Source organism: Pinus tabuliformis, chromosome J, assembly GCF_031772625.1.
Source record: "Pinus tabuliformis cultivar Carrire ecotype Pingquan chromosome J, CPIR1, whole genome shotgun sequence".
In the NCBI taxonomy this organism is placed as follows: Eukaryota; Viridiplantae; Streptophyta; class Pinopsida; order Pinales; family Pinaceae; genus Pinus; species Pinus tabuliformis.
This window is the reverse complement of record NC_142295.1, coordinates 1,239,669,760-1,239,741,848: the sequence shown is the minus strand read 5'-3', so window position 1 is coordinate 1,239,741,848 and position 72,089 is coordinate 1,239,669,760. Positions and strand designations below refer to the sequence as shown.

General features: G+C 37.6%; 1 non-coding gene and 1 pseudogene across 1 annotated transcript; one reads left to right on the top strand and one right to left on the bottom strand.

The window, feature by feature from the left end:
• The first annotated feature begins 20,969 nt into the window (after nt 1–20,969).
• Nucleotides 20,970–43,686, top strand: LOC149231667 (vacuolar-processing enzyme-like; annotated as a pseudogene).
• Nucleotides 21,539–21,610, bottom strand: TRNAI-UAU (transfer RNA isoleucine (anticodon UAU)). The gene has a single exon. It is a non-coding gene; the product is annotated as a tRNA-Ile (tRNA).
• Nucleotides 43,687–72,089: the final 28,403 nt, after the last annotated feature.

Here is a 72,089-nt window from a genome sequence, read left to right as displayed (position 1 = left end):
ATTCTGCTGTAAGCAACTCTTTCATGTTTGAAGGAGTTGTGAGTGAAGGAGGGCCCCCTTCACTCATAGCTCCAGTGTATATTAAATGTATGTATAATTTTTGTCCTGTTTATTAATGTGTTTACTTTTCTTTGTAATAACAGTGTGTGAATGATACGATTTCCTTTTCGTTTATGTAACAAACCATTTCCTGTAATATAGTTATAATGACTTTTGATCTCAATGCGCAGTAGATTTCTTACAACAGCTAATGTAACCTTTCTGTATTCCTCGCAGCCATTACTCTATGTTGGATTGTGATAGTGCAGATTGATGATTTCATTTGTTGGCCAACACTCTTCTGATTTCACGATTATTGTATGATTGTTTTTATTTATCTCTTTCTTGCATGATTGTCAGCAAAATAAGTTGTCAAGGGCTATTATATACCCTTCATGACTATAGCTGTAACAACACTTTTGCAAGAAGAGAAGTGTGCATGATTAGTTGTTGAGTGATCCTTCACCTTCTTTTTGATTAATAATCAGCGAGTCAACAGTGCTATAAAGAGGAGTGTTACATACTTCTCACTGGCTTTGTTGCAAAATTGTTGATTCAGAAAGGGGCATTAGTTGTTGTCTTGTAACGATATCGCACTCAAGGCAGTCATCCTGCATATATTTTGCATGGCACCTCACCAGTTTACCTCCCTGGGTTGACAATTCATATTGACAAATTATACAAGTATAATTTAACTCAACATTTTGGTGCCATTTATGGGGAGGTGCTAAGGGATGACACTGAAAGTGCTTTAAGTCAATTTTTTTTTTTACAGTTTGGTTTTTCAGGATTGGGGGAGTCGAAGTGCAAAGACGCAAGGCAAAGCCTACACACCCAAGAGGTCAACCACTCGCCAAAGTCATGTCCTGATTGTTGGTAAGCTTTTTTTTTAGTTTTGTTTTGTTTGAATAATAGATGAATAGGGCCCAACATCTTTCATATTTTTTCGTGGTGGTGTGAGCACCACTCCACTTACTAATACACTGGCAAGGAAAAAGAAGTCTGCAAGAAACAAGGTAGTAAAGGAGGAAGAATCTGAACTAGAGGTCTACAGTCCTGAGCAAGCTGATACATCTACAGCAGAACCTTCGGTTGGAGAATCTTCTGTTGTTGCCCATCTAGACTTCCCCCTTTCAAGGAAAACCACATCTTTACTCAATGGTCAGCTAGAAGAGGAATTCCTTAAGAACCCTGTCAAAGAACCAGAACTTTGTAACCTTGAATCTGCAAGATTTATAGTCTTCAACGGTCCAACCTTTTCTTGGACTAAGATGGCTCATGAAGAAGGAACCGGTAATACCAATGGAGGCTTTGATGAGAAGGAGGAGAAGATGGTCACATTTGAGTTCCCCATCATAGAGACAGGTGGAGTAACCTAGATGAAAAACATCCCTCCTTCAGCCTTGCCTAATTTTTGAGGTGCTTCAAGTGAATATCTAGACACCTTTTTATTTGAGCTCGATGTGTTGTGTGTAAACTATGACTACTCCTCAAATGTTCAGAAACTGAAGTTGTTCCCTGCTATGTTGAAGGATGCAGCTCTTAGATGGTTCATGGGACTATGATCAAATTCTATCATGACCTGGGATGAAATGAAGAAAGTGTTCTTGAGAAAATATCAAGACTACTACAAGACTAAAGATATTAGGGAAGAAATCCTTGGAATGACTCAGAAGGAAGGGGAGAGTCTTGAGGACTTGGTGGAAAGGTTTCAATATAATCTGCAAAGAACTAATATGAATCAGCTGGATAAAGAAACCAAGAGGACCATCTTGCTTAGGGTGATTAGAACTGAATATCTTGAGGTTTTAAACTGGATGGGTGTAGGAGACATATCAAAGTTGAGTTACGATGATGTGTGTGAACTTTGCAAAAGATATTTGAGAGGAAATTCCAAGGTGGGAGGAGGACCAAGAGACATTCCTTCTAAACTTGTTAAATTGGTTGCAGGAACTGGATTGACCAGGTCTGAAATGAGTAACTTATTTGAAAATCTTAAAACTAATATTCTTAGTACTTTGTCTTCACGTTTATATGTTTTGGAAACTAAGAGTAAATAGGAAAAGCATGAGGCATTGGAGAAAGCCATGGCAGTATTCTGCCCCAAATGCAGGAAGAAACATGTGTTGCAAGAATGCCCTGCTGATAGCATTGAAATCTGTCAACTTTGTGAAGCTGAGCATTCCACTGATCAATGTCCATCCTTACCTCAACTCAAAGCAGCATACATGGCAGATCAAGGAGTTGTCAATGCACTTTACGCGATGAACCCTCAAAGACCTTGGCAACCACGTTCTCCAGGTATGTATCAATCCAATTCTCAATTTCCTTATGCTCAAAATCAGATGTGGAATATTCCAATGCCTTGGCAGACTTGCCCCCCTCAACAACCGCCTCAATAGCCTTGGAAAGGAAAATTTTCTTATCCTGTAACACAAAATTTCCCAAACCAAAACTTTTATCCATAGCCCACACATTAGCAAGTTGTACAACCACACAACTGCTCCAATTACCTACCCCACCAAACCAACCTCACCCTACACAAATTCTTTCCTAGCCATTGTCTAACCCCAATAATAAAACCGTCTGATCCACTCACAACATCGGACTGGTCAATTATCCCATCTTCCCTATCTATTGTATTACACCCCAGCTGCTGCAGGAAGCTTATGTTCCTGTTCTACAGGGATTTCCTATGTCTCTGTAGGAAATGTTTGTTCCTGTGTTACAGGAGAAACCTGTACAGTTACAGGAACTACCTGTGCAGCTGCAGGAAATTAATCTCAGGTCAGGAAGAATGGTGAATCAACCTAACAAAATTGAGGAAATTGTAGGGGAAGATACCCTCGATACATTAGAAGAGGAAACTACATATGAACCAATCCAACTAAAAGAACCCTCCTCATCTCATATAGTCCAGCCCCCTTTTCCAGAAAAGCTGGAAACAGAAATTAAAATAAAACAACTAGAATTTGATCTGGCAGCTGAATTAAGAAATGTATCCATTAAAATTCCACTTCTTCAGGCAATCAAAGACATCCCATTTTATGCCGAAACAGTAAGGGAGTTATGCACCAAGAAACCAAGAAGACCCAAAAAAGGACCTTCAACTATTCAAGTGGGAGGAAAATTGTCAAGCTTAATGTCTGCTGAATTTGCTACAGAAAAGAATGCAGATCTAGGAATCCCTGTAGTGACCACCTTTATTAACGACTATCCTATCAAAAACACATTAATTGATTTAGGTGTAGCCATCAACGTTATAACCATGGAAACCTTGTCCCATATAGGATCCTCTGATTTACTACCTACCCCTACCATGTTAGAATTAGCAGATAGGTCTAAGGTAAAACCAGAGGGTGTCTTAGAAGACATTGTCATTTCCTTGGATTCCTGGGAATATCCCACAGACTTTTATGTTCTTCAACTAAAAACCAGCTTGGGAGGGCGTCCATTGATTTTGGGGAGGCCTTGGTTAGCCATGGCCAATGCCTACATAGGGTGTAGGTCTGGAAAGATGACTATCACCCATGGGGCTGAGACAAAACATATTAACTTATATCCCCCTGCTAAACCTCTCTCAAAAATAGAAAAGTTGAAGAGGAAGGACATGATTCAGAAGGCTCTTTACCAGTTTTAACAATAGCCCAAGCTATGAGCCTTAAAGAAAATTCAAAACAAAATTTGATAAATTGTTGTATCTCTAATCTTGATTTCCTGCAGCAGTTAGACAGTTAGCCTAATCATAGTTTAGATGTCATTAATGATTTGCAAAATTGTTATGAACATAGTTTAGCTTCAGAATTACATTCAACCCTCTTTTCTGCCTTTCCTCCATATTTAATGACTGAATGGGGGAGTAAGGTGGTAGAATTTTTTTTTGCAAAATCCCTGAACATCAATTCTACCTTAACTCCTGAATAGGAAAAACAACTAATTTAGACATTAAGAAATTTTGCAGACACATTTGCATGGGAATACACTGATATGAGAGGCCTTCACCCTAACACATGCATTCATCACATTTATATAGAAGAAAATGTTAGGCCAGTAAGACAACCACAAAGAAGAATGAACCCCGCATTAAGAGAAATTGTAAAAGAAGAATTGAAGAAATTGTTGAATGTAGGGTTTATCTATCCTATTTCTGATAGCTAGTGGGTGTCCCCACTAGTTATCGCCCCTAAGAAGAATGGAAAATGGCAAGTGTGCACATATTATAAGGAAATAGACAAAGCTACATTAAAATACCATTTCCCTTTACCTTTTACAGACCAAGTACTGGACACTTTAGTAGGGAAAAAATAATTTTCCTTCCTGGATGGGTTCAGCGGGTATAATCAGATTAGGATAACTCTAGAAGACCAAGAGAAGACTACATTCATATGTCCCTGGGGTACCTATGCATATAAAGTTTTACCATTTGGTGTATGTAATGCACCAGCCACATTTCAGAGGGTTGTCCTAGGTATTTTTCCGATCTTTTGCATGATTGTGTAGAAGTGTATATGGATAATTTTAAAGTTATGGGTGATACATTTGAAGAATATTTACAAAATCTTGAGAAATTTTTGCAGATATGTAGAGAGACTAACCTCTCATTGAGAAATGAGAAATGCTTTATGATTATGACTAAAGGTATTATTTTAGGCCATCATGTTTCTGCTGCAGGAATCAAGGTTGATCCAACAAAAATAGAGGTTATTGTGAAACTACCCCCACCAACCAATCAAAAAGGAGTCCGCAGTTTTCTTGGGCATGCAGGCTACTACAGAAGATTTGTTGAAAATTTTACAAAAGTAGCCTCTCCATTATTTAAATTGCTAACAAAATAATCTGAATTTCAGTGGAACGATGAATGTCAAGTCACAATCAATAAGCTCAAAGAAAATCTTTCTTTAGCATCTATCTTGAGAGGCCCAGATTGGAAGTTTCCTTTCCACATTTCCACTGACGCCTCTGATTCAGCCATAGGAGCAATTTTGGGTCAAAAGGAGGATCCTGTAACCCATGCTATTTATTTTATCAGTAAAAACTTAACTCCTACAAAACGGAATTACACGGTAACTGAGAAAGAATTTCTTGTTGTAGTTTACGCTATTAATAAATTTAGACACTACATCACCGGTTATAAAGTATTTGTGCATACATACCATTCTGCCATTCATTATCTTATGAACAAACCTGTTACTAATGGCAGGATTACTAGGTGGTTGTTGTTGCTGCAGGAATTTGACATCACGGTCGTGGACAGGCCAGGAAAGGAAAATCAGGTAGATGATTTCTTGTCTAGGCTCAACCATATAGGTGAGGATGTTCCTGTTGATGATGACTTTCCAGACGAAAATTTGTTTGCCATATCTATTAAAACGCCTTGGTTTGCATACATGGCTAATTATCTTGCTACAGGAAAGTTACCTCCCCACATTTCACCCAATCATAAGAAAAGGATTATTAGGAAAAGTGTTGATTATTATTGGATTAAGGGAGATATTTTTGTCACCAGAGCTAATTTGATTATTCGCAAGTGCATAAGAGAAGGTGAGATCCACGACATCTTAAGAGATTGTGATGACAAACCATGCGGGGGACATTTTGTAGACAAGCGAACAACTTATAAGATCCGTCGCTCAGGTTACTATTGGTCGAACCTCTTCAAAGATGCAAAGGAGTATGTTCAGAAGTGTGATAGCTACCAATGGATAGGGTGGTCCGTGCAATAAAATGAAATGCCTTTGCAGCCACAAGTCCTTATAGAACCATTTGAGATGTGGGCTCTTGATTTTATAGGCCCCATAAATCCCCCATCCAAAGGTAAGAAGTACATTTTGGTTTGCACTAATTATGTGACAAAGTGGGTGGAGGCAAAAGCACTACCTAGAGCAATGGAGAAATCAGTAACATAATTCCTTTTTTCTGATATTTTTTGTTAGATTTGGGGTATCACAAGAAATAGTTACTGATCAAGGTGCCCAATTTGTGTCCAAACTGATGTAGGAAATTATACAAAAGTATCGGATTATTCACCAGAAGTCCACTCCTTACCATCCAGAGGCCAATGGGCAGGTGGAATCAACCAACAAGGTGTTGGAGACAATCCCTACTAAAATAGTTCAGCTACACAAGAAGGATTGGTTTGATAGACTTCTTGAAGCCTTGTGGGCTTACCAGCTTACATGGAAAGGAACTACTGGTTTTTCTCCATATGAACTGGCGTACAGGGAAAAAATTTTGCTGCCCATCAAATTTCAGATTAAAACTTTCAGAATTGCATCAGAATTGGGGATGAATCTTGACGAAGCACAACAACAGAGAATCTTGCATCTCAATGAACTAGATGAAATCAGGCAGGATGCTTTCCAGCAAATAGACCTGACCCAGTAGCAAAGAGCTAAATGGCATGACAGGTACATCAAAAAGTAGTTCAAAGAAGGTTACTGGGCATTGTTGTATGATTCTAAATTTAAGAATTTTAAAGGAAAATTTAATACACATTGGCTGGGTCCCTATGAAGTTGAGAAGGCTTTTGACAATGGATCTGCTAGAATTAAGACTATTGATGATGAGAATGTTACTTTCTTCGTGAATGGACATAGACTCAAGTTATATGAGAAAACCCAATCCAAGGAGGAATTTGTGAAGGAAATTACAAGGAAGAAAGAGTTACAAATGGTTAAGGAAGGTATTCTTCCTATCGCTACCTCTTCCTAATTTTTCGTTGAGGCAATGAGCTTACTCTATTCTTTCTCATGCTCACTAAACCATGAGAGGAATATCTATTAGGTATAGGTTTATTCATTTTTCTGGCCCCAATGGACTACTTATGAAAAAGGATCCCCCTTGGAGTTTTCTTTTTCAGTATTTAGGACTCTCTAAAATTGAAATCTAGCGAGCATGGATTGTCTTGGGCTTGTTAAAACCACTGGACAGTAGATGCCTTGGGATCATTGTAATAAATCTATTTTTTTTTTTAAATTAATCTATGATTTTCTCGTGTTGGAATGATGTGGGATTTCTTAAGGCCTTCCTTCCAACAATTCTGGCATATCGACATCAACAAATTATCTGGGTTCAGGATCAGAGCTTGTGATGCCTTGAAACTTGTATGCCTCAATGACAGGTTATCTCGCTGGTGGTAATGGGGAATCATCATTGCTTCTTTAGCACTAGATCCTACAGGGGTTTCAACATCAACTCATAAATTCACACCTGATAGGATGCATCAGAGTACCTTGGCCCCCACTCTCATCAACGGTGACGGGCCTCGCATTGGTTAACAGTTTACCTTAACAACTGGTAATCCAATGAGCCCTTTACACATTCGACATCAACATCTTTATTCATGTGCAGAGGATTGTACATAATGGACGGGAAAGAAAAGGGCTCCTACAAGATTCAATTTCAGAACTCCTGCAAAATTTCAAAAAATGATCATAATCACAGTTTCTACAGATTCAGTATTCCTACAGAACTCAACGGTGATAGCAGATCTTAACAACTACAGTGCATGTTACAACCATTATGAATTCCTATAGGACCCGTCTCAGTTCCTACAGGATCTCCAATGTCACAGTTCCTGAAGAATATTTATTTTTGCAGAAGTGTCTCAAGATTGCAATTCAAAGCTTTTTTTGGTCACGGTTGTTCCAAATTCCTACAGGACCAATATCAATACTTGTAGCACCTAGCAGTTGTAGCCTGTGGCTATAGTCATTTTAAATTCCTGTAGCATAGTCATTAGTCGAGTTATTTTCATGGAATAATAAAACAGTTAAAACCTTTAATTAATGGCCGAATTTCATCATTTCAGAGTATGTCAACCAGCACACTACTGGGAAATCATCTCAGGATAGGAGCATCACGAAGTAATCATTAGCAATGTTCATGAGATAAATTTGATAACATCAAAGGGACAAGCAACGTCAGCGCAGTTCGTATCATTAAAACAGAGAAAGGGTAAAGTACAATGGTAAAGGAGGCCTCGAGGTAAGGTATGATGGTATTTTAAATTTTTTCGTATAATGATTAAAATTTCAATATTTCATGTAGCCAGATGTCACCACCTCCTTAGAACTTGCCTACCAGCTCACTCGGCCATCAATTCCTAAACTTTCTAAACTCGCTTTACAAGGTCAATTCATGGTTTCTATCATGATCACAACTTGTTCCAAAAAATCCTCTCCTCACCACCAAATCCTTACATAAGACTCCGAGTATCCCTACAATCAACGTCCCTATTAAAAAAAATAAAAAAATTACCCTAATTTATTTTCAACTATGCTATGGCAAAGAAGAAAGCTTCCAAAAAGAAAATGTCCAAGTTGCGAGCTCCCGTCAGATACGAACCACAGGGTTCTGAACTATTGGATTCTTGGCCAAAGAGCAAAAAGAAGTTCGAGAAGGTAGGATGGCTACCATTTTTTCAGAAATTTTGTGGCCATAATGTCGGGGTAACGAAGTCCTTTGCCTTGAATCTTAAAAGAGATCAAGTGTAGGTTGGGGACCTGCATTTCTGATTAACAAAAGAATTGGTATCGAAGGCTTGTGGGCTTCCGCGGGACGGTGAGAGATGGTTCAAGAATCATCGATTTGGCAAAGAAAGATGCGTGCCATTCTTGAAGGAAGACCCATTAAACTTGAGTTAGGGCAAAGGAATCTCATCGGATTTACTAAAGTGTAAGTATCGACGACTCATTTTCTTCCTAAAAAAATATGTTACATGTGAAGGCCGCTTCAGCTTGGTATTTTTGTTCCACATGTAGCTCCTCGGACAGTTCTGAGATGACCCCATTAACCTACCTCATTTTCTAAAAACGTCTCTAATTAAGATGTCTATGGCTACACAAGATAGGGCTTCTAATATTTAAGAGAACCTTTAAAACCATGGTTTGGTGAAAATCATTGTGTTGGAAGTCCTATGGAAGCATTCCAAAACCTGGGAGGTATTTCTCCAGGAAAATGGATTTACAAACCCCGATTTGTTGGAAGCTAACAAAGATTTTTTTTTAGGAAAAGTGAAGAATGGGTCACAGTCACGGGAACCTGAAGAAGTTCAGAAGGAGAAATCCTCAGGGAGAAAACGGTGGGTTCAGGACCTAGAGAAGGAAATTGATGAAAAACCCTTGAAAAGGTCAGCCAGGAAAACCAATGTGTCTCTATTTATCAAAGGAAAGGATCGCAAAAAGAGATTGGAAAAGAAGGAAACTGTGCCCAAGCCGACAGAATGTATTGAAAAAGCTAAGGATAAGGCGACAAAGAAAACATCTACCTTTGAGTTGGCTGAAAAAGAGCATGACCAGAAGAGGTCTGGGAAAAAGGCTTCTATGTCTAAGTCAACAGAGGAAGAAATTGAACCCATAGAGGAGGAAACCCAGGATCATGAATCTGGGAATGAAGCTCAAGATGATGAGGATATAGCCTAGGATGATGAAGCAGAATTCTAGGAAGATGAGGAAGGCTAGGATGAGGAGATAGAAGAAGATGATGATGATGAGGTCGCTGTGACTAGGGAGACTTCCAGTTTTAGCTCCCAGCAAAAAGGACCTATAACCCCTTCAAGCCAAGCCACTCAGTCTGCTGTCAAAAATTCCGAGAAAGCCAAGAGCGAGAAGCTTGAAAAATCTTGCAGCAAGGAGAGAAAGGAAGAATTGGTAAAACTTGCTACCAGTGATAAGAAGGAAGTTGTATCTTTTCCTGCCCCTTCTCTGCTAAAAAGCCAGAATTTGGCTGCTCTGCCACAAGAAGCAGAAAATTCGCCCTGATCATCATAGGGGCATACCCATGGGGAGAGAATTTCACCAAAGAATCCATCGCAAACAATGTTGGAAGAGACTATCTTTGAACTGACTATGTCAGAAAGGGTTTTGAGGGAAGAAAATGCAACCCTTAGGGAAGGTAGCCTGAGAATTCAAAAGGAAATCGAATAGCTGTGACATGAAATTAATGAATATAAGAAGCAGGTTCCAACTACCCACTTAATCAATTGGCTATAGCAGCTGCAGAATAAGACAAAATTTGATTTCTTAGAAGTACTATTTTTTCTTGCATAAGGGACATGCAAGAATCTTGGCCTGGGGGAGATGTTGAGTTCAGAGATTACCATCTTTTTGTTGATAATATCCTACCCTATTTCCCCATTTTAACACCTTTTTTCCATCCTATTATACCTAGCCCTCCATATTTTCCATTTTTTTGGCTAATCAGGGTATCGAGGCTTAAAGGTATGAAGAAACATCTTTAAATGTCATTTTTACCTCCATTTAATTCTCCTCCTAATTGTTTGTACTTTTGTCTTTTTTCTTTTTTTTCTAACATGACTAGGAATTTCTTGCATATTTCAATAGGCATAAATCCTACAGACAATGTCCGCAAATTCTACAGACGGTGTCTACCTTCGAGAATCCTGTACGAATTCCGGGATCCAGCAGATACTCTAATTCCCGTAGAGCCTCCGCTAATTTCGGACTACCGCTATAGCCATCTAACCAAATAGTCTGAATTCATGCTTGCAATCATGAATTAGACTAAACAAACATTCTGTTATGATGATGGTTGTATGCCTAAAAATTACTATTTTGTTTTGTTGTAGATTCGATCTTAGGGATTAATCAGTAAGAGGCCGAGATTACATTTGTTATTTCTAGCCTAATATGGCTGTGGGAAATCGTATAAACATAGTCTCGTTTTCTTTTGAAAAGTTAGACAATATCAGACGCTATCAGGAGACGAAGTATGACTTTCCCAGCACTCAGTCTCTTTATGTATTAACTTTTATTTTATAAGAAAGTATATCGTTGATGTTCATCATTCTGTTGTAAGTAACTCTTTCGTGTTTGAAGGAGTTGTGAGTGAAGGACGGCCCCCTTCACTCACAGCTCCGGTGTATATTAAATGTATGTATAATTTCTATCATGTTTATTAATTTGTTTACTTTTCTTTGTAATAATAGTGTGTGAATGATATGATTTCCTTTTCGTTTATGTTACAAACCATTTCCTGTAATATAGTTATAATGATTTTCAATTTCAATGCACAATATATTTCCTGCAACAGCTAATGTAACATTTCTGTATTCCCTACAGCCATTACTCTGTGTTGGATTGTGATAGTGAAGATTGATGATTTCATTTGTTGGCCAACACTGTTCTGATTTCATGATTACTGTATGATTTTTTTTATTTATATCCTTCTTGCATGATTGTCAGCAAAATAAGTTGTCAAGCGTTGTTATATACCCTTCATGACTATTGTTGTAACAACACTTTTGCAAGAACAGAAGCATGCATGATTAGTTGTTGAGTGATCCTTCACCTTCTTTCTGATCAATAATCACCAAGTCAACACTGCTATAAAGAGGAGTGTTATATATTGCTCAATGGCTTTGTTGCAACATTGTTGATTCATAAAGGGACATTAGCTGTTTTCCTGTAATGATGCCACACTCAAGGTAGTCAGCCTGCATATACTTTGCATGGCACCTCACCAGTTTACCTCCCTGGGTATTGACAAATTATACAAGTATAATTTGACTCAACAAGCTCCTGGCTATGCCACATAAGGTATGGACATTTGAATATGAAAGGCTTGAAATTGTTATATAACAGGCAAATGTTCAAAGGGTTATCACATATTGGTTCTATTGATAAAGTTTGTGAAGAATGTTTTCTTGGTAAGAAACATAGAGATTCATTTCTAGTAGGAAAATCATGGAGAGCAAGTAAACCATTGGAACTAGTGCATGCAGATATATGGGGTCCTATGCAAACCTCGTCTCTCAACAGAAATAAGTATTTCATTATTTTTGTGGATAATTTTAGTAGAAGAAAATGGGTATATTTCATTAAAGAAAAATCTGATGCATTTGTCATATTTCAACAATTTAAAGCTCTTGTTGAAAAGCAAAGTGGTTATTGTATAAAAACATTACGCACAGATAGAGGGGGAGAATTCACTTCTAATAAGCTTGATTCTTATTGTAAAATGAATGGCATTCAAAGGCAATTGATAGCTAGTTATATTCCCCAATAGAATGGCATTGTTGAATGTAAGAATAGAACAATTTTTGAGATGGATAGGAGCATGATGAAAGGTAAAAACCTTCCAAACATTTTTTGGGCTGAAGTTGTAGCTACATCTATTTATTTTCTTAATAGATGTCCAACAAGAAGTGTGCAAAATATTACCCCTTATGAAGCATGGTGTGGAAGAAAACCCAATATTTATCATTTAAGAGTCTTTAGTTGCAATGCCTATGCTCATGTTCCTACTGAAAAGAGAAGAAAGCTTGATGATAAAAGTGTGAAATGCATTTTTATTGGATATTGTGAGGAAACCAAAGGTTATAGATTGTACAATCTAGAAACTGAAAAATTAATGATTAGTCGTGATGTGTTATTTGATGAGAAAGAAGAATGGCAGTGGAATCATGATGTGCAAGAACAAACTCCAAGTATTGTTGTACAAGAAGATGAATATTTTGTTTTTTCAAATCCATCCAGTAATCAAAATACTTCATAGACCACATCCACTCCATCATCTTTTGCTACTTCAAGTCCTGTTTCAAGTGCAAGACCTCCTCCGAAAAAGACAAAATCTTTAAATGAAATTTATGGTTATACTAATTTTGCTTTGATGTCTCAGATTGAAGCAGAGCCAATATTTTTTGAAGATGTAGTAAAAGAGTTAGTTTGATGCAAAGCAATGAATGAAGAGATGGAAGCGATTAAAAAGAATGAAACATGGGAGCTTGTGGATCCTCCTACTGAAAAAGAAGTCATTGGGGTGAAATGGTTGTATAAAACCAAGTATGCAACTGATGGATCAATACAAAGGCACAAAGCAAGGTTAGTAGCAAAGGGATATGCTCAACAACCAGGTATTGACTACAATCAAGCATATGCTCCTGTTGTAAGATTTGCTACAATCAAAACTGTTTTGGCATTGGTAGCACAATATAAATGGTTAGTTTATCAATTTGATGTTAAATCAACCTTTCTAAATGGTGATTTGAAAAAAGATGTATATGTTCACCAACCCCAAGGATATGAAGAAGAAGGAAATGAACACAAAGTCTACAAACTGAAAAAGGCTCTTTATGGGCTTAAACAAGCTCCAAGAGCATGGTACAGTAGAATTGACACTTATTTTTTAAAAAATGGGTTTAATAGAAGTGAAAATGAACACACATTATATATCAAGTAAAATGGTAATGATATAATAATTGTGTGCTTATATGTAGATGACTTGATATACACATCTTCAAGTGATTTGTTAGTGGAAGAGTTTAGGAAGGCTATGATGATTGAATCTGAAATGACTGATTTGGGTTTGCTCCATTATTTTCTTGGCACAAAAGTGACACAAATGAATGATGGAATTTTTATTTCACAAGAGAAATATGTTTCAAATCTTCTAAAAAAATGGAAAATGGGAAATTGTAAACCCATGAGCACACCCATGGATACAAATGAAACATTTTCTGTAGAAGATGGAGCTGAAAAGGTAGATGCTCAATTCTATAGGAGTCTGGTAGGAAGTCTTTTGTATCTTACTACCACTAGGCTTGATATGATGAATGTAGTAAGCTTGATTTCCATATTCATGCAAAGTCGAAGATTCATTTTGGAGCAGCAAAAAGAATTTTGAAATATGTCTGCGGAACAAGAAATTATGGAATTTGGTATACTTCATCAAATAATTTTGGGTTGGCTCATTATACAGATAGTGTCTGGGCTGGATCTTTTGATGATAGAAAAAGCACTTCAGGTTATGTATTCAGCCTTGGATCAGGTGCAGTATTATGGTGTTCAAAGAAGCAACCAACTATTTCATTGTCTTCTATAGAGGCAGAGTATATTGTAGCAACAACAGCGACATGTGAATCAATTTGGTTGAAGAAAGTGTTGTTAGATATAAAACAAGAACCAGCATATGCCACAATTATTTACTATGATAACCTGTCTACCATTGCCGTAACTGAAAATCTAGTGTTTCATAATCACACCAAACACATTGATATCAAATATCATTTCATAAGAGACTATGTGGAAAAAGGAGAAATTGAAATAAAGTTTTTTTACAACAAATGAACAGCTTGCAGATATATTTACCAAAGCACTACCTAAAGGGAAGTTCAAATACATGAGGGATATGCTTGGAATTACCTCATTAAGCATTAAGGGGGAGTGTTGAGGATAATTCTTAAACTGAGTTATGTAATTGTTGACAAATTAGCCAACAAATTTTGTGTATAGAGTTATTAGAATTAAGGCAACAAATTAATAGATGTAGTCAATTATCATTCAACAAATTATTAGGGACAATATATTAGTGAGATAATGGATAATCAAATTAGAAATATTTCAGCTATATAATAATGTATTCATTGCTCCTATGAAGATATGAGATTCCAAGGAGATTTTAGCTCATGGATTGAGAATCTGACTTCTCTTATTTTTGTTCATTAGTTTTGTTTATGTTTTCATGTGTATGCTATTGATAGATTTAACAGATATCATATGTAGATATTTTTCTTTCTTTTTGGGTCTTCTCGGTAGAAACGAAATGAAATAACTTTTTTGTTATTCAGCAAAGAGGAGTACCCCTTGCTATTCGATATTCGAATTATTTCTCGGTATGTATAACTACTCGACAAAATGGTGTAAGATGCTATCAATAGTTTATTTCCTTAATGGTATATTCTGGCTCCATGCTTTGTAAGAACATAAAGTGGTCTTTTGCTTGTTACGGTTGCTGACATAGTTCTCAGGATTACTCACCCTATATTATTTTAATAAGAAGTTTTATCTTTTGTTATGGAAGTTTGAATCTGATGTGGTTATCTTCATAAGTTTGTTCTTCTGTATAGTTTTTAGCGTTTTTTTAATAATTAATAGGGAAAATTGGAAATAAATGCATAACATGTTTACTCATGGGTTCGGTTGGTCGCATGAGACTTTTTGAATTGAGTATGTTTCCTCTTAGATTTCATGTTAATGAGATAGGGATTTCTCTTGAGTTGTCAACTTTGTTGACTCGACTTGGGAACTACTCTATTCTCTTACATGGTTATATTAAGATTTTCACAGTTATAAAATTTCCTCAATTTCTTTGATGGTAGGTGTTATCACTTAGAACTAAAATTGATATATGTAACTTTTCATCCTAGTCCGATGACAAAGGTCAGTGCTAGTTTATTTTTGTTTTAATTTTCTTCCCTTAGAATCTGAAGTTTTGAAGAGTTTTTGAGTCAAGTTGTTCTCAGCTCCCATTGGTTCCCCTCCATCTACCATTGTTTTATAGCCACCTGTTATCTTATGTCAGCCACTGTGTCTTTTTGTAATTTCGCAGTGCAATCATGATTAGGCAGTTTCACAGCGCAATCCTGATTAGGCAGTTTCGCAGCGCATCATTCAAATTTAAAACTGACAGCGCTGCGAAATCATGGATTCGTACATTTCGCAGCGAATCTTTCCCGAAATGTCAAATCTGTTAGATGAGTCATAGGCCGTGTCTTCTCATGTCAGCTCATGTACCCCTCTTATCACATTTAACCACTCATTGCCACTATCACCACCACTAGATCTGTTGATACGCATGAATCATCATTTCCAAGAAAGACCACCGTGCATAAAACTTAATGATGGTCGTAAGTCTTGCATGAAATGACAAATCTGCAAGATTACAACTTGAAAGATTTTAAACAGCAAAATTTAAAATTCAACTGCAAAGATAATCAAGCGAGGCTGATAATCAAGCGAGGTTGAATTCAAATAGAAGTTGAATCACAATTCCAACCGGAGCTGGTAGTTATTGTTTGCGAAGATTTGGAAGAATCAATGTAGAAAAAGGAGCACAGATCCGACAAATGTCTAAGGAATGAGCCTGAAGGCTTAGATATAACGCTGAGAAATAAAGAGGTGGAGAAAGCATTTAAAAAGGCCGGGTGCTGGAATTTTTGCAAAAAGTTACAAGGAGGGCACGCACAGGTAACTAAAGAATTTGCACTTAACTTCATAGGCTTGAATTCAAAAGTAGCCATGATAGAATTGCAGGTTTCGCCAGAAGTGATATCTACTGTGACAGAGATACCACGAGGACAAGAGCAATGGTTTAAAAATTTCAAGTTTGACATGAATCCTTGCAAGGAGTTTTTGAAGGATGAATTTGTAAATGAAGATTTAAGTAAGGCAGTGCCCAGGAGTTATGTCAAAGAATATTATGCTCATTTACTCACCTGCATACAGAAATATCAGACTTGTGAAGGAAGGTATAACAAGGTTTACTCTTACCATTTTAAACTCCTTTTGCATTTCACCGGGAAGGTCTCCATAGACTTACCTTTTTATCTTTTCCGTAGCTTGAGTAAGATGTGTGATAAGGTACAGCTGAGGAAAGAGGATTGTGAAACCTCTTTGTTTCATCATGGTTTGATCACACTACTGGTTTTAGATGGACTCCAAAAGGTAGACAGAGATTGGAATTCATTCATTTTTATGGCTGGCTTCAAAAGCCAGACTGGCCTCACTCCTCTACCTGCTAGAGATTCTACAATAGCTGAGCTCCAAACAGAAGCAAGAGCTAAAAGGGTTCCAAATTCACAAGTAAGAAAACAAGTGAAGCCACTCATCATCCAAGATCAACCTCAGCAATCAACTAAGGAAAAAGCTCATGGTAAAAAGACTGTACCTGAAACAAGCACATCTGAAGTAGCCTCAAGGATAAGAACAAGAAGCCAGATGAATAAGGAAAAAAGTAAAGCTGTAGCAGTCGAAGAAAGTCCAGCGTCCAAGGGAAAGCAGTCGAAGAAAGTCCAGCGTCCAAGGGAAGTTTAAATACCCTATTACAGGCTATTGACTTTGAGCAGTCTCTACCAGTTCAAATTGAGTTGATACAGTCAGAACAAGAAAGCACCAAGAAAGCCAAGGCCTCAAAAAGGCTTAAATTTGATGAGCCAGCTGAAGAGTTTGTTTTTAAACCTAGAAGACCTATGACAAGGAGATTCCAGAAAGTACAGGAAGCACTGTCAAGAATAGAGGAAATAGGGGAAGGGACACAATGTTGGCAAAAGAAAAACACAGGCAAAACAGTCATCACATCTAAAGAAGATAATATAGCAGCCATGAAGAGCCAATTAGAATCAGCTAAGCATGAGATCGCCAAATTGAAGAAAGCTATTAGAAGACATGCAGTCATACACACAAACTATTATAAAACTCTATGGAAAGGGAATGAAACTGTAGAAGCCCAGTTGAATTCAGTGGTTGATGGCCATTCACAATTTCACACTTGGACAGTACCAGCAATCAAAGAAGCCAAGTACATCAGAAGGATCAATATGCAACTGAGAGCTGGGAATAAGGTTATGAAGAAACAAATTGAAGATCTGAAGGCACAGCTAAGCCAGCTTAAAGGACCTGCTAAATGAGTTTTCATTTCAAGTAAGATTCTGTTTCAAGAATTTTGATAAGTTTGCTTGATCTTATCTTTCTGAAGAAATCTAAATCCCTATTCAGCCTTTGGAAAGTCTAAAGAAGTTTTTGCAATCAAGCACTCGGTTAATAAAGGTCTCAGGTTAAAAACAAGCTGTTTTAAATAACTCAGCAGTTTCGTAGCGCGCTACGAAACTGCTGAAAGTGATGATTTCAACATAAATCAAGCAGTTTTGAAGTTGAAGCGGGAATTTTGAAAATGAAATATATATAAGGCATATAAGGCATCATTTGAAACTATTAACATTAAACCAGGACAAGGTAGGTGGAGAAGATATGTATTCGAATCCAATTTTAAATTTTTTGTCATAAAGTGAACATATTTACCACAGTTCAAGATATTTCATAAAAACTTAGTGCCTTCACACATGAAAAGGGTGGCCAACACATCATGGACGTGGCAATATGTTCTATTTGGGTAATCAAAGATAAAAGGCATGCTTCTTTGGATTCGAACATTTTGAGGCAAACCAAGGACCGACAAACAGTGGTAGTTTCCTATGTTTCAGGGCAATGGAAAAGATGTGTCATCGAAGATCAAACATGGAGCCTTGAACGTCCATTACAGCCAAACTAAAGGGGAGTAGATGTCAAAGAACGAGAACCATTGTAATCAAGGCTATTATTAGCATAACACGGTGTTAGAATCCTACTTGATTTAGATCTCTAAAAACTCTAGTCAACACTTTGTTGCATTTATTAAGTAGTTAGAGTTTAAGAGTTGTCAGTAATAGAAGTAGTTTTCGAATTCCCCTCATGCTGGAGGAGGAATCTCGATCAGTTAGAATAAGAGCTCTATATATAGCTGAAACAACAATGTAATCAGGGTTGGAAATTTTATGAAAAGCTTGTATTTGGCCTATGTAAAGACTCATTTTCAGTAATACATGCTTGACTTTACTTCTCAGGATTCATGAAGGATTTGTTATGTTCAGAATATGTGATGTTGTCCTTTTCTTAATTCTTACAGTGGTATGGATGTATAATCACTCAGAATTCACTGAATGTGCTCTGACTTCCTGTATACATTTATAAACTGTGTGGTCCCATATGAGTTTATGTTCTGAATGTTTAAATGCTGAATGCCCTGACTTCCATGTAAGGTTGAGTTCGTTGTTATTTTGAGGTGTTGTTTATTCCATAAGCCCAATGGATAGTTTTGTTTAATGTGTTTCCACCATTCATATTTTTCATAGTTGTTCTATAAGGGTTAGCCATCTTATCATTAATCAAAATCATTAATCCATCAAGAGAGAGCCCTCTCAGGTTGAGGAGGCTAAGCCTCAGCCTAAAGTAGGTTGAAATAGTTACTTAGAGTCAACCTGACCAGCAGCCTATCAGGATCTGATTTTGAGATAACAGTAGGTTCTCAATGAAATACTTTTAGAAAACTATAAGGGTTTCACTTGTCCATATATTCTTCCCTAACCTATATAACAAGTTTTTTTTTTGAAACATTAACTCAACTTCTCACAAACTTGCACAAGTTTTGGGAACAATTCACAGTTCAATATAATTGATTACAATTCCTATATTATTAAGAAAAATAAGGTTAACTTTTCTCGTATTTATCTGTTCTCTTTTCCCTTCCATGCTTACTAAAACCAATCATCTAGCTTTCCATAGAAACAATTATCTATATAGCCAAGTTACATAAATCATTTACAAGAGTCAGTTATAAAAAACAATTGACAATTATATTTCTAGAAACTAGCCATAGAAATAATTCACAAAAAACATATCTTGTAACAAATTTCCACCATAATATATAGAAATACCTATCTATTCAAGATTATTTAAGCTACCACAAGGAGTCAACAAGGAAGGGAGAATGCTCCTCCCAACAAATGAGCATGGCCACACCACCATAGCTCCCCTTGAGCTGATTTCCCCTCCATGACAGTCTTCTTGGATAGTGACCTCTCAAGTCTATTAGGGCTTACCTGACCTTGCCAGGTCCTGCCCAAAATTATTGTTTACACAAACTCACAAGTCTAAACGAAAATTCCAATGACCACATCCAACTCAAGAATTTCTCTAAGTCTTGCCCAAAATTATTGTTTACATAGACTCACAGGTCTAAACAAAAATTCCAATGACCACATCCAACTCAAGAATTTCTCTAAGCCTTCCCTCAACAGAATCCTGTATGAGGTATATAATTCTCCTCTCTTCTTTCCTGTTTAGCTCCCGCTTTCCTCTGTCTCCACTCTCCCCTCTCTTCTCTAACTGAGACATTTATCTCTAGGGGAGAGGAGTAATTGTCCATTAACTACCTGATAGGGGAAATCCTCACTTAACGTTTTCTACCTTCCCGTAATTTCTTCAGTTGATCATAAATAATCTTGTTAATTTAATTAAAATAAAATAAACATTTATTTCTAACATAAATATTTACTTTTCAGTGAGGGGTTTTACATATCATTTCACTAAAACCCAACAATTCATATATCCAAGTATCTAGTGAGTGGATAAGTATCGAAATATAAATATTATATATTTATATTTATATTTTTATATTTTAATTTGATTTTTATATTTTTTGGACATTACTATGAAGTTACCATTAAAAACTCACCTCTCAATCATCACTGCCCAGATATAATAGTTTACCAACCTAACATCAATGACCAGATATAACAGTTTGCCAACTAATCATGAATGAATAGGCGTGATAGTTTACACTTATGTTTTATCATTCATTATATCATGTGGCTATCGGTTATTGGGTGAATGGTTATATTCATTTCTTTATGAGAATTTATTGTTTTTGCACGTGTAGTGTTGTGTTCGTTAGATAAAATGATAGTTTATTTATTTAATTTTTCTATTAAAAAATATTTTATTTCTTATATATAATTTAAACACTTGTTGAGATTAGAGAAGAGGTTTCGGTGAAAAATATATTGTAATTTATTTATCAACGTGAATCAACAAGTGTGGTTCATTGTCAACCAAAAATTATTTATCTAACCCAAAAACTACTTCTATCCTTAATCCCTGGAAAGTGTGACTTGATGAAACTTACTTACCTTTTTACTAAAATTTAACTGGAAAATAAAGTTTAAACTTGTGAGTTGATGGAAACCAATAAAATTTACCATGAACGGGATGAAAATGAAATGGAAATTGTGACTTAATGAAAATTGATGGGAACTAATGAACTAAATGTGATACCACGAGACTTGCATATCCCCGAGGTGACTTCAAAAGAGGCTTAATTTCACCACATATATTATTGTATAAAAATATTTGAATTTTACCGTTTATGTAATCGCGAGAATGTTGATTAAGATATCACATAAAATTCTCGTGAAAGAGTTTCTTCCGATAGCTCAATAGTTCACACTTTTCAAGGCATATAGAGATGTAGGGTATTGATATCTATTATAGAGCTCTAGTGTTTCACCTAGAATGCTATGTTCTGGTAAAGCAATAAGCATGGTTGGTGATGAAAATTACTGCGAAGTAGCCCCCGACCTTCTGGGATTAGGGTTGACTATAGGCATGGCATGGTCATGGTAATTTCAGCCTCATTCGACTTTTTTCTTTGCTAAAGTATGTGATATCTTTAACACTACAACATAAAAGGGGGTTTTAAGACAATATTTAAGATAAATTTTGGGTAAATTTTCTTAACTTGAGACAAAAAAAACTTGTGTATTGTCTTAAATATTGTCTTTAAGCAAGCGTCTCAAATTAAATTGCCTTAAAACATTGTCTCTATAAAGACAATATATAACACAAGCATTTTTGTCTCTCGAGAGGCAATTTCATTTTTGTCTCTCTAGAGACAATAGTTGTGATTAAAGACATAGACAATGTCTTTGATCCTAACTATTGTCTCTCGAGAGACAAAAAAAAATTACATTCAAAGATAATACATCATCACTTTTGTCTAAAAGAGACAATATAAAATAATGAATCTAGAAAAATATCCCACCATTGAAATAAACCAATATTAAAAGTATTTAATTAAAAATAAACTACAATCATTGATAAATTCATATTAGGACACAGTGGAATCGAACCACCAACCTCATGCTTATAAAGCAGGTGCTCTACCATTGAGCTACCACCCTTTAAAGAATTATGTGAGAGTTATGATATTCCTTGAAATTTCATATATAAGCATTGATTTTAAAGCTAGCAATTGCATCGAGAGGTGCAAAGGAACACTGATAGAAGTGGGAATGTGGAAGCCAATAAGCAAGTGAAATATATGGAAAGTGAAATTACAAAAAACTCAAAGAAACCATATCAATCCTTTTTACCCCACCTTGCTTGCCCAATAAATGTTTTGGAGTACTGTTGAGGGCCCCGAGGTCGGGTCAACAACACGGGGGATACCCACCCGGTCCGGAACCTGGTTGGCAGCTCCTTGCCCGTTTGGAGTAGCGGGTCCGACTGGGGGTAATGGGACCAGTTTCCCAATGTGATGGGTGTGTGTGTGTGTGTGCGTAGAGTCTGATGGTATTAATCTAAGGAAGGGAGGAAGGATTATTCTAATCTAGTCTTAATTCTAACTGCTAAATTAACTCTATGCTAATGTAATCTAATGAAGAAAAATACATCTAATCTACGCTAACCCGGGATGTTTTTCTTTTGTTATGCAATCTAGAAAGATTTCTAACAGCAGCCGGTAATAAAGATCATTCAACTGATATCAGAATATAAATCAATAAAGATGAACCATTCTGCATAAGAAGTTAGGCAGAGTAGTTGTGAACAGCATATCGCATAATCAGTTTTCTATATGTTAAACATAAATAAATGACCCCACCGTACAGAAGTGCCAAATGGTAATACAGACATTCATGCAATAACATACAAAGAACTCAGCCACATATCACTTTAGGAATACTAGCAGAATCTAGCCAAGAGATAAAAGTACCATTTATGACTAAGTTCACTAATAAACTTCAAGTGACAATGATTTATTTCTACTTGTTCTAACATCTGCTAAGAGTACAGAAGTGCAACATCAGTAACATATATTAAAATGCAAACATAAATAAATCTCGATCCATCCATTCATCAAAAACCTCCTCTGAGGGTGCAGAAGTGCATGTTCTGAGGATAAGTTTTTTGACAGATTTCCGGACCCTTCTCCAAAAACCATGAGAAGGGTTAAATACTACTAACTAATCAATATTAATTACATGAAATTAGGGAATCGGCCTCAAATGACCGCCCTTTTACTAAAAGCAACTTTATTTCTAAAACTCAAAATCTAATTTCTGACCGTTTCTGTATATTCTCTTTAGTGTTGTCAACAGTGTAATGCTTTCCTGGGAAGAGTCGGCTAGCCCCCTTCTTGTTTCGCTCGGGAGATAAAAGTGGAAATAGCAGGAGCTGGCACTTCCTTCCGGCAGACCAGAAGATATTTTTGAAAACCTTTCTCTAGCTGGGTGTATTCGCCGCGTGTATACTTAGCGTGTCCCAGTTTCTTCTCGAACTGATTTTGCTGTTGCCGTCTTCGGTTTTCGGTCGTGCAGTGGATTGAGTGGGTTAAGAGTCGTGCTGTATGGGCAACTCCCTGTTTCGAGAATTTCTTCCGTTCTTTGTCCCAGGTTTCCCTGAAGCGTTCTCCTTCTCATGCGCTTCTTTCTCTGCTTCACTAAGTCTTAGCTTCAGGATCTTTTCTGAATATGCTGCTTTTGTGCGCCTTTGACTCTGAGTCTCGGATAGTCTAATTTCATCAGTGCCGGTTGGCTGATAGCCTGGAATCCGCAGTTCTGCTGCATGCGGCATCCATTTTGCGAAAGCATTCTCTCTTTGCTGATTGGCGCTTTCCTCTTTCCTTCAGATGTTTCCTGCATATAAACTTATATCAGTTGCGTGTCTTGCAGCCTACGCAAAGGAGAAGTGAAATGAAAAGACTTGACGTGAAAGCATTAATCTCTAATGAATGCATAATTCTGACATCCATCATCACTTGGCTCTTCGATAAATGTAATGCAATCATTCCTAGATACTTAAGCATGCGGTCATTAAATTCTTTCAAGGCGCTTGCTTAATGCATGGGTCTATCGTGTGGTAAGTCTTTTCAGATCGCAGGTCGCAGATCGCAGATCGCTGCCATCGCAGATTGCTGCCATCGCAGATCGCTGCCATCGCAGATCGCAAATCGCAAATATCGCAAGTTATCGTTTAATGGTTACGTCGTATAGCGTAATGCTTGCGATTTGCGATATCGCATATCGGCGATCGCATTGCTCGAAGGTTTTTCTTATAAGGGGCGCGTGTGAAGTATGCGATGCGATGAACTTCGCATCGCAATTTCGCAGCATTTGTTTTTCGCGCTCGAGTTATGCTTTGGCTTTTCCTTGCGATGCGATTTGAGCCTTAGGGAGAGAAATAAAAAAACTTTAGAAAAACTATATTTTTTGGATTTTCGTTCAGGGTCCCCTCTTCACTTGACGTTATTGCTAATGTTAAGTGAGAAAAGGGGGGGGTTGTTGGTGACCACAACAATGGCGATTCACTGTGAAGAACCAGTTATCTCTGCTTGTTCTATTGCATTTTCACTTCCAAAACAGAAAAGTTTTCTTATGCCTAAATTTTGTTATGGATAGATAGAGTATTACCTTTTATCCTGTCAATAATGCTTCTTCACAACTTCTTATTTGATTCTGATTGTTTTCTTCCCCTGGGTTATTTTTTTGTATTCGTACCTAGTCATTACTCAGTCTCCTCAAAGACAAAATAAGGTCTTCTCTGCGTACTAGCTTTGTAAAGTATGCTCATTTGTCGCAGGTAGAGCCTCTGCTGCCCGCAGGTGTCCATAGCCTCGACAGGGTTACCATGTTATCCAACAATGATCCTTTTTCCTGCTTGAGGTCATTTACAACATTCCAGAAAATCCTTTTGACACTTTTTCTTTCTTTTTTGATTTTTTATTCTCTAAAGAACAATGTCTTGGTTTGGTGGCCAAATTATGACACAGTCATTCACTTGATTTACACTTTTTGCTGAACAAGCTGGCTCGTGATGAGACCCCTTGTCTTTCGATTGCACAATCTTGAGTCGTTGCCCTGTTTTGGTAGACAGTAGTGGCAAAGTCAGCAAGTTATAATATCTGTGATCATGATAAGCCGGCTCGTGATGAGACCTCTTATTCTTTGAGATATAGTGTTTCTTTGGATTGTCTCTCTGGATGCTGCGATTTTCCTTAGTAGGGAGGAAGTCATTGTTTTTCCTTAAGAAAGCTCTGGACGACAATAATAGAGTTTTTTAAAAACAGCAGTTTTGCAGAGAATACCTATTTTGCTATAGATGATACCTTTCATAGCATTGGCATAAAACAATTTTTTCCAAAAGTTACTCTCATCCCAGGTTTCTTGGTGAAGTTTGAAACTAACATCATATTCAGGTTAAAGCTGACTCTATTTGTCAATAATAAAAGTCAGATTTTCGAAAAGTTTTTCTATTTATACAAGTGAAATCAAAATCTGATACAGAAATGGTATGTTTCTTCATGAATACTATTTATGATCATTTACAACCAGCCCTATCTATGAAAAATGAAAACTAACATGAAAATTTAAAACTATCCTACAAAAACAGAAGGATGACCTTCTATGGGAAATATATTTTGAGGATTTGTCCGTTTACAGGCAGAGAATCTCTTCTGCCTGTCAAGTCCTGCAACACAAAAGTCGACGGGCCTATGACTTCTACGATTTTAAAAGGAACAAGCCAAAGCTTCTGGAATTTCGTGTGTTTGCCCTTTTCTTCGTGAGCCTTATCCCACTTCAAAACTAGATCACCCATCTGGAAGTTTTTTCTGGTCTTTATGTTTGAGTCAAAAGAGGATTTTATCAACGCTTGGTGGTGAGTATGGGTTTGCTTGGCCTGTTCTCGTCGTTCTTCTAACTTGATTATCTCCATTTGCCTTAGTTGTAAGGGAGAAGTAGATACTTCATCAATGTGTTGTACTAAGGACAAAGAGGGAATGAGTAAGTGGGTAGGAAGAACTGCTTCTCTCCCGTAAACCAAATTAAAGGGAGAAGTCCCGATAGAGGCTTTCTTGGTAATTCTGTCTACCCATAAGGCGTTTACCAGCGATTTGTGCCAATTCTTTTGGTTTTGGTCAACTGTCTTTTTGATAATCCTGATTAGGTTCTTGTTTGTTGATTCAGCCAACCCATTGCCTTGCGGATAGTAGTTGGCAGAATACTTCAGTTTGAACCCTCTTTTGAGCGCGAACTCAGTCATGGTATTTCCAGAAAAATATGAAGCATTATCAAATATTAAGGCCGTCGACAATCCAAACCTAGTAATGATAAACTGATCTATGAATTCAACAATGTTTTCAGAATTAGCTGTCTTGAGCGGAACTGCCTCTACCCATTTAGTAAAATAGTCGGTTGTGGTGAGGATATCCCTATGCTGTTTAGAGGAGTGAGGAACGATCTCACCTATTATGTCCAGGCCCCATTGGCTGAATGGCTGTTCGATGTTAACCGGCTGCAGTGGCATGGATGACTTCTTTTGTTTTCCTGCAACAGTTTGGCAGACTTGGCATTTTCTCACGTGGTTGTACGAGTCTTTGAACAGCGTGGGCCGGTAGTATCCCGCACGTAAGATCTTGTGTGCGGTGGCTTCTCCAACATAGTGTCCACCTGCTGGTCCATCGTGGAGTTCCTGCAAAACCTTTTCGGCTTCAGTTTTCTCAAGACATCTAAGAAGCACAGAATCATAGTTTCTTTTAAATAAGACATCATCTACGAGTTGGTATTGTTTAGCTTTTAACCTCAGGGCTCTCTTTTTTATGTGACCCAGGTGAAATGGGGCATATCCGTTCTTTAGGAAATAAATGATGTCGGCATAAAATGATTCTGCGTCGTTTACGCTTACCTCATACGCATGTACCTCTTCAGGTGACTCTTCGGGGATTTGCGATGCTCCAGCTAACATCTTGCAAAAGCCTTGGCCTCTTACGATGTGTGCTGGCTTGATTTCCAGGTCGTATTCTTGCAAGGCGGTGATCCAATTCGCTCTCTTTTCACCCACGTCTTTCTGAATCAGGAGGTTTCTTACCGCCGGGAATGGTACTATGATCTTGGTATGGGCCTTTAGCAAGAAGGGTCTGAAATATTTCACTGCTTTAAAGACGACATATGCTTGTTTTTCTGCGTCCGAATATTTCAGCTCAGCACCTTGTAAGTTTGAGCTAAAGAATGCGATTGGGGCTTCTGCCTTTTCTTTGTTTGCCTGGGTCAAGATCGCAGCATAAGAATGCTCTGAGGCAAACGTGTATAAGACAAATGGTTCTGAAAAATTTGGGGTTGCTAGGGATGGAGCGTCAATGATGGCTTGTTTGATTAAGTTAAACGCTTCGTGCTCGTCTAGACCCCATTTAAAGTTTGAATTCTTTTTTATCATTTTTTGTAAAGGAGAAATAATACGTGAAAAATCTGGGACAAATCTTTTCACAAAATTGATCTGTCCTAGAAAAGATTGCATGGTATTTTTGTTATGGGGTATGGATATCTCGGAAATTTCTTTGATTCTGGCAGATTCGATGTGAATGCCCGATTTGGACACTATGAATCCTAGCAATTTTCCTTCACTCAACGCGAAGAAAGATTTCTTCGGGTTAAGCGAGATTCCGTACCTTAAACATCTTTGAAAGATTTGCTTCAAATCTCTGAGATGGTCGCTTCGTTTTTTGGAGTACACAGTTATATCATCCAGGTAAATCACTACTGATCTATTGATTAACCCTTTGAACGCAATATCCATAGCTCTCTGAAAAGTAGCGCCGACGTTGATCAGACCGAACGTCATCTTTCGATACGCGTAGGTACCCCATTTAGTTCGGAAGGTGGTTTTTAGCTGATCGTCTGGGTGTACCAGCACTTGATTATATCCTGAAAATCCATCCAGGAAAGACATCAATTCTGAGCCTGCTGCAGCCTGTAATATTTGCTCCATAGGTGGGAGGGGAAAATTGTCCTTCTGACAGGCTTTGTTGAGATTCCGGAAGTCAATGCATATTCTAATATCTCCGTTTTTCTTCCTAACATGTACCATATTGGATACCCATTTGGAATTTCTAACCGGGAAAATTATTTTGGCTCTCAACAACTTATTCAGCTCAGTTTTTATCTGATTTTCCAGGTTGGGGTGGATTTTTCTGAGCTTTTGTTGGACGGGTTTCTCGTTATCGATCATAGGGATAGTGTGCTGAATGATAGAAGTGTTATAAGTTTTCAGCTCATCGTAGTTCCAGGCAAAGACATTCTTGTACTGTCGTAGAAGACGGATGTATGCTGATTTTTCTTCAGGAGATAGGTCTTGGCCTAGATTGACGTTTTGGGGTCTCTCGTTGGTTCCTAAGTTCACTGATTCGTAGTTCAGAGTCGAACTGTAAAGTTTAGCATTAGCTGACCTTTTGAACCGACTTTTTAAGTCATACAAATCTTCTCATTTGACCACTGATTTGGGTATAGCGTTATCAGTGCTACTTTGTTGTATTTGGTGGTCATGACAGTCCTCGTCGATTATCTGGTTTGAGTAGGATCCTTCGGAGGTAAGGAAACTTACGATGTCTGGGTCGTCGTTGAATACTCTCCAGTTGGTGATGTTGTCAGGAAAAGACGATTTAAAAATTAATTCTATCGAAAACCTATCTAGACTAAAGTCTTCGGAGGGAATGAGTCTGGAGGCTACGTTTGCTAGCAGGTCTGCGCTTGCATTGTGAAGCCTTGGGATTGATGAAATATTAATTGCTGTAAAATGCGCAGTGAGATATTGCACTAAAGATTGGTAGTGCTTTAAATGACTAGACAGGCAATGTATGGTGTTACGTACCTGTTTGACGACGATCTCGGAATCTCCAAAGACTTGAAGATATTTGATGTTGGAGCCGATTGCTTTGTATAGGCCTTGCACCAAGGCTTCGTATTCCGTTGTGTTGTTCGTGCAATCGAACTCCAGTCTGCATGTGAGCATGGTCTTATTTCTGTCTGGGCTAATCAAGACGCATCCTGCTCCCGCTCCCTCGTTGGACTTAGAGCCATCAAAATATAATTTCCAAAATAAATAAGTATTTACATGGTTATCTAAGAAACTAACACATTTTGAATCATCAGTCTGGGAAAAGTTTTCTACTTGGGACACGACTGAATTTTCTAAATATGGTGATATGTGAGCATTGAAATTTCCAAGGAAAGAGTCTACCGAATAGTTGCCTATGATGCTGTTGTTGTATGCTATGGCTTTGTTCTCTCCCTCCAGGTCCGTCACTATGTACTTTTGGTGCAGTTCTCGTTCAACCTTTATTTGATTTGGCTTCCCGTTGAAGGGTAACCACATGTGAGACCAGTCAGTCGAAAAATATCCGTGGAGCTTCTCGGACCAATCCCTGCTAAGAATTAGACCATAAAATTCAGGGATGTCAGCAATTAGAATATCGATGACCTGGCACACCTTGGGGTTGGACGATAGTCTTATATTCACTTGATTTAGTTCGCCTATCACTTCGACTTGTGATCGATCAAGTTGAACTATGCGTACTGCGGATTTTTGCGGTTGAACATTAAGTTTGGCACATATTGACTTGGGTAGAATATTGGTTGAAGCACCAGAATCAACCAAGCAGTTATGCACGTTTCTGTTAATGATCTTGTAAGTGAGCAGGAAAGGGGGAGTGTGAGATCTAGACCTCCCTCCAATCAAGGCGATGTCATTTGGATCGATTTTATTGATCGCGTTGATTGGGGGTCTTCCTACATTATGAGAAGCTATAGCTGTAGGTAGAGGCGCAGTAGGTATGGCGTGTAACTCTTTCATCATGATCTTCTGTTGGTGTTTCAATTTGCTCAGCTCGTACAGGGTGATATTAGCCCTAGTCTTCTTCATGTCGTCAAAGATGTTATACTCCATTTCATCCGACACTATTAGTGTCTTTGATGGAGGCGATTGCTCTGATTGGACTGGGCTAAATGAGGTCGCTTTAGGGGTTGTCTTCTTTGTTGCGACCTTTTCTCTTGCTGGAGGGCTTGCGCCCTTTTGTTTTGGGGTAGTCTGGGGAGGATCAAGTTCATTTCTGCTTCTTGTACTAACGGGAAGTGCTTCTTGATCTTCCTCTTGTGGGAGGATGAAATCCCACATTCCTTGCAGTTCCACCACTTCTTCATCGTCGGTATGCGTTTCAGCGGTGTTCTCTTCTTCTTCTTCTTCAGATTCCATGTTAGAGACCACGCTAGGTGGCTTCGTCTCCATGGGAGGATTTCTCTTAAAACTCCTAAAAGGCTTTCTTGGGGACGATTCTGCTACTTGTTTCCTGATATCGATCATCTCATTTGACATGGCCTTTAATACCTTTTGTAATCCTTCCATGTCGAAAGGATCTTTCGTTTGCTTCTTCTTGGTTTCTTCTTTGAAAGAGATTTTCTTAGATTTACGCTCTTCGATTGTAGATCTCTTTTCTAGGGCTACTACGCGTCTTTCGACTGCTAATGCCTCAGCCAAATTTTCGACTAAGGTTGTCTTTCTTGCCCTATCTACGAAGATGGCCAAGTTTGAAGGTAAGGCGGTGATGTACCATTCGCATCTTACTTCCTCGCTGGGTTGGGAAGCAGCGGGGATTTTATTGAGGATCTTGTTGAACCGTAAGTTAAAATATTTAATGGGTTCCCGAGCCTCAGCTTTAAGATTGGACAGATCATTGATCAGTGTCGTTGTTGATTTATCATCGCCAAATTTAGTGAGAAATTGATTTTGAAAAATATCCCAGCTGGTGATAGATCCGGAGGGTAACGAGAAGTACCATGACCCGGCCATCCCTTGCATCGTATAGGGGAAGAGTCGGACCATGGCGTCTTCGTTGGTAACTCCGTTGAGATTAACAGAAAGCATGAAATTATTGATATGTTCTTCAGCTAGCATTCCAGTTTCTGGATTGAACTTTGGTAACCACTTCTCGGGATGGGCAGGTATTGGACTCAGGGGTGGAGGCATTAGAACCACCCCAGGGTTGTTCCATGGAGATTGTGCCATCGCTGAGTTGCTGGTTAGTAAAAGTGTAGAAGATGATCTTTGAGGTTGAGAAGATAGAGATGTTATGACCTTTGACGATTGTGGAGGAAGAGTTGCGGAAGATGGATGAGTGATTTGAGGTGGAGATGTGGGTGGTCAACTTCGCGGAGAGGGAGTTGAAATGGATGAGGTGGATGAAAGAGTCTCTTTGTCAGACTCTTGAAATGCTTTCCTTGCTCTTTTCCTAGTGGGGAGAGGGATTTCAGTTGGCTGAATGCCAAATTTTTCACTCTTCAATCGGGTCAGGGGATGAGCAGGGTTGTATTGAGAAGTCAAGCTGCTTTTAGATTTATCAGATTCCTGATTAAAAATAGAGAATCCCTGGAGTTTACGGATCAAGGTTTGAACTTCAGGGGGATCGACGATAAGTTGTTCTGATGTATCGGGATGTATAGCAGCAGTGGATGTCCGAGCGACTTCCAGTTCCGAGTTTAGTCGTACTGGGGAAGTCAGGGAAGTTGGTGAGGGTGATTTGCTCTTAGAATGGTATTTGGGTTTTGAATTATGTGCCATTCATAGTTGTGGCCCTCCTTCTAGCGCCAGAAATGTTGAGGGCCCTGAGGTCGGGTCAACAACAAGGGGGATACCCACCCGGTCCAGAACCTGGTTGGCGGCTCCTTGCCCGTTTGGAGTAGCGGGTCCGACTGGGGGTAATGGGACCAGTTTCCCAATGTGATGGGTGTGTGTGTGTGTGCGTAGAGTCTGATGGTATTAATCTAAGGAAGGGAGGAAGGATTCTTCTAATCTAGTCTTAATTCTAACTGCTAAATTAACTCTATGCTAATGTAATCTAATGAAGAAAAATACATCTAATCTACGCTAACCCGGGATGTTTTTCTTTTGTTATGCGATCTAGAAAGATTTCTAACAGCAGTCGGTAATAAAGATCATTCAACTGATATCAGAATATAAATCAATAAAGATGAACCATTCTGCATAAGAAGTTAGGCAGAGTAGTTGTGAACAGCATATCGCATAATCAGTTTTCTATATGCTAAACATAAATAAATGACCCCACCGTACAGAAGTGCCAAATGGTAATACAGACATTCATGCAATAACATACAAAGAACTCAGCCACATATCACTTTAGGAATACTAGCAGAATCTAGCCAAGAGATAAAAGTACCATTTATGACTAAGTTCACTAATAAACTTCAAGTAACAATGATTTATTTCTACTTGTTCTAACATCTGCTAAGAGTACAGAAGTGCAACATCAGTAACAGATATTAAAATGCAAACATAAATAAATCTCGATCCATCCATTCATCAAAAACCTCCTCTGAGGGTGCAGAAGTGCATGTTCTGAGGATAAGTTTTTTGACAGATTTCTGGACCCTTCTCCAAAAACCATGAGAAGGGTTAAATACTACTAACTAATCAATATTAATTACATGAAATTAGGGAATCGGCCTCAAATGACCGCCCTTTTACTAAAAGCAACTTTATTTCTAAAACTTAAAATCTAATTTCTGACCATTTCTGTATATTCTCTTTAGTGCTGTCAACAGTGTAATGCTTTCCTGGGAAGAGTCGGCTAGCCGCCTTCTTGTTTCGCTCGGGAGATAAAAGTAGAAATAGCAGGAGCTGGCACTTCCTTCCGGCAGACCAGAAGATATTTTTGAAAACCTTTCTCTAGCTGGGTGTATTCGCCGCGTGTATACTTAGCGTGTCCCAGTTTCTTCTCGAACTGATTTTGTTGTTGCCGTCTTCAGTTTTCTGTCGTGCGGTGGATTGAGTGGGTTAAGAGTCGTGCTGTATGGGCAACTCCCTGTTTCGAGAATTTCTTCCGTTCTTTGTCCCAGGTTTCCCTGAAGCGTTCTCCTTCTCATGCGCTTCTTTCTCTGCTTCACTAAGTCTTAGCTTCAGGATCTTTTCTGAATATGCTGCTTTTGTGCGCCTTTGAATCTGAGTCCCGGATAGTCTAATTTCATCAGTGCCGGTTGGTTGATAGCCTGGAATCCGCGGTTCTGCTGCATGCCGCATCCATTTTGCGAAAGCATTCTCTCTTTGCTGATTGGCGCTTTCCTCTTTCCTTCAGATGTTTCCTGCATATAAACTTATATCAGTTGCGTGTCTTGCAGCCTACGCAAAGGAGAAGTGAAATGAAAAGACTTGACGTGAAAGCATTAATCTCTAATGAATGCATAATTCTGACATCCATCATCACTTGGCTCTTCGATAAATGTAATGCAATCATTCCTAGATACTTAAGCATGCGGTCATTAAATTCTTTCAAGGCGCTTGCTTAATGCATGGGTTTATCGTGTGGTAAGTCTTTTCAGATCGCAGGTCGCAGATCGCAGATCGCTGCCATCGCAGATTGCTGCCATCGCAGATCGCTGCCATCGCAGATCGCAGATCGCAAATATCGCAAGTTCTCGTTTAATGGTTACGTCATATAGCGTAATGCTTGCGATTTGCGATATCGCATATCGGCGATCGCATTGCTTGAAGGTTTTTTTTATAAGGGGCGTGTGTGAAGTATGCGATGCGATGAACTTCGCATCGCAATTTTGCAGCATTTGTTTTTCTCGCTCGAGTTATGCTTTGGCTTTTCCTTGCGATGCGATTTGAGCCTTAGGGAGAGAAATACAAAAACTTTAGAAAAACTATATTTTTGGGATTTTCGTTCAGGGTCCCCTCTTCACTTGACGTTATTGTTAATGTTAAGTGAGAAAAGGGGGGGGTTGTTGGTGACCACAACAAGTACCTATTCCAACATTTTATTGGCTACTTGAGAAGAAAAAAAAGACACAAAAACCAATGTGACCTGCTGCTAGAAATTTATCAGGATTTTGAATCTTCTTGGAAGACAGTAGGTCAATATTACTCCAAGCTTGAACTTTTCTTTTTTAAAACTTGGATATTATCCATCTCCAACAATCAACAACTGAAAAACTATTTACCAAAGGACCTACCCAAATAAGAAATAGTCTCCCCAAGATTCATAATCCTTCATTTATGATTCAACCATGTAGGGGATTCATTTTGGCCAAAATGAAATCCTGTTTTTCCTTTCTAACAACTACTCTTGCTCCTTTTGCAAAAATGTTCGAGCAAAAATTAATACCCTCCATAAACTGTTGAATCAATGAATGTGTTAAATTTGAGCCATCTGCAAAGCAGGAATTTGGGTATATTACAATATATATCCTGAAATTTGATATCATATGGATAACTTACATAAGAGAATTAATGAAAATCTTTTACAAGTAACGTTTCCGTTGTTGAATGCCAATTCTCCAACACCTTTATTAGATGTAATAATACTTTGAATTTTTTTCCAAAGAATATCTAATATCCAAATAATGAGGTGGAGATTGCAAGTTACCGTTAAACTGGCATTCATCACTAATTTCAACCACTGAAATGGTTTATATATCAACGCATGTTTTGTACATAGTAAAAGTGGCCAACTTTTAGGATCTCTTTGTCGTCTATAAATTCTTGGACTAGCTCGGAGATCTTACAAGGGTGTGAAAGGCTTCACCTAACACTCAATCCATTCCTTGTATCTCATCAACATCTAGCACCATTTTGTGATCTCTCTTCAAACAAGTATCCAATCTTACAAAAGCTAAATAGCTTACCTAATATTGTATCTAGATACAACAAATCTTGTTGCTATTTGCTTTTGTGTTCGACAAACAGAAGCAAAGAAACAAAATTTGGGAAAAGCTATCCTTTGTAATGGCAATTGTGTCCTCTAGATCCACGTAAGAAGATACTAGAAACAAAAGAGAAAAGTGGAGCATGAAACTAGATCACAATAGTGCTTACCAACAACAAGGTTGGAACTACCAATAAAATACAATTTTACATTACCCGTGTCTTCTCAGAAGGACTGGTTGGGCTTTAATCCTAAATATAGCAAGGTCATGGATTAACTTTTGTTAATTTAGAGTTGATCTTCTTCCAATGCTTAAAGTATACATTGTCGATGCAAGAGGCTATAGATTACAAATAAATTCGTTTTCCTTGTAAGAGGGAATCACATACATATAATTGTATCTTATTTTAGTATTGCCAAAAATCCCCACAATAACACATTCCATCCTTGAAATGATGATACCAACTGGCATCCCTCACAATAAGGTCTCACCCTGCAATTTTATAAATGAGTTTGGAAGCAGTATGAGAATTACCACAAATGAAAATTCTCGATGATTCAAATAGGCATTCTCCTAGAAATACTAATAGGCCCAAACGTAATCGTCAGTTTCTCACTCTGATAGGATACTAACTATTCTTTCTTCTCATCCTCTACATCATGCAAAACAAAGTTTGTATTGGGCACATACCTTGCCTCCTTCTTCAACTTGGTTAATTCCTCTAGATTCTCATAGATCACTTTTATTTGTGGATGCCTTCTATCTTTGATAGTGAAACTATGCACCCTACCTTTGACCTCAATCTAGCTGACTCTTGGTTACCTTTTTCAATCCTTTGTCTTTCATAATTTTCGTCACATTTGGGAGACAATCCCACCTGCTAGCTGCAACATATATATTGGACAAAAACACATATGTTGGAGCATCTTGTGGTTCCAACTTGAGAATAACTTTTGTTGCTTGTTTCCATAAATCCACATTTCAATGGATTCTGCGGGAAGACAACAAGGTCTTCCATACCAAAGAATTTGGTTCAAACAACATTTTATTTATTAAATATTCAGCCTCATTCAATTTCATTGTTTTTCTAATGTCACATGTTCTCTGCTACATGGCTATAAGGTATGGTCACAATGACCTCATATTGTGCGTTGAATAATCTGACTGAAGCAAACTTTAGTTGTGTGTGTTGTGATGTTGAGACTCGAGCACAATAGATGGAACAATATAAAATGTTTGATGATGTGATGGAGTAATGAATTAACACTAGTAACAGACATCACCCTATAATGTTCAAAATCATCAAAAGATTGACAAAATAGAACCTGCACACAACAAGTCAACCTAGAGGGGGGCCTAGAATGCAAGTCATTTGTACTGATGGCATGGAATGAGGGAACCATGAGAGTGGGTCTAGGCATAAGCACAGTGTAAGAAATAACAAGGATAACTAAGAAGCTCATGAATGAATCCATCTGAAAATGAATGATGACGAGGATAGGCAAGAAGGTCATAAATGAATCCATGTGAAAACCAGAATTCTGGATTGCATTCTTTAAATGCAGGAGCTAACATGTGACTACATAAAGCCTACGGGATTGTATGAAAGAAAATGCCCTGGGATTTCTATGAACCATTTTAGAATGCAAAAAAACTTGCAGAAGATTGCTATATATGCTCACCCGCATTTGTTTTATTTTCTTCAACTCCTTAGTTCCTTCGCATCATCGTGCTTTAACCTGCATCTTTCATTCAATAGAGACAGGTTAAGCAAGAAAATTATTACAATGAATTAACACTATGGAGATTCAGTCGAATATATATGATGTTACATGTACCTTTAGCTTTTTCTCTGCATTGTGTTTTTCACAATATGATTTATGTTGAACCCTTCCACCATGGGTACTCACAGTCAAGTAAAACCCAGAGTCTCTTGCACATAAGGGATGAAGATTACTCTGGCAGTGGCCAAAATTGCATTATGAAACCATAAAATATTTCTGTCAGTTAGTGCAGAAGAAAATATAGATTCTGTGAGAATTGCCAAGGATAGAACAATTTACTAACCCACCAAGTGTTAGTATAAGTTTCAAACTTTCATATACACTGAATCCTAACCTTCAAACAGGCACCTTTTCAATGACAAATACTGCATGGAAACATATATCGTTCTCTAAAAATTATTTCTTGAATTTCATAACTTACTAATCATAAATTTTAACATGACACAGATCCACCTTCATCAATATGTTAATGACCAAACCAGTCAGTGAGATGCTAATAGAAGTCTCTAACAACATCCCACTAGACAGCATCCAGATGCAACAATCGTGCACATAACAAGTAAAACAAACAGTTCAGCATGCTCAAACTTATATGCATTACTCGTAGTGAAGAAACATATCAATTTAAAAATACTAGCCCTTCAACAAGCTCCATTTGACCCCTCCTGAATGTATTCTCCAACTGCCACTGCAGGTTTACAAAGGAAATGAAGATACCGTAAGGGAGAAAATATATTGCTCCTCACCAAATTATTAACACACAATATAAAATCAACAATAAGATTTTGAATAATTAACTTATTTCATTCTTCTGAAGCGAACATCATTCAATCAAATATTTTTACCTCAATGTAAAATACATGAACCAACTAGCCATTAGTAGTCCTCTTAAAAGCACCACTCAAACCACCACATAGAGCACAGTTCATACCACAACCAAGCATACCATGGCTAGCTACAGTTGGATGCCTCATGCCTTGGAGTTAGTATTGCCAGTTTAAAGCTTCACATGGCTAATAATACCATCCTCCAAAATAATTCCTTAAAATACCATAGCAATCTTGGTGAATTGCTACCCGCAATATAATGTTGACATGAACATTTTAAGATACCTAGTATAATCCACTGTAACAATACTGTAGTAAATAGAGAAAGGAATAGCTAGATTACCCTGAAGTAATTGCAAACACAAATCTTGTTTGATCGAGTAGATTCTGGAAATGTACGAATATCACACAAAGGAGATTCTTCTCTTGGTGAGCTAGATGACACCTGGTAACAATCAAAATGCATTTTCGATGGAACTTTTGCAACAACGGGTGTGGACATTGTCTCTTCAGCCCACAACATAGTTTGAGAAGAAGAGCTTGAGCATCCAGCAGTAATGTCCCCTTTTAGATGTTTCTGTAGTGATACTTTCATTGGATGTGATATAGAAAATATGCCAGAGAAAACAAGTTTCACACTATTCCATTCATGCAAGTGTGAATGATTGCTAGGAAATATAACTTGATGCAAACTATGCTCTTCAATTGCATCTCCAATTCCATTCTTCCTGGATGAACTAATCCTAGGAGAAGCTGCAGCAACTGTCGTGACTGTAACCAAGATAGCCTATGCCTCCTTATTGTTGCTCTCTTTCCTACCCTACTTCTTAGCTTCTCTTTCCTGATTGAGGTAATCATTCACCAACAATGCATCACATCTTTTCTTCCACAATTCCTGATGCTCTTTATAAAAATTCATTATCACCTTGAGAATTAAATTCTCTACAAAGGTATTCATGGCAATATCATTATCAAAAAAGATAGGAAAGAGATATTAAATCAAGATATTCACTAATATATAAATGAATTGATGTGAAGGGTCCAACCAGAAAGAGAGTGATTTTCCCTTGCATTTTCAAGCAAGTTGTTTTGAAAGAATAGAATTTCTCCTTCTATTTCATATTATGGTGCCATATCGAAATTTTTTGTATTCTCCGCCTCATAAAGCTGCCTCCATTGAGAATATTTTTAGGTCATTTCAGTATTGGACAAGATAGAAGTAGCAGTGTCTTGCTTGGCATTTGGTATTCCACAAATGCAATTTTCTTTCGTTACTGCATCTCATGGTTGTTTTGGTCCAAAAAATATGAGATAACAAAATTTAGTAGGAAAACATGTAAAACATGATATTGTTAAAAAAAAGAAATAACAGAAGAAAGAAATGCAGACTCTACCAGTGTAGTACATTCTTTGGTATCCTTTTGAAAGGACCAAACCCTTTTTAAGTTTCTATATCTCCTCTGTATGTAGGGATGCATAAGGCGCTCGGGTGCCTCCTTGCCACATTTACATTTTGGTGATAGAAATTTCAGTGTCTCTGAAGCAGTCTCTTGTTCTCCACTAATCAGTGGGAAAAAATAGAAAAGACTTACATTTACATTAAAATATAGAACAATAATAATTGATGACGATGTAACAAGAAGCTACATAATCTCCAACAAACTCAATTTTAATTTAAGCATGAGTGCTTTCTTACTTCATACTAGTCTCTATTGGTACCCCATCCATGTTACAGTGTTATGATTGATCTCCTACTAAATCTGAACAAGGAATATATCTTTCCATTAATTCATCCATTTCTTCCCTAGTTAAGCATCCCTTTAAAGAAATGTGAGTACAATCTGTTTCAGTATTCCACGATTTTTCAAGCTCCATATGGTCAGGCACCTTCACAGCATGTACTTTGAAGGAATCATGCTTTCAATTACTATGCTTTTCAACAATAGAATTTCCAATTTGAGCTGGAACATCTAACACACAACAAAAGATTCACTAAACATACCTATATTCCATATGATCACCCAATGGCTATGGTGCCTTTGACACTTTGATCAAAATCCTGAATAACTTGTTATCTATCATAGATCAGAAGCAATTTAGTAATTTTACCATTACCAAGATTGATGTTATTTTTTCCCAGTAAACCATACCTTCAACTTTAGTAGGATACCCTTTTAAATTGTGCTTTGGTTTTGTTGTCACAGGCCTGACTAGTCTATTGTTGCATTTCCTGATTATCATCCAAATACATGTTATGTGTCAAAAATATATTATTGCATGAAAGATGCAGACAAAATTGTTGGGGTTGAAATATACAGAACCCCAAGTAAATACCTAAGGAAGTTTGTAATTTATCGGTTTAACAATGATATATAAATGCTATAAACAAGAACAATAAAACAAAGATGATGGAAAGTAAATAAAATGTAAAACAAAATATATCCTCTTTGATGTATATGAAAACAATATATTGAAGACAAGTTTCAGCAAGATATAAGCAACAAAATAATTTGGTCCCAACAATCAGCATAACCCACCGCGCCCCCCGCCCCCCTCCCCCCCCCACACAAAGAGCCAAAGAGTTAAATTCTATTATTTTTCCATTTCTTCGTATCTTAGTATTTAATTTAAAAAACTCAAAGTAGTGTCAACAATGATTCAATACTAATAACTTGAAGCAATATCTTCAATAATTCAAATACTGATAGTATTAACCATGAAATTAAGTGTGGCAAGTCCTACTTAAAAAAAACATTGTATGCATGCATCACAATGCACATCCCAGCATAACAATATGCAACTAATAATCAATCAATAGTAGCAAGAGACTCAAAAATAACCACCTACTTCAAGTTTGGGAACATTTCTAGAACCCAACTTCAGAATTATCTCAAACCCAAAACCTAGAAGGAAACATGCCACAATATACTTCAATAATAAATCCTAAATATTCCCAAAAGCCTTAACATGAACTTGTTTCAAGGAAAAGATGACAAACATCTTCTAGGAGTCCAGAGATTGATTAAAAAGAAGTGTAAAGAAGGTAGAGAATGAAGAAACTGCATACTACAAAATTCCCTAAATGAAGCACCTATTCACACTCTGTAATGTCTAAACTTTATACTGACAAGTTGCATCTGACCAAATAGTTGTAGGTCCTCCTTTACATGACCATTCAATGTGCACCCCACTCTTATTTCATTCCAAGAAACAACATCTCAAGAAAACATTCTGTATAAATAGAAGCACTTTCTCTGTTTCCCCTAGGATTCAAAATGTTGTAATTATCGAAATGGTGCATCCATTTCAAGCAAAAAGGTAATGCAAATGGGGCATCCCTTCAAAGAAAAAAGGAATCAACACTAAAAAAATTCACTTTATAGCCACTCCATGATGATATACAACACTAACTGACAACCTGCCCACACACTTCTTTGTCTCACATATACAGTGATAGGAACAAGGTAGTTGATGGCCTTTCAAAAGGGCATTGGGGTTGGAGCAAGGTGTTTGAACCATTTCAGTTTCACAACATGGGCATAGAAATGATTTCATTCATGAAAATTAGCTATAAAATTCTCTACAAACTGATACTCTGACTCCTACAATGATTTATTTTTGTTTTTTAAAGCCATGAAATGTTTGCTTTCTATTGTTGATATAGCTCACAGGTTCTGTGATAGTTGACAGCTTTTAGAGCTTGCTTTTAAAAGGTCTAATATATGGATTTTTAATTCAAGAAACAACTTTTTATCTTTTTAATTAGCTCACTGATATGTAAGCCATGTATGCAAATCTGTCATGAGCCAAATGTGAGACCTCTCACCCAAAGTTAGGGAGGTTACAGATTCAACTCTCTTGATCCCCTAGCAGTTAAGTACCCTAATTAGGGCCACTGCTTTATCGAATTTACCATCCATGGATCATGGAAAAGTACTTGAAGGGTTTTCCACAAGGTGTTCTCCTAAGAAAAAAAATACTCATGAGGTTTAAAGAAAACAAATATGTGTATATATATCTAGATAGGTAGATAGGTAGGTAGGTAGATAAATAACATTGCTTTCTAGCCCCATTGGTTAGTTCAAGTGATTTGTAATTCCACGCTAAAGTCATAATGACCAAAAATATCACAATATATAATCCACTTGGGTCCCTTGAGGGTTGGCACATGTCTACCAACAACAGAGCACCATTCACAAAATGTGAAGAAATTGTTGGAGGGTTTCCCCAAGGATGTTGTATATGGAAAAAATGATATTATCATCATTTATATCAATACTTAAAGAAGGGTTTTATCAACAAAAAAAAGGGGTTAATAACACTCTAATGTTCTCTTAATCAGGCCTATATTAGAGAACCTATAGGGAATGTTTCACATGCTTGGAACCTGTTACTACATTTGGGTGTCAAAGCTTTATGTTTAGTGTTGCTTGACCCATCTTTTGATAATACAACTAGTACAAATCCAATGCTCCCATGAGTTATCACTAGCATAATCTGAAGTGGATCTTTATGGGGAGAGGATGAAATGTACAATGCCCTCCATCTATGCCTTAATGTCACAATATGCAGTATTTTTCAGCTTGTATTCATCTGTAGTAAAACTACAATCTATCTAAGAGTTCTCACATATTTTGAAGGCATTCCAGATTTTGGTTCTCATCATTAGGATCCCAAATTGAAACTAATAGAATTCAATGTTACAACTTGTTTGCATTATGCATTTAGAAAACATGGCCGCAAACAGTATAATAATGGAACCTTTTTTTTTCTCTTCTGCAACCCTCTCTATTGTAATATGAATATTAAGTGTTTGACTCCTAACAAAAATACAATATATGACTTTCGATCATATCAAGCAATCAATTGCAAGTCCAAACTACTGAAATATCTCTTTCCATTAGTTATTTTGCATTAGATGTTTCTTATTGACTAAAATTGTGTACTGATTTTACTTTTATTTTGCAGTGAAAAACACAACTTGAAGACTGAAACTATAAAGCAACAATATCAATTGGTAAGTGGGTTTGAATTTTGAAACATATTGGTTTCGGGATCTCTGAGCTTGATCCTCATATCTTCATTCAATCCAAAATGAAGAGCATAGCATGGGAAAGAAGTAAAATGACATATCATCTCTTTGTTCAATCCAAAATGAAGAGCATAGCATGGGACATAAGTAAAATGGAATTTAGAAAGATTATTATTTCTCCTTTACTAGAAGCATGGGTCAGGGTTAAAATCTTTCTCATGTATGATACTCTTACATGTTGTGGTAGGTAAGTATTTAGACAATATTTTCCCTAGGGCCATACCATCCATACTTGGGAGTGCTTGCCACTCATAGTCTCACAACTATGATCTCCTGTCCGTAAATAATTAGCCCGAGTACTTGCGAGTCATATTTTGGCAATTATTATCTCGATTGTCCATAAATATTTAGCCTTCACTTCTAATAGTAAAGGATTTGTTTTTTCACATTCATCACATTGTAATGTGGAAGTTCCTCTGTTTTATTCCAGATTTCATTGTCTACTTGGAACTTATTTGTGTTTTACACCATTTTACACCAGTATATTGATGAGATGGCTTTTTGTAGGTGAAATTTAGGACATCAGACCATAATACATACCGGGTTGGATCCCATGTGATGTAGTAAGGTGACATCCCTATTAGAAAAAAGCATTTATTTTTGTACATTGAATTTGACCCAACAAATGCCAATGCTACTTTCACCTATGACAATGGTTTTCCAGAATTCCCTGATGAGAAGGACGTGAGAGCTGTAAATCAATGAGATGTAGATCTTCTCTATCTATGGAAAAAGGTAGTATATTGATGATAATTACCCCCCATAAAAGTGGGATTGATCCACCTAACTACATTGTTTATTCACTTATTTATCAAATTGATCAAGTTTGGAACTAGACAATCTTTCAATTCAAAACTACTTATTTTGTTAAGCTTCAATCTCTTAATATAAGTTTTGTTATAACTTTTCCCGTTGAATATTAGGAAAGGAAAGGGATTACATGAAATATCTTGCGGTATTAGTATATGATTACATGAACTATCTTCTGGTGTTAATATATGTTTTTCTTTTCAGTCTGGTGTATTTTTGGACTTTGAGGCAAAAGCCAATATCTAGTGACTCTTATGCTTTATTTTGTAGTATAGAAGATCTAAGGAGGGCTCCATTGAAAAGTTGGAATCACACAAACAGATGGTGGACATGATGACACATCGTATTTATGTTGACAAAAGCATGAATCTCATTGGCAAGCTTTTGTTTGGATCTGCAAGGGGCACTAATATGCTGATCACTGTACGACCACTAGGTCAACCTTTAGTTGATGATTGGGACTGTCTCAAAACAATGGTGATTTTCTAATCCTCTGATCCTACTTTACCTTTTTTTGGTGATGTGTGTAAACGCTATTGTTTCATAGTTGGGGAGCTATGAACCCAACTCTGTAGCTATGAAACCTAAGTGCGCATCTGCATTAACTTCATACAAATTCCCATTTTGTTAACCTTGCATTTCTCCGATTATGATCATGTTGTAATCCTCTTATTCTACTATCGTTGTCTCTCAATGGTTAGCCATCTTGAAAAATTACACTAATTAAAGCATGTCATTCTCCTTGTAAGATCTGACTCTCAAATTTCTAAACATAAGCATACATGCATTGTTGCAGGTGCACACATTTGAAAAACATTGTGGATCTCTATCGTAGTATGGCATGAAACACATGCATTCTCTTACAAATATGTGCAATGAAGGAGTCAACAAGAATAACATGACTGTGGTATCTGTAGAGGCATCTAATCAAATGCATCCATGTTTAGGGATTCATTTCATAGAGGTTTTAGTGCTTGATGATTTAATTTCTTCATAGTCACAAAGAAATGGGTGACTACCATGGCCTCTTTCAATTTCAAGAACAAAGCAAGTTTTTCAACAATCTATATAAGCATAAACACTTATTTGTTATTAATGTTCTTTCCAGCATTCACCCTATTATGTTAGTCAACAATGTCAAAATATACAATAATCCTTATATAAAAACAAAGGATCGAAATATTGGATAATAGCGTTTGTGGCTTGCAAAATTCCAATCATAATTCTGTTAATATATTTAGATTAGAGTAATAAGGCTTTAACAAAGTCTTTCTGCAAAAATCCAGAGGGAGATTTTTCAAAATGTATAGTGGGAGAGTTTTCATTATACTTATGTAACTCAATCTACTTAGATTAAAATATCAACACTGAAAAGTTAAACAAGAATGTACATATGGGAGAGTTTTCATTATACTTACGTGAGTCAATATACTTAGATTAAAATATCAACACTAAAAAGTTCAACAACAATATACATAGGCTATTAACAAAGTATGCATAATGCATTTAGATTAGAGTAATAAGCTTTAACAAAGTCTCTTTGCAAAACTCCATAACAATGTATAGCATTATACTTATGTAACTCAATCTACTTAAATTGAAGTATCAAGGAAATAGTTGCAGACTCAACAATCAAAACTCAATAAGGTGTGGAAATATGCATGTAACCAATAGCTAAAATTGCCCAAAATTTCAAATTTTTGGTTTCCTGCAGTGATTTAAATTCTTGTCAATCCCAAGTTGATGGCAAGCAAAAACTAGGCCAGTTACTGTTAGAATATCAAATCCTAAGTGTTATATTTTTACCTTGTTTTCTCAGTAGTTGATTCTCCTTCCTCATAGCACAACTATAACATCAGATCCATGCCTTGATATATGTTTGCAACATTGATAACAAATGAATCTAGGCATATAAATAGTTTTCTTTGGGAGGAGTGTTGTTGTTATGTAGATAAGTTTGTAGGGGGCAGAAGGAAGCATGCATGCATGCACCATCATTAGTTAATTTCATGTTTTAGATTTAGAGAAGGCCCAATTATCTATGAGAAAAGTTCATGTTGCAGGGCATAGATCCCAAGAAGGTAATGCATTATTTTTGTCTTTAGTTCAGAGGCTCAGTGCATGCATGCAATACCTAGTCTTCTCGAGTTGCGCACACTATTTATGGAATCATTATCCATGCATGAGGATTCACTCAACACCATCGCCTAGGGCTAGGGTTAGGTTTTAACACCATTACCTAAGGTGCATCATTGGATGTCTGCAACAGCCCCCATCGACCCAACTAAGGGACATTACCCCCGAACTATGCCTCCAATGCCATAAATTTAACATTTCTTTAGCCTCTATGGGAAGGTAGTTCAATGTCTTCTCTAAAGCTATTTTCAACAAAAATTTCCTACTACCAGGTTCTATAGAATAAATTTGGATGTTAGGCATTTTAATTATGGATTCATTTATAATTTTGTGGTTTTCCAAGATTTTTATTTTTATTGTATCTACTATGTAGGTTGTGATTATTAGGAGATAGGAGATGCTTTGTCTTTCTCAAGTTAATACTAGATTGGACATTTGTCCTATCGATTAATCTTTTGGTCATTCGTGGATAGTAGGGAAATGTTACATTGATTTTGAAAATTTGATGATTTGGAATTTTAACATAAAATGTGCACAAGTTGAAAATGACAAGATTAATAATAAAAGAAGTACCTCAAACTAGCTCTAGAACACCTTGAGCATTTTTCACTGAAAAACCCTAATATGTATCAAAATTAGTTATGCACTACACACTTCTCTTGTATAAACCCATTGTCCTTCAAGTTCACATCTTAATAGGAAATTGGGGCCTGGGGCTATACTCATCTCCAAATTTTTAAATATGAATAAGGACAATCAAATACCTTAGGCCACATGTGTATGTAGAGCCTTGGAGGCTTTTTTCATCATTATCAATCACCAAGAATGACAGAAAACAACTAGAGTCTTATGTTACCACATATTACCATTCAAAATTTCAAGGTATTTATTTCTAATTGATTGAAAAGTACATTTAACAAGCCTTGTACGTGATGCATCTCTAGGGTTAAGATTTTGTTATATAGGGAATCATGAAGAAATATTTGTGTTTTTAAATGACTTGTTAGATTCCAAACTTTCTGCCACTCTCCCCAACTATTATCTACTGCATAACATTCTAGAACAACCTTGATAAAAACTAACATATCTCTTGACAACCAAACTATTAAATGAAATATAACATGACTAGACAATGGGAAAGAAAAATGATGTGGATAGAGAGGAGTAGCTAACAAATAAAGAGAAATGATGATTTCCCCAAGGTGAATTAAGAAGTGAAGAAAATTTGAATTCTAAAGTAATTGATTTTGATCCTTATTATGATTTGGAGGATGAAAGTCATGGTAAAAATATTAATACGAGGGCTGATGATGACTATGGAAAACATGTCCTGAGTGGGATCCAAGCTAGTTTTGACTCTTCAAGAGCACAGTATGGACTGCCCTTTTGATCTCATAACTTGGTTTTCACATGTGCCAAAGGGTTTGTAAACATTTATGTCAGGAGTGGATGAATTATAAAGTTGAAATTCCGATAACTACTTCAAGAGATTGAGTTTATTTCAAATTGGTCAATAACCATCAAATATTCCAAATATAGAAATTTGATAAGAGAACTCGAGTCAGATAGAGACTTACTGCTATGAGAAATGGTTGGAGTCGAAAGTTCTTTTCCATGGCTTGGCGAATCAGCGAGCTTCAGGAATGGTTTCCTTCTTCCATAGATTTATCAACGACCTTTGTTGCAGTAGCCTCAGAGGGGTTTTTGTTGCCTATGCTCAGGAAAATGTTCGATTCCTAAGGGGATGTCTAGAAACCAAAGCTTTCTCATCAACTACTCGAGTCCAGAATTTTTGGAACACCTCTTTCACACCTTGGATGAGAATGTGACTGGATGCCAAGCTGCAGAGACAACCTGGAGAGAGAGAGCGGCGCGTTTTGGGTGACGGTGGAAGGAAAATCCATACTTGAACTTTATATGGATCTAGGGCTCCATAGCAAAATGAAGGAGCCACACAAGATCTAGTTAGGTGTCCCATTCCCCTGCACAAAACACCAACAACCCCCCTGTCTTTGTCAAACTAGAAGGGAAAAACAAGATTTGTGGAAAATCCATTCGGAACCTGAAATGCATTGGAAATCCCCTTTGGGCTTCATTGAGATTCTTAGCCACGTTGACAAAATGTTGAACGCGGTCATTTGCTTAAAGCAGGAGATTTGATACCCATAAAAACTTAAACATAAAACTAATGACTTACAAGGACTAGCTATTACAGGAACATCAAACATAGAAGAAATGTCCATGTGTTTTTAACACGCTACCAAAGGAAATAATCATCAAGAGATAGTTTCAGTGGAAGGATAAAAGAGTTGCATGAACTCGTGGCAAAACCCTAATGTCCATTACGAACACCTCAATATTTCAAAAATCCCTTTTTTGAATTAACCATAACTTGTTCTTCTATTCTTGGAGGTTCCTTAAGGTTATTTTCTCCCATTCTTGAAAGCTCCTAAAGGTTTTGAAAAAAATTTCACCACCCATTATTCTTCCATTCTTGAAATCTCCTTGAGGGTTTGAAAAAAAATGACACGACCCACCTTGAAATTTTATCTCGTGACATGGTACGTGGGATTTTGAGTTAAAAAACAAACATCTTAAATTGCCACTGTATATATTAAAAACGGTTGAAACGAAATGAAATTTTAAAATTAATTAAATAAATGTCATAGAAACTCATTTGTGTAGTAGCGATTTAATGGAATGGAATCATATTTAAATGGCTTGGAATTCTTTTCAAGTATGCTTTTAGACATTTCTCTTCTTTCTAGATAGTTTCAACCTTTTTAAAGGGGAAGAGCTGACAGTCTCTTGTAGTAGTGATTCAATATAATGGAATCATCTTTATATTCTTTAGAAACCTTTTTCTAGGATGTTTTCAAACATTTCCCCTCTTTATAGACAGTTTCACCCCTTTCAAAGGGGGAAGAGGTGACAATATCTTGTTTCTCTTTTACAAAAGTTGTTATGTCAATCCTTGTGAAAGGGACCAGAGTGACACACCTCAAAATGTCACACTCTTCCATGGTTGACAAAGCTTGTTTAAGTGTAAAATTAAAAATGAACATTTCATTGTCATTCTTGTCTTCAAATAAAATCTTATGGGAGAGCCTAGTCTTCTCTTTTTATCAATATAATAAATATTTTACATATGGAAGAGGGTATATATTGGCTACAAACAGGGGCTATAAAGGTTGGGGTGGCATGGGACAAAAATAAAAATGTCCCTTGACAAATATAGATCCTCTCAATCTTCCCCCGAGATAAGGCCTCGGTGCGAAATGGCTACATGACTCTTCAAAGGCCATTTAGGATGAATATTGTATTCACAAGATGAAGTTCATGAAGAAGAGATGGGAAAGGATATTGTTGAGACTTTTAAGCAAAATTTAAAGCAAGATACATGAGCTCAAAATCCCCAAGGAGAAGCTCAAGATAAATATATGAGCTCTAGCCCTAGTCTTGAATCATCAAATGCTACTTCTTAACAATAAGTATATTATTGGTGTTGGTGGATAAAGAAAAAAAGGAGAAGGATGCTAATGATAGGGAAGGGAGAGTGACGATGAGATAGAGGAGATAGACTTGAAAAATACTAAAAAAGAGGAGGAATCACAAGTGGAACCCAAAGATAATTTTAACCAATATCTTTCCTATACCTAGAGTACCTCTGTCATATCTCCTTCTTCATCCCGTGCAATTGTTCTCAATACTTCTTAAAATGAAGCTTCCTCAATTCTTGTGATATCCCGATTAACATAAATGTACATGCCTAGTGTTGACCCTTCCAGGACTGATCTTTACCTGCTCCACCAACCCTGTTCTCTTTACCAACCTCTATTCCTTACCTCACTTATCCAACCAACTTATTGATGGATTCCCCAACCTCTTATTTCTTCAGCTAGGTATCAGGGTACAACACTTAGAACCTTGACTATGACCCTTGACATTAATAAAATGGCCTATGTATCAGAATTTCTCATGCACAAACCTTTCTCCTTTCATATTTCTCTTATGAAACTAGCCTTTGACTAGTCAATCTAAATGTCTGAACCTGTCCTATGGTCTAGAAAAATATACATAATGAATCTGGCCTATGTCTGGAATATTGAACTAAGAAAACTTGCCTTATACCGGTTAATTATACATATATAACTTGTCATTGTACTTTGGGATTTCTATTGCATTCACATTCTTATTGGTATTTTATCCATAATGAACACGACTTTATTCGGTAATTGATCTTGAATTCATGTGACCTTATATTAGTAGCTGGTAATTGAGACTTAACGAGCATGGTATTTAGTGGGTAATTTCGACTTTGTCAACACGGGGTTTAGGGATATTAGGTACCAGAATAAATGCTCCGTTGTCCAAGGAGCCTATGGTTCCATCTTTGTTGTTGGAGGTACACATCCCTCTATTCGATGTGGGTGCAGGTACACATCCCTCTATTCGGTGTGGGTGGGTAGTTATATAAAATATCCCAAACTATATTTAGAGTGAGTGAAAATTGACCTCAAATCCATCTTGAGAAATAGATGATCGATGGAATCACCAATAGAAGTGACAATTATTGGTTTCAATAGAAGAAAATACAACCAGGAAAAAGAATTGATGGGGATTTGAGAAATAGATGATTGATGGAATCACCAATAGAAGTGACAATTATTGGTTTCAATAGAAGAAAATACAACCAGGAACAAGAATTGATGGGGCATTATTTTACAGTGTCTTTTTGAGACAGTCCATTGACAAGATAACAAGATTTGTTCAAGCTTTGTAAGATCTCTATATTAGTGTAAACATTACAGAGATATGTCACTCATTCCCTTGTATTAAAGCTATAGGAATCAAGCACAGTAAATATTCTCAAAACATGGGTTGTAATAATTTGTATTTTTCTCCTATATTCTCATATTAGAGATATGTAAGTCTCCCTAATTATGGGTACACTATGACTAGTAAAGCATAACAGGTAAGTCTAAGAATATTGAATACATGATACATTTACTATATTGTATCGTGATTGTATGAGAATACTCCAAACTAGAATCTTCAGTAGTATTCGGGTTAATCCCGGGACAACTACACAATATCAGCCATACCTGGGCATAGTCCCAAAAATAGGCTAGTAAATAACAACAACTAAATTTATTATCATGAGGAAAATATTTCAGTTAAGCATGAACAACAAAAATACTATACATTACTATACATTCTTGAGAAAATGAATTCACAATGTACAACTCATATAGAAATCAGGCAAATCAGAGATTTCTTATGTATAACATTAGAAAGGAGTTTAAAACCCTGATTCGGGCGAGCTAGAAACTCCAGAAATACCAAGGTAAATTATAGAACTGTGTACAATAAAGAAATGAAGAAATTTCTATTCTGACCAACCGCAACTCAGAAATATAGGGTAAGAACAATCAAAAGGTTAATTCAAGAAAAATTCCGAGCATGGCCGGAAGAATTCCACAATAATAATTAACAACAAAATCCCATAGAAATAAACCCTCTTGATATAGTACAAAACCCCAAAGTGGGTTGGAAACTTCACAAAGTATGGGCACTAAGCTCAATAGTTAGCCAACTTGATAAGCCATCAAATATAACTTAACAAATGATCCAAAGATAGTATAATATATAACACCCGTAAAAGAAATAAATCCTTGGTTAAAGGGTTGATCCAAACACACCTCACCACTAGAGAAAAGAGGAAAGAAAACCAGTAGCGGAAAATTTCGACACCTGAGAGTTTACCTAGGAAAAATATACAAACCTGCAACCCAAGCAAGGAGTAAGGAACGGTAATCTGGAGAGCTTACTGGTAAAAATATATATAATAAGCAAGTGGATATTCAACAGTTAATTACCTAAGGTCAATGGAGGATACAACCCTTGTTGATGCCTGACATCTTTTACAGTAAAAATTAGATAAGAAAGATGGGTTCTTGTTAAAATCAACTTAAAACAAGAATTTAACCCCAACATTATGAGTAATATAATACCTGAAAATCTTGGGGAATCTAGTTGAATGCTGAAGGACCATAGGTTCGGTTAGTATAGCACATGGGTAGTTGGAAAAGTAATAACAGTCGACCCATAAGAAGATATTTCTTTTCGAGATATTGAGTATGGAAGCTTACACTAATAAAGACATAGAATTGAACCTAGGAGCAGTGACAAAGCTCTTGACCTACTTATCATGTAGATGGTCAACGGATCCAGAGGGAAAACTCGGTAGTTTTTGTTATCGCACCTTGACATAGCATGTTCATTGATTGAAACTCTTCCCGGATCAATGAAGGAGTTTTTCCCAAGTGTACTCAACGGATCCCTCAAGATAAATGTTTTGGGGTATGTGCACCTAGCCAGTTGGTGCCACTCCATACCCAACAATAAAGGATTATGTACTCGACTTATTAAATTAACCATAACATCTAATGCTAAAAGATTTATCAGTGCACAACTTAGGTTTATGAATGAGTGAATCAATAAATCCAAACAGGAGTATACACCGAGACAATATTCCTAGGTCCCCTAAGTTAAAAATCCCTTTTTATGTTTGCACTATGGCTTAGGCATAATTTATATAATAATATATCGTATGTATGGTATTATTTATAACTATAAATATTAATAATGTAGTAGTGAATATTTATTATAATACTTATTAGTTATTAATAGTATTTTTTATTATTTTTATAAACTATCATAAATTATTATTATTATAAATTATTTTATAAATTATTAAAAATTATTAATTGTTTTGATTATAAATTATTTTAAATTATTATATAAAAATTACTTCTTATTATAAAAATTATTAATTATTATGAAATATTATTAATTACTATAAAGAAATTTCACCTTTACTATTTATTATTAATATTAACCAAAAAACCTAAATATTTGGATAAAATTAATTATTAAGCAGCCGACCTTCATTCTTACTTAAAACAAAACAGCTCACCTCATAACTATTTAAATCTCGCAATTGAGCTCTTCTTCTATCAACATTCAAAATAGTCCTGATGATGGATCCTTGTTGGGATTTCAAACGTTGACGAAAAATGGTTTTTACTGTGGGTTCTCCGGTTACTAAGTTACAAGGATAAGATTTTGGAATTAATAGGTAAAAGAATTTTGGAATTAATAGGTAAGAGCCTCCTCCTTTTCCTACTGCTCTAGTTGTTTCGCATTCAGAGGAAACCCTGGTATACTCCTTGAAAAGATTGGCACCATGAAGATTTTCATTAATGGATTCTATTATGTTGTTTGATGTTGTCATTGCTATCAATGTTTCCCTTTCCACCTTTTCAACCGCAAATCCCAATCTGTGAGCATAATATCTTTATGAGACTCTTCTAGCTTTGGTAGGTTAGCTTTTCTCCCATCCTCTGATTCTTTCCAGGTGATAAAATAAGAAACCCTTTTGTGGATTTTGTCATACTCAAACCTCATATCAATGACTTGGTTTGTTAATTTATCATTGGTCTCGCAATAAGGATTTATCTGCGAGATTTTCTGGCAAAATAATTCCTTTTTTTTCATTAGTAAGGAATTGAGATAGAGTGCTTCTTTGATGAGTTCATCAATTTGTGGATTGTCTTTAAGTTTATCTATCATGGCCTGCATCTGCAAATCATTTTCTGCGAAGCTGGCTTGATGTTGTATTCTCATCTGTTTTAATTCCTTTTGGAGCTAGGCTACTTATAATTCTGCTTGCTGATTAAATTCTTTTTGGGCTAATTGTTGATCTAGGAGCATAATTCTCTATTCCTTGAGCAACATTTGGACCTCTATCGCCTTGTCAATAGTTGTTGTGGCATAGGCGCCTGCAAATTGCAACAAATTTGTGAGATTCACAGATGGGTTGATAGGCGAGTCCTTCCATACGATGTCCATTGGTTCATTTTTCGGAGTCACAATAGCTACAACGTCTCGTTTTATTTTCTTCCTTTGTCTCTTGACTATAACTTTGTGGGTAGGACTATAGAATACAACTAGCATAGGTATTTCCTCCATTCTTAAAACAATTTTGGAAGTGGGAGTAGCAGGAATGATCTCATCATCCTGAGTGCCTATAGCTCCTTCCCCTATTGTTCCTAGATTCAACTATTCTGGGTTTTCTTGGGAGTCTGTATTTCAGATGTTTTCTGAGGGTTTTTATATGTGTGGAGATTTTTATTGAACTGTTCTCATTCTTGTTCAAGGTCAATGATTGGAGCTTTACCTGACTGAGTTGAAGTAGAAGCAACCTCTGCTTGTTTCCTTTCTTTGGCTTGCTTGACCGTCTCCTCTGTACTTTGAGATGTGTCTTTTTGAGACTCTTTATTCATGTTTCCTCCCCCATTTTGAGACTTCCTCTATGAGTGCTCTGACTCATGCATAGATCTCTCTTGGGTTTATTATTTATAGTTTTCTTTGGAACTTCCCTCTAACCTTACACTAGGATTTGGCTCCCTTATAGGTCCAATAGGACCTTTAATAATCTCTTTTTACTGTACACATGAAATCCTTTGCATCTTCTGGGGTCAAAAGTAGTGATGCGATATGCAAAACTTGTGAAAATGTTTCTTCCTATAGGAACAGATCATGAAAGGCGTCCTCTTTGTGGGTGAACTATTTTACTTTTACCATAGTAGTAAATTCCTTAACAATGCCATTTGGGTCATACTTCTTTCCTAGAACTGTAGCTAATTTCAAATACTCAATTATCTTTACATCTTTTAATGCATGTCCATAGTCATGTAGTGAAAAAGCACCACATTATAATGGGAATGTATGCCAAATGACCTTCTTCTGCTCTTTCAGTCCTCTGCATAATCTGCCTTCCCTTATTTTTTGGTAGGCTATTTCTCTGGCCATTAGTTTGTCAGGGACATAATATTGGAGAACATGCGGTGAAGCAATGCTCCCAAAAACTCTGATGTAGGTGAATTTTTCTTCCCCAAACCATTTGGCTACTGACAAGATATCTACTTCGGCCTCTTTAGAAAACCTAGGGGTAGTCCTATCATACACTTCTCTATAAATGGGTAGCATAACCCCTTCACTTATTCTATAAAAATGGGGGTGGAATTGAGATTCCCACAAAATTTTATGGTATATATGGATAGGAAGCGGGTTCTATACAATCCACTCCCATCCCATTTTGGGAAATTGAGAAAAAAAACATATTGCATCCATAACAAAAGCACTCATGAAGAAAGGGGGAAAAATCCTTAAAGAAGGACATCTTTTCCTTCTATATTCTATAATAACCTTTGCCAAATTGTTTGATAAAATTTGAGCCTAGTTCATTATTGTTGCATTCACTGTTGCATCTATTAACGAGAGCCATTCCATGGAAAACTTGGTGCTATCGGGTCTACCGAATAACCTACATATCATTGTTGTTGCGAAACTATGAGGGGGAGAAATGGATGTCATTGAGTACATACCAATTTTATCCCGTTTGAGCTTGCCTTCGCTTGATTTCTAGGTTTGTGTGATGTCTAATGGGTCCTCATTTTCTTTAGCGAATTGCTCAAGGAACTGTTTGTTGTAGAGCTTTTGCAGCTTAGGTAACTGGTACATTAGTTGTAGGCTGTTTGCTAAGAAGGAACCCATGACCTCTTTCCGATGATTCTTGAAGGTTCTGTTTGTGATGTCTACCTCGTCAATTACCCATTTGACCATATTTGTGTATGGTATTATTTTTGGTCTCGCAGCTATTCGTTGCAGGAATGTACATGCTATTTCGAAATAGGAGGCGTGAAATGATTCGTGAGCATTTTTCATGGCCTTTATTACGAGTGGCCTGGGTTGATATTTTTCTAAAAAGTTGTAAATTACCTCCCATGTCGAAGTTCCTCTGTCCTTGCTGCATGTGGTATTAAAGAAAAGCAATACCATTTTTTATTTCTCAAATGCAGTTCCCTTCCCCTTCTTCACCAATGTTTCCAACAATATTCTCTGTAGAGTTTTCTTGAAATGGATAAAAATGGAAGTTATCGGAGAAACATGAGCAAGAATGATAGTGAGAATAAATGATACAGTTAACATCAAAAAGGTGACAAGATAGGAGCTATTATTAAAAACACAGATTAAAAGATATTGTATCACGTCGAGCCGCTCTTTAACATAAATGCCATTAAACTCATTAAATAACCATTAAGGCTTCTTATCAATTCCTTTATTACTCATTAAATTACCGCATCACAAATGGAAAGGAAAAACTTTAAGGTGGTGAGTTCGAACTACGAGAATTCCAATTTTGTGATTGTGATAAGGTTATTGCAATATCAATAATCTCACTATCACAATTTTGGTTATGCGCTTTCCTAGAGTTTTTAATATTCTACAAGATGCAAGATGCTAGATAAGCAGCATATTTTTTTATCATTTAGAGCGTAGATTTCCCAAATGAGTAATTATTTCATAAAGTTATTTTCACTACAATTTATAACATTTTCTTTTATCGGGTCCGGGTTTTATCACACGTTGCAAGCTCTTACAGTTCATAAGATTGGACCTTTAGGTAAATTGACGCAATGCAATAAAGTTGACTCATTCTATCGCAATATCGCATCTCACATGTTACGACATGTTTTGCAAGTTGTGCCCCTTGTGAACGCTGATATGCGATTGCGATAAGCACTTTATTTATAGGAAATGCCTTAATTCTTAGTTTTTGAATGAAAAGTCTAATGAAGTCTAAGTTAAATGTAGTGATTCATTCTATCGCAATTCACGGATTTTGTTTAGTAATTAGCCCTTTCAACACACTTGGTCCAGTGGTATGCGAAAAGGCAAGAATTGCTAGTTTTAGAGGGTTTTGACTCGATATCTTGATTTATTTCTAAAAGTTCAAAAGAAAGTGCCTAAGTGCTAAACTTTTCTTGGAGGATTTTTATAAAGGGTCCCCATTTATTAATATAATATTAACCATTAAACTAATAAATGGGGGGGTTGTTGAGGAGCACATCACTACTGAAGGTCTAAAGACACCAAAGACGAAATTTTTAGAATGACCTTGGGGCATGATGAGTCCTTAGAGGATTATGAGGAAATATTCCATCTCAGCTATCAAAGGGCCAGGTGCATTCTTGATCCCGAGTCACTTAAGCTAGTCCTACTAAGGGGGGATCGAGGAAGATCTCCTAGATACCCTAAACCTTCTATTAGGAGGGGACATCTACAACCTACCCTATGACGATATCAAGATCATTTTTAAGAACCATTCTATGGAAGCTAGAGAAAAGGGTAGGGTCAGTCAAATAGTGGCCAACTCATCCTCTTCCAACACATCTATAAAAAGTGAAATTGGAAACATTTTGGAAGATTTTAAGAGTGAAATGCTGCAAACCCTTGCCCTATAGATGGACACTAATCAAATCAATAGGAAGCATGAGGAAGTAGAGAGAGAATTAGCCACCTTTCACCCTAGATGCACAAGGAGGCACCCCAGGAATGAATGCCCATTAAACTTTATAGAAATATGATCGGTCTGTGGAGAAAGCCACTTTGTAGACAAGTGACCTTCTCTACTTGGACTAAACGCTATGTATCAAGGAACTGAAGGGGTAACTGAACAACTCTGCTACATAAATCGAAGGAGGCCTCATGGGCCTCGACCATACTAGAAGGGCATGCAAGGGTCATCCTATGCACATTACAACCCTAACCAAAACACATCCATTCCCTCTTGGGGACCCCCTACTCATCCCTCTTTCTCTACACGTTCTCCCTAGTACTTTGCACCTCAATACCATTCCCAGCTGACCAACCAGCCATTTCAGCCATATACTCCTCCACAACCTCAGTGGAATGCACCACCCTAGGGGTGTAGGCCCCCATACAACAATGCTCCAGATTTATTTCCTTCACCTCCATCTCAACCATAGCTTTTATAACTTGCTCCACCTAAACAACCTTATATGCCTACCCAACTAAACCTCAACGCGAACAATAGATAGGCAAAACAAGTATACAATGGAGAAACATCCTACCCTTCTTATGCTATGGAAATTCAAGAAATCAATCTTAGGTATGGGAGAGTGCTCCTGGATAACCAACCTCCATCTCCACCTAGGGAGAGTGAGGAGGAAAGAGAGGAAAGCATTCCTAGAGTGAATCCACTACCCTTTCTAGAAATATTAACTCATCCAGTCCAGCATACCTTAGAAAAGAATTCGCTTCTGGGTGAATTAGGAAATCTATGTGTCAAAATCCCACTTCTCCAAGCTATTAAAGATGAATCTATTTACAAAAATATGATTAAAGAGAAGTGTTTCAAACATTCAAGGAGGCAAAAAAGAGACACCCATCCGACTTAATGCTAGGGCAGGTAATTTGTCCAAAGTATTTAGACTCTCGGAGCCCTATAGTAGATGTACATATCAATGGCACCATTGTTCCTCATACCTTGATTGATCTTGGGGTTGCTATTAATGTAATGACTAAGGATACCATGCTCAAGCTGAATCTCCAGGGTTCATTAAGAAAGACCACAACAGTCTTGCAGCTTGCAGACCAATCCAAAGTGGCCCCTGAGGGGATTGTGAGGATGCGATGGTTTCCATTGATTCTTGGGAGTACCCTGTAGACTTCTTAGTTATCCAACCCAATACCAAATTTAATGGTTATCTTCTCATACTTGGGAGGCCTTGGTTAGCCATTGTCGATGCCTACATAAGCTACAAGGATGGAAACATGACTATCAAAAAATGGGCATCTATCCAACAAGTTCGTCATGTACCCTCCTGCTCAGCGATATTTAGAACATTACTTACCTTTATGGCTAGAAGAGGAGGAAGAAGATGAAGTCTACTCCTCCCAACTCTATACCCTAGAAATTACCATAGGAGGAGGAAAACCTAATGAAGATGATTTGATTGAACACATCCTCCAAAATCCAACTCCCAACACCATGTCTTTGAAGGAAGTAGTGAAAGAAACTAAGAACAACCATTAGATTGATCTATGATTAGCTGACTCAAACACTACTCATGTCAAGACAATAGAATTTGGTTGTGGAAAAACACTGAAAATCAACCCCTATCTCTCTGTACACCAAGAAGAAGAGTTATGCAATATTCTAAGAGAGAATTTGGATGCCCTTGATTGGAATTAAAAGAAATGAAGGGAGTGCACCCTTGGTGTGTAATCACCACATTTACATCAAAGAAGGTCTCAAACTAGTCCGGCAACCCTAAATGAGAATGAATCCCGCTCTCAAGGATACAGTCAAATAAGAGTTGCAAAAGTTTTTAGATGCAAGATTCATTTACCCTATCTCGGACAGTGAGTGGGTGTCTCCTTTGGTGCTGGTTCCAAAGAAAAATGGAAAGTGGAGAATTTGTGATGATTACAGAGAGTTAAACAAAGCAACAAAGAAGGAGAATTTTCCTCTACCTTTCATTGACCACGTGTTAGATGGCCTGGCAGGGAAATTTTTTTCTCTTTCTTAGATGGGTTCAGCAGGTACAATCAAATCTAGGTTAACCTAGAGGACCAGGATAAAACCTGTCCTTGGGGTAATTTCGCTTTTAGGGTCCTTCCTTTTGGTTTATGCAATGCCCCTGCACTTTCCAGAGGGTAGTCCTGAGTTTCTTTGCAGAGCTAGTCCATGATGCAATATAAATTTATATGGATGACTTTACACCCTATGGGTATGATTTCCAGGAGGCTCTCTCTAACCTAGGTAAGGTGTTGAATAAATGCATTGAGATAAACTTATCCCTTAGTCCCGAAAAATGTGAGTTCTTGATGACTACAGGGAGAGTCCCAGGTCACTTAATATCTGAGGAAGGACTGCAGGTAGACCCAAATAAGATAGATATTATCAAAAGGATCCCAACTCCACAAAGACAGAGGGATGTCAGAAGATTTTTAGGTTTAGTTGGATACTAAAGGATATTTATAAAAGATTTCAACAAGTTAACTTCTCCTTTATTTGGGTTATTGGCAAAAGACTCCAAATTTTTATGGTCAAAAAGCTGTTAAGAAGCCTTGGTTGTTAGAAAATTATATATTATAGAGCAATGGAACACATAAAATATATTTTAGAAATATAAACATAGAAAACACATAAAACAAGAGAGACACAGATATATATGGTTCATCCAATTTGGGATACGTCCACGGAGAAACAACCAGTCCTTCCTTTTATATTATCCAGCAAACTAGAGAGATATAACCTACAACAGATCCTCTATAATTCCCTCTTCTCTCTCACACAATCGCCTCTCTCTTTCTCACTCAAAATATAGATTTACATAGACGCAATACAATTTCCTCATATATAGCGAGGGGTTACCTTCTAGGGAAAAAAAACCTAAATTAAACATAAATTCTACTGTCGAATCTTCACCTAATGAACAGACTAGATTGACTACAAAATTACAACATTTTACAATGTAATTTTATATCTATTTTTAGCTTCGGGGGCACCCCCCCTCCCCCCCATCCCTCGCTGGGGTGGGGGGCTCCTAAAGATTGCTGCCACCCCCCTAGACCCCCCTGGACGCCCCTTGCAGCTCAAATATTACGGGAGGCGTTGCCGCCACATTACAAACTAGGGTCCAATGGAGTGATACCTTTGAATATAGAAGATAATCAGGCTCCACACACAACAATCTCCCACTTGGACACTAATTATAGCAACTCCATCGCTGCTTCATTTGTTGGAAAATGACTCTACTTTGGACCTGGATGTTTCTCATCTTCTTCATCATACATGAAGACCAATTGAAACTGAGCAGAATCTTAGTTTCTCCCTGGTTACAACTTTTGTTAGCATATCTGCAGGATTCTTGCTAGTGTGTATCTTTTCCAGCTTCAACTGTCCATCTTACAACAATGATCATATGAAATGGTACTTGAGATGTATATGTTTAGTCTTTGAATGAAATGTAGAGTTATTTGCAAGATCTATGGCACTATGGCTGCCACTATATAACCTGCCCAATTCCTGCTTCTTACCCAATTCATCCAGAAACCTTTGTAACCAAATCATTTCTTTACTAGCCTCTATAGTAGCAACATACTCTACTTCCATTATTGAGAGTGCAACAACACTTTCTAGTTTTGAAACCCAACTGACAGTTGTTCCCCCTACAGTAAACACATACCCTGTCGTTCTCCTCTTGTTATCTCTATCACCCACCATATCTGCATCAACATATCCCTGTAGAGAAATGTTTGAACCACCAAAGCATAATGCTTGATTTGTGGTACCTCTCAAATACTTGAGAATCCACTTCATCTCCATCCAATGTTCTTTTCCTGGATTGTTCATGTACCTGCTTACAACTCCCACTGCATGTGCAATATCCAGTCTTGTGTAGACCATTGCATCATTAAGCTTTTAACTGTTGATGCATATGGAACTTTAGACATATAAGACATTTCTTGCTAAGTCTTGGGACACACCTCCTTACTTAGTTTGAAATGGCTAGCCAAAGGTATATTAACTGGTTTTGCATTCTACATATTAAATATTTTCAACACCTCTTCTATGTACTCACTTTGAGACAATGTTAATTTTCGATTCTTCATGTATATAGTTATTCTCATACCAAGGATTTGTTTTGCAGCACCCAAATCCTTCATTGCAAATGAGTTGGCCAATTTTATTTTGAGCACATTTATTTCCTACATGTTAGAACCTACAACAACCATGTCATCTACATACAATAACAATATAATATAGCTTCCATCATTTTTCCTTTTGAGATAAACACAATGATCAGAGTGACATCTAGTATAACCCTGTTCAGACATAAACCTGTCAAATTTTAGATGCCACTGCCTTGGAGCCTATTTTAAGCCATACAAGCTCTTCTTCAACCTGCACACTAGTTTCTCCTTCCCTTTTACCTCATATCCTTGTGGCTGCTGCATATATATATCTTCCTCCAAATCCCCATGGAGAAAGGTTGTCTTTACATCTAGTTGCTCAAGATGCAAATCTTCAGCTGCTATTGGACTTAAAATAGTCTTGATTGAAGTCATTTTAACAATAGGAGAAAACATCTCATCAAAATCTATACTCTTTTTCTATGCAAACCCCTTCACCACAAGTCTAGCTTTATACCTTTTGCTACCTCCATCTTCTTCCTTCAACCTGTAAACCCATTTATTCTACAATGTTGTTTTACCTACAGGCAACCTGACTAAGTCCCAAGTCTGGTTATGTGCTAAGGAGTTCATCTCTTCTTTCATGGCTTGCTCCCACTTCTTCCTGGTTTCTACCTGCACTGCTTCTTCATAACCTTCTAGTTCACCAGAATCAATCAACAATACATAATATAATGAAGGAGAGTATCGTTCATGGGGTCTACCTATCCTGGTAGATCTTCTAACACCACTTTCAAGTGTTTGAGGTGCTTGTTGTTGTTTTTCTGGTTGTTGATCATTATGATTTTTAGGAACCATCAATTTTTCTATGATCTCATCAAGCACTGTGTATTCTCTGTTTTTTTTCTTGTAGCTGATTCTTATACAAAACATTTTCATTGAGTATAACATCTCTGCTTCTAATGATTTTGTGTTTTTCATAATCATAAAAGCGATAACCAAAATCATTAACACCATATCTAATAAAGGTACATTTCTTTGATTTTGCCTCAAGCTTTGTTCTATTTTCTCTATTAATGTGGACAAAAGCTTCACAACCAAAAGTCTTTAAACATGAGTGGTTTACCCTTTTACTTGTCCATGCCTCCTCTGGAATACCACCATCCAAGGAACTTGAAGGCCCTCTATTTATTAGATAAACAACAATATCTACAACATCTACCCAAAATTGTAAAGACAATCCTGCATGCAATCTCATGCACCTTGCATGTTCCATGATTGTCCTATTCATCCTTTCTTACACACCATTTTCTTATGGTGTTCCTCGAATTGTCTTCTCTCTATGAATTCCATTCTCTGAACAATACCTATGAAACTCTTTGCTGCAATATTCACCTCCATTGTTTGATCAAGGCACTTCAACCTTTTTCCTGTCTCATTTTCAACCAACGCTTTACATTTCTTGAAAGTATCAAATACATTAGATTTATTTCGAATACAATAAATCAAGGTTTTTCTGGTTGCATCATCAATAAAATTAACATAATAACGAGAGCTACCGAGAGATGATATCTGAGATGGTCCCCATACATATGTATGCACAAGCTCTAATTTCTTGCTCTTCTTTTCTTTCCAAACTCTGAGGAATCTGACTCTCTTCTATTTTCCATAAACAAAATTCTCATAGAATTTTAAATCAACATGCGTCAAACCTGCCAACAAATTTCTTGAGTTAAGAATCTGCATCCCCTTCTCACTCATGTGCCCAATCCTATGATGCCACAATGTCGTATCTTCTCCTGTAGAGGTTAAAGAATTAACAGAATTAGAAATACCATTGCATAAATGCAATGTACCAACCTTTTCTCCTTTTGCTATTACCAGGGCTCCTTTAGTGACCTTCCAGGTTTTATCTATAAAAGTAGTCACACAACCTTCACCTCCCAACTGCCCTATTGAAATTAGATTTTTCTTCATATCTCGAACATGCCTTACCTCCTTCAATAGCCATTAATTTCCATTCCAATGTTTTATCAAACTATACCCATTCCAGTGATTTTACAATGATTATCATCACCCAATCAAACCTGTCCAAAATCTCCTTGAACATAATAATGAAAATGTTTCCTATCAGGTGTGGCATGGAATGTGGACCCTGAATCTACCACCTAGGCATCAATAATATTTTCTAATGAAATAATCAAAGAATCTTGCAACACATCACCTATAAAATTCACTTCATGATTGTTTTCTTGTTGCACATCTCTTTTTTTTCCCTTCCAAGATTTGCAGTCTTTCTTCAGGTGTCCTTTCTTCCCACATTTCCAGCACACTATCCCCGATCTGGACTTGGATCTACCTTTCCTTAACTTACTGTGATATCCTGGGCTCTTTCCTCTTTCCATTTTTCTTCCCCTAGTCTCTGCAGTCAAAGCATTACCTGATGTCTCACCAAATCTTCTCCGTCACATTTCCTCACTAAGGATTTGTTGGGTGTGGAATCCCCCCCCAAGGCATGTTTTGGGGCTTAAAACCCAAGTTTTGACTAAGTCCATTATAAAGACTCTGCGAATTGTGGGCATGGAGTGCGAAGCTATAATAAGAGTCATAGGGTTGTCCACCCTTGTTTTTGTAATGTAATGTCAGCTTGAAAGATCTAACCATGGTTCGCGAACCACAGGATTGTATAAATAGTGCAAGGCTCTAAGTGTAATAAAGGAATGAATAGATCAATCTAATCAGAGCATGGAAGAATCTAAGAAGTATTGAGTCAAAGTGTAAGTTTTTTTTGTGGGTCGTAGAGTAGGGGAAGGCTCTACAGCTGAGTGCGCAGAGGCCTAGTAGTCCACAGCTGAGTGCGCAGGGCAAGTCGAGTCTGTAACCGTTGGAAGCATTAATAAAGAGAAGTTTTACCATATTTTTGTGTATTTTTTCCTGTTTTATGTATCATTGGGTATGAATTACGAAGTTTACTATTTATTTACTGCGCGAACTCATATGAATGTGTTGAATGACTAAATATAATATAAGACATATCTTTATGCAAAGATAACTAACTGATATAAGGAGATAAGTAATATCTCAGGTGTGACTTGGGCAAATAGGGTTGATCGCTGCTCCAACAGCACGTAAAACCCACAGTCCTTGGTTAGGGTTGCGCGAAGACCAATATATTAGGCTATGAAGGCCAAGGAAGTGCGTGAAGTAACTTGTGTGAAGGGACTAACAGTTGGACCAAATCAAACACTCAAACATCTCAAGGGTGCAAAAACGTGGTTCTAGCACCTCCACGCACTACTTCGGATGAGGTCTCAATCCACGCTCCGCGGACTATTGCTGAAAGGGCTAGTAGTACAGGGATTTGTTTGGCTAATTAACTCCAAACCTGGGTCATGCCCCAACAAGCCAACAAATGGTTCTGCTGCCGAGACTGAGATCTGCATAGAGATGTCTAATGTCGTATCACTGAAATCCAACTAAGAAAGGAATTGAAGATTGGTCAGATAGGAAGAAGATTCACGAGTTCACGGCACAGGAAAACATGAATCTTTGACTATCAAAAGAAGAGTGGTTAGAGTGCTACTTGTACACAGAGATCCACGAAATTTTCTTCGCATCTTTCCCTACTGAGCTATACGAGTGGATCGTGAAGCTAGCAGATAGCCAAGGAAGGTGAAAGCTCGACAGACCTATTGTTTGGACCCTAGAATTGGTGCACAAATTGGAAGCATCAGAGGATAAGATCACACGTGTTGTTGATCACTGGCTTGATCAAATTATAGGAGGATTCATCACTGAGTTGGTAGTAGATACTTTAGTCAGCTATAGCAAGGCAGAATGACACTTCCTCAAAAGACCAGGAGGTAAGTATGTTAAGTCTATAAACACTTGGATTAAAATTCTATTGTGTGAAAAGTGGATTATGCGAATACATTGATGTTTGGAGCTATGAGAAGTGGGAGAATTTACAGACACAAAGGTAGTGCAGAACTAGAAACTAGCCCCTTGATTTCACCTCCATGAGGGGGTGAGGAAGAGCTCGCGCAGGTCTCACCAAGAAGTGTGACCAGTTTGATAAGGCAGAGGCTTCCGCGCATACCGCCCCCACGCACACCACCACCAATTTCACTCCCTTCACCCTCGTCTTTGCCCGTACCACCTCCGCCAACACTGTGAGTTAATATGGCAAGCGTGATAAACTAACCGGTATTCAAGGGAGTAGGAAATGAGGATTGTAACTAGTTTTGGTTCATGAGAAAAGCTGTGTGGGAAGCACAGGAATTTACGGATGATAATATAAAGAAAGTAACGTTTCTCAGTGCTCTGCAGGATCGCGCGTTGACCTGGTAGATTAAGCATTCCAATGACAATCTGAATGCAGGGATCATGGATATCCAAGCTGCGTTGAACAAAGAATTTAGCAAGTTGAAGTCAGAGGCCCGGTCGGTCATTGGGTTCAAGGAGATCATGATTCTACCAGGTGAGACCCCTTGGGAGTTGGATCAGAGAGTGAAGTGTACAATTTGCGGAGCTAATATGACTTTGACGGATGGACAACACCGTGAATGGTTTGTATCATCACTAACACCGCATTTAAGGAATGCATTGTCACAACAGAGTCTAACCACTCAGGCCGAGGCCTTGGAGATCGTGATGAGGTTTCATGAGACCCAAATATAGGATCCTAACTTGGGAGTTCAACAGATCCACACGTAGTTGAAAAACTTGTGCCTTGAGATGTAAAATCTGAAATAGGACAGGACAATTCACCTAGAAGTGTGTAATGAAGTATGGTGCATTAAATGTAAGGGTTAGAGTCATGACAAGGACCACTACCCACTATTCATGAATTACCTAGAGGGAGGAGGACCAATGTTGTTGAGACCAAAGGCACAAGCAGGACCTAGCACAGTGCCTATGTTATGGTGCGTGATTTGTCAAATAGGAGGAAAGCATGCTACAGATAACTGCCATCTGTTGCAGAATTACACGCAGAATTCACAACTATCGTTCTATAATTTTTGTAGATCAGTGGGACATGATGAGCGCACCTATAAAAGTTACGAGTTCATGATGGATAGGAATCCCACCTATAGAGTTCAGGCCAAATTCTAGCCCTTGACCAGAACGCAGGAATGGCACGAACTGGATTTTAGGGGTGCGGACGAGGCCAAGGTGGAGGACGACTTGGAAGAGGTCGCGAATAGCTGATATGTTACAGGAAATTTGCCCATGATTGTATGAATCCAACATTTCCATCATGTCTATACTGTACATTGTTTGATCATGAGATGGAGGACTGTCCCACACTGATAGCAAGGTTGTGTGACAAAGGATCACTCCAACCTCCCCCGACTCAGAACCTACAATTGATGAGGTCTAAGCTGCATGAGGAAGACCCTAATGTGAATATTGTGCTTCGAAGTGGAATTGCAACGGGAGATGAAAAAGAAAGTAACCTGAATATAGTACTTGGGTTCGGAAGGCTCTGGCGAAAGAACCAGAGTTTGATTTAGAGTGTGCTAAGGAAACCTTCATGGAAGCTAGGTAGAGCTTCACTGATGCCTCCACATCAGGAAGAAAAGATAGACCGGAGCTAGAAATGGACCCATTGATGCTCACGATGTTCTTGGAAACATGTATGAAGCTACTGCACAACAGCAAGGTTGTAAAGGGATGACAGTAACTTATAACTAGATGTGTTGGGACCACACCAAGAGAACCACGTTTCATCTGGAAGATCAGAAAGCACACGACGAGGATGGGAAGGGAGATTTGATTGACCACGCAAATTGGAGAATATGAGATGGACCAAGTAATTATGGACCTTGGTTCAAACGTGAATGTTCTGTCGAAGCAGACATGGGAGCGCATGGGGAGGCCTACGCTACAATGGTCTCCTATCCAACTGTGAATGGTGAACCAGTAAAATATCCTACCTATGGGAAGATTATATGGGATCACAGTGGATATTGAAGGGCCGAGCGCGTTGGTAGATTTTGAAGTGATAGAGATTGTCGATGATAACAATCCCTACCCCACGCTATTAGGAATTGATTGGGACATTGACATGAATGGGGTGATAAATCTGAAGAAGCACAAGATGATTGTTGAGAAAAATTCTTTGCGCGTAGTTGTACCTTTGGACCCTATAGAAGGATTGTGCTATAGGTAGCCTGTGTGCGACTATGGAAGTGATGATGATTTGGACTGCATCTACAAGATAGCCATGTGAGAACAAGATTGGGTGAATACCACCACAGATGGACGAATCTCATGGGAGTGCGAAAGCTCCTGTACATCTGATTCTGATGAAGAAATAGAGCGATGGTAGAACCGGTTACACAAGGTAACCATGCTAAACTATAACATGATGACGAGATCGTTGCATTGCATACCAATGGAGGTAAGGGATCTACCTACCTATTATGGGTTAATCGAGGTATATGAATTCTTGAATAGATTCGAAAGAGAAGTATCGAAACAGAAATGCTTCGAAGCTTTGCAATGGGTACTGCGCACTATGCCCGCAAGGTGGTGGGGTACGCACCAAGGAAGCTTTGAGGACTGGTGCAAATGCAGGAGAATGATGCGTATATGGTTTGGGAAGCCTCAGATGCAATTCACAGACCAAAAGGCTAGAAGGAGCGATCCGAACGCATACCTTTCCAGATGGGTGAAGGCATATCTTACAAAACCTGTGTGGATGCATACGAACAATAAGCATGTGTGGGTGATGCAATTGCGTGAACAACCTCTCAGGTTGGAACACAGAATATGGAAAGAGAGGGTGGGTAGAATTTTATCCACGCAGAAGCCTTTGACGATGTATGTGAAGAACTGAACACGGTACACAATGCGTAGCAAAATGATTGGGACCTACATGTACCTACAGTATTATGGGCTTATAGGACAACCTGCAAGAAACTGATAGGACAGACACCTTTCTGGTTGGTCTATGGAGTGGAAGCCATAATGCCAATGGAGTATATTATGCCTAGTCTGTGCATAGCGGTGCTCACCAGTATGATGGACCATAGAGCCTTGGAGGAGAGGCTCGCGCAGTTGGAGGAACTCGACGAGGAATGGTTTTTGACTAGATTCCATCAACAGGTATAAAAGCAGCGAAAAGTCCTAGCACCATCGACATATTAAGTTGTGCACCTTGAAGGTAAACGATTTGGTGTTACTATATGAAAGTAAGTTTGATAAATAACTGGGAAAGTTCAGAATGCATTGGCTGGGACCGTATGTTGTTAAGGAGGTCATAGATGGAGGTGCAGTGTAGTTGGCAAAGCTAAATGGAGAACCGTTCCCAGGTAAAATGAATGGCAGTCAATTGAAGCCATACAGAGGTGGCCCGGCCATCTAAATAGTCAACAGAAGCATAGTCTTCGTGCCCCAAGTGGCTGGAAGAAGGCGCGAGACTATAAAAAAATGTAGGGGATGCAGGAACAGATCCAAGGAAGTCATTCTGACACCACAATCTCGGAAAAATGAGTACAGGAGATTCAGTAGGCAGCCGCTCAGTGCACTGCCGACCTTGTAGCTATTCGATCACAGTTGGAGGGTCTTCGCCCAGAGATCTCCGCACCAATAGAGTGACTCGAGGGCGAGTCACGATGTTTGTGTTGGGGGCCTGTTGGGCGTGGAATGCCCCCCAAGGCATGTTTTTGGGCTTAAAGCCCAATTTTTGACTAAGTCCATTCTAAATACTCCACGAACGGTGGGTGTGGAGTGTGAAGCTGTAATAAGAGTCATAGGGTTGTCCACCCTTGTTTTTGTAATGTAATGTCGGCTTGAAAGATCTACCCATGGTCCGCATACCATGGGATTGTACAAATAGAGTGAGGCTCTAAGTGTAAGAAAGGAATGAATAGATAAATCTAATCAGAGCATGGAAGAATCTAAGAAGCATTGAGTTGAAGTGTAAGTTGTGTATGTGGATCGTAGAGTAAGAGAAGTCTCTGCAGCTAAGTGCGCAGAGGCCTAGTAGTCCGCATCTGAGTGTGCAGACCCCTGTAGCTGAGTGCACAGGGCAGGTCGAGTTTGTAACTGTCGGAAGCATTAATAAAGAGAAGTTTTACCATATTTTTGTCTATCTTTTCTTGTTTTATGTATCATTGGGTATGATTTATGAAGTTTACTATTTATTTACTGTGTGAACTCATATGAATGTGCTGAATGAGTAAATATAACATAAGACATCTATTTATGTGAAGATAACTAATTGATATAAGGAGATAAGTAATATCTCGGGTGTGATTTAGGGAAATAGGGCCGATCACTGCTCCAACAACGTGAAAATCCCACAGCCCCTGGTTAGGGCTGGGCAAAGATGAATATATTAGGCCACGAAGGCCAGGGAAGTGCACGAAGTAACTTGCATGAAGGGGCCAATAGGTGGAACAAATCAAACACTCAGACATCTCAAGGGTGTGGAAACTTGGTTCCAACACGTCCCCATACTACTTCGGGTGATACCTCAATCCGTGCTTCGTGGACTATCACTGAAAGGGCAAGTAGTACAGGGATTTGTTTGGCTAATTAACTTCGATCCCGGGTCAGGCCCCAATAAGCCAACAGGATTGCATCAACTACATCATCAAATTTTAAAGTACTAGATCTAGAGATAGAGTTACTAATGGCCATAACTAAACCATTCCAACTTTTTGGCAATGAGCACAAAAATAAAAGATCCCTAACTTCATCATCAAAAGTTACCCCTACAGATATTAACTGACTAGTAACTGTATTAAATTCATTTAAATGATCAGCAACAGATCCACCTTCTAACATGTTCATATTAAATAAATTCTTCATAAGAAATACCTTATTTGAGGCCGAGGGTTTTTCATATAGTTTGAACAATTCTGACATTAAACCCTGTGTTTTCGTTTCCTTTGCAATATTAAAGGCTACCGACACCTCTAGGCATACCCTTATTGTTCCAGGTGTCTTTCTATCGAGAGTATCCCATTATGTGTCTGTCATACTCATCAACTTCTTTGCCTTTCTGCTCAATGGTTGGTAGAAATCTTTCTGGTACAAATAATCTTCCATCTGCATTTTTCACAGCTGGTAGTTTTGGCCGTTAAATTTTTCGACTCTAAACCTACCATATTTCACCATTTCTCCCACTCAAACTAGGAAACCTCCTTTTTAACGAGTTTACCAGCCAAATAGACCTTTGGATCTCATACCAGTTGTTAGAAAATTATATATTACAGAGTAATAGAACGCATAAAATATATTGCAGAAATATAAACACAGAAAAAAATAAAACAAGAGAGACACATATATACATGGTTCACCCAATTTGGGCTACATCCACGGAGAAACAGCCAATCCTTCCTTTTATATTATCCAGCAAACTGAAGAGATAAAACCTACAATAGATCCACTGTAATTCCCTCTTCGCTCTTGCACAATCTCCTCTCTCTTTCTCACTCAGAACACAAATATACATATACACAATATAATTCCCTCATATATAGTGAGAGGTTGCCTTCTAGGGAAAAAAACCCTAAGTTAAACATAACTTCTACTGTCAGATCTCCACCTAATGAATGGCCCAAATTGACTACGAAATTACAACATTTTACAAGGCAACTTTACTTCTGTTTTTAGCTTCGGGGGTGCTTCCCCCCATCCCCGCCAGGGGGGGCGGGCTCCTAAAGATCATTGTTTCCCCCTTCTGGATCCACCTTGCAACGCAAATATTATGGGTGACATGGCCACCACATTATGAATTGGGGTCCAATGTGGTGATACATCTGAATAAAGAAGATAATCAGGTTCCACACCCAACATTGGACAACCTAAAGGACAAGCTGACTACTGCACCTATTCTCTGAGGCCCAAATTGGGCTCTTCCTTTTCATATCCATGTCGATGCCTCTCACAAAGCTATAGGAGCAGCTCTAGGCTAGATAGATGACAATCTACCTTATGCCATTTACTTCATCAGTAAGAAGCTATCGAAATCTAAGCTGAGCTACATAGTGACTGAAAAAGAGCTCCTAGCGGTTGTGCATTCATTGAATAAATTTAGGCATTACATTACTAGTTACCAAACATTTGTACATACCAACCATGCTACAAATAAATACTTGATGAATAAACCTAATGTAAATGCCCGAATTATTAGATGGTTACTTTTATTACAACAATTTGATTTAACTATTATTGATAAGCCTCGCAAGGAGAATGTTGTTTCATATTTTTTATCTAGAATTACTTTGCCTGCAGGGGAGGAAGGAATGGTTGATGATCAACTATGAGATGAACATTTATTCACCATTTTAGTTCTCTCTCCATGGTTTGCTGACATGGCGAACTACTTGGTGTCTGCACAGTTTCCAACAAATTTGTCCTCTAAGGAAAAGAGCAAAATCATAAGAAAGAGAGCCCCATTCACTTGGATTGGGGTCAATCTCTTCAAGCTAGGTCCAGATCAAATTCTAAGAAGATGTGCCAAGGAGGAGGAAGTATTCGACATCCTTCTAGCTTGTGATGATGGGCCTTGTGGAGGCCAATTTGTAGCTAAAATAACAACATTTAAGGTACTACAAGTTTGTTATTATTGTCCCACTCTTCACAAATATGTGAGGAGGTATACCAACCAGTGTGATCAGTGCCAAAGGATGGGGAAACCTACCCCAAGGGATGAGATGCCTCTACAACCTTAAGTAATTTTCGAGCCATTTGATAAGTGGGGAATGGATTTCATTGGGCTCATTGACCCTCCATCCAAACAAAAGCAATACATCGTTGTGTACACCAACTACTTAACAAAATGGGCCGAATTCAAAGCCATCAAAGTAGCAAGAGAAGAAAAAGTGGCTGAATTCTTAAGGGAGAATGTGTTTTATAAGTTTTGGTACCCTAGATAATTGTTCACTGATCAAGGTAGTCAATTTACATCTCACATGATCGAAAATCTATTAAGCCAACACAAGATCAAGCACATAACATCTACCCCTTACCACCCACAAGCTAATGGGCAAGTGGAAGTAACTAATAGAGCATTAGAAGGCATTTTGACCAAGGTGATTAGTAGTAGTAAAAATTATTGGGAAGACAAATTAGTTGATGCCACCTGAGCCTACAATACCACCTAGAAGACCACCATTGGCTTCACTCCTTATGAGCCGGTCTATGGGAAGAAAGCCTTACTGTCCATTGAATTTGAATACAAAACCTTAAGGATGGCAACACAACTAGATATAGATATCACCAAGGCACAACAAGAAACATTACTCCAACTGAATGGGTTAGATGAATTTAGGATGCAGGCCCTCCTGCACATAGAGGTGACTTAAGTTCAAAGGAAAATTTGGCATGACAAGAATAGAAAAGACAAACAGTTTCAAGAAGGTGATTGAGATTTACTGTATGATTCTCAGTACAAGGATTTTAAAGGGAAGTTAAGGACTAGATGGTTAGGGCCTTATTTAATAGAGAAGTGTCATGATAATGGTGTTGTGCAGATAAGAACCATTGATGTAGAGGCTCCCTCTTCTTATCAATGGGTATATATTAAAAATATACAAGAAGCCCTTATCAAGGCAAGAATTCATCAATAGCATCAACAAGATAGTGGTGGTGGTAGAGAAAGTCTCAACTTCCACCCCACCAAGTCACTGAAGAAAAAAAAAAGTAAAGAAAAA